Raw genomic sequence first — 61,539 nt, forward strand, 5'->3', positions numbered from 1 at the left:
CACTACCACACCCTCTGAAGAAGATGAAAGCTGGAGAAAGAAATGTACAGTTGGCCCCGTTGGCTGGCAAAAAGGATTAGAGTGCGAGGAAATGGGAAATGGGAGATGGGAACTGGTACTGGTACCGGTAGCGGGGCCAATCTTTCATGACGAAACAAATATCCTCATAATTCAACAGGAAAATTGCCCCGCAGTTGGCAGACCCTGAAGGATGCACTCTAAAAAATAGTTGTAATTACTACAAATTTTTCAAAAATGCTCACTTTACCTGGTATCTTAAATTCCTAACTATTAATTTTGTGTCTTTTTAGTGAGCAATAAATATAAATTCTTATAAACAACTTTTATTCATTGAAGAAAGTTAAGTGAGCAATAAATTTAAATATTTTTCCTATAAATCATTCAATTTCGATTGTAAGATATTTCTTAAGAATTCTTCTTTAAAATAATCCTTTTGCATAACGATTTCAAAATAGCTCTGTTTATATTTATATGAAAAGTTTTCGAGGATTTCTTAATTAATACTTAATTACGTTTTATTTATTTTATTTAGTTTATTTTATTATTATTTTGATGCAACAAGTATAATACTTTGCACCAGACACAGCAAATTTTAGTAAGCTTATTAAAAAATGTTCCTATGTATTTAGCAAAGAGTCAAATAATATTGTATTTTCTATGATATACCTCTATAATATTTAACAATAGAAATGACACAAATAAAGAGCATAAATTAAAGCATATTATGATTTTTATTTCGAATTTTTATAATATGATATTATATTAAAACAGAAGTTGGTTTGTCATTTTCTCCCAGTGCCGGACAGGGGTCCTCGGAGTTTTAGGGGCCTGAAACTGAGCCCCGGCCTACGAGGTTTTTCTGCGGCATCGTTTGTTACGCCTCGTGTTTTGTGAGCCAAGGATGGGGTTCCGGCGGTCAGGGATTGGGGATTGTGGGGCTATAAAGGAGGTTGGCCAGAGACCCTTTGTTGGTTTCTGGTGATTTGCTTTGTCAGTGACAAAAATAATAACAGCCAGCCGCAGGCGAAGCCAAAGCCAAAGCTCCTTTTTCCCAGGCCACGTCACCGGTTGTGCTCTGGTGCTGTTTTTCTGCTCCTGATTTGGATTCGGATGAGGATTCGGATTTCTGTTTCGGTTTCTGCATCTTTTTCTGGCTCTGTGGCTCCCATATGTCAAGTGCTACGGCCAGCATGTGTGTGACCATTTTTAATTACCACAATTTGAATTTCTTGAATAACTATTTGGATAAGAATCAAATGCAGGACAAACCGAGCAGGGGCCTAATGGATGGGGCATATCTCGGCACATCACACCACATCAAACCACATCACACAGGTCCTGTTGCGTTTCTACCGCCTTGGAGTAAAACAAACGCTTTGAAAGTTGCCTTCTGTCTGGACAAAGTCGCGTCCCATAAATAATCAAGCAATTATTTTGCTGTCAATTTCAACACGGCCGCCGAAAACGCAATGCCAACGCCTAAACGGCCTAAGGACGAAGGACGAAGGACGAAGGACTTTCGAGGAAGAGCTCTGTTCGCAGGACCAAAAAGGAGTGAGCCGGGAACATGCAACCCGCTGAGTCCTTCGGACACGCTACACGGCCTCAAGGAGCAATAAATTCTTTCTGGCTGCGCCGGCCAAGAAACCTAAGCACTGCCGGAAAAATACCTTAAAAAAATAATGATTAATAATTTATAACAAGAAAAGAACAACTAAAAATTGGAATTTTGATGGCTAAAGTTTTAAATGTTTTGTTTATTTTTCTAGAAAAAATATTGCAATGAAACCTTTCATGACTTTGATTTAAAAAAATGTTAAAAGTCTGATTTTAAAATATTATGATTACGCTATGTCTTGTTGAAATATAAACTATAATATATTTGTATGATATTAAAATATTTTAATTATATTATGTCTTGTTTTAAAATAAACAATTTAGATATTTTACCTCAACTTTTTTTTTCTGTATTTTAAAATGATATGTTCGATATCCTTATTTTATTATCTAATTTTAAACATTAAATTCCAGCGACTTACAAAGAAATTTATGTGTTTCCAAACTTTTCATGCCAAAAAAATGTAGGTAAAAACATTAATCAAATAAATCTGTAGCCAAATTTTTGCAACAAAAATAAAATAATTAAAGACAGTGGTAGACTTAGTAAATAATAATTGTAAGACATTAAAAGGTGTTATATTCAATGTTACTTCGTGATTCCTGAATATAATTTAGAATTTAAGATTTCTGAAGCCGGTGAATATTTTTGCCAGTGCATTGAATGCACAAAGGCGACGCCAACTGAGAAGCCTTCGAGTCTGGCTGGCCGTGGCCATAGTCTGTTGATTTTGTCGAGCAGCCCAAGGATCGCGGATCCTGGAGCTTAAAGCCTTTTGTGCAGTGGTGGTGGTCCCCCATCCGGTTGCGAATCGATTTCACGGCCGTATATCATTGCGATTTCAGTAACAGTCCCGTCCGAGCCCGCTGCTCCGCATAATATATATATAATATATACGTATATATCTATATTTTTCCGCCCGTTTCTTTGCTTTTCCACGCACCGGTCGGAAGTCCTTTAGCAGATTATCTGGGCAGGCGAGTCCTGCGAATATCCCGTGAATATACCGTGATTTGTAATTGAAGGGCGTGTTCGCTGTTCCCCGAAAAGGAAAAGCACTCGACTGCGGACTGCGGACTGCGGCTATGGCAATGGCAACGGCAATGGCAATGCTAGTGGAAATGGAAATGAAAATGGAACTGGATCCATATCCATGCGCTTGTCTAGCTGATTGCATTCCTCGAAAGGAACGAAAGGAAGTCGGAAGGGGCCATTAAGTGATGCCAATGATTAACAACGGAAGTATAGATTTGGCCAGACTCGTAACTGGTTTTTGGGAAGGGGATTTGACGATGGCCATGACGATAAAGGCGGAGATGAAGGCCCGACGAATCGATGGCCTTGGCAGAGCTCTTAATGGCATTTGGCCATAAATCAAACTGCTGCCTAATTGTCCAGAGTTAAAGCTAAGGTACCTTAAAGCCGGGTAGAAAAAATATAAGCTTAATCTAATTTAAGACTTGACTTTTACGATTGCAATGCAAAAAAAAAAAAAACAATATAAAATATGTTTTTATTCCGTGAATGAAATTATTTTTTTATAATAGCATTAACACTCTCTTCAATAGTTTTGTATAGCAATTTTGATTTCAACAACCTGTATTCTATAAACTAAACGAAATATCTCGGCTTATACATATTAATTTTGTTCACCGAAGGTAGATAATACTTGAAAAATGGTTGTAATAATGTTTAACTTAGGAAATTCAAATCAAAATAATATCCTTGTCTTCTAATTAATTTAGAAATTCGCTGTTCATTCATTAAAACTGTTTTAAATCAACTATATTATTAATTTAAGAGACATTTTTTGGGTTATCTTTTACACCCTTTACGACATTTAAGTCCGGAATAAAACAATAAACGTAAATAACTTTCAATTGAATAGTTTTGTGGCGGCAAATTTACGTTTGTCGTGGAATGGTGGCGAATTTCTGGGGCCGTTAAAACCGAAGAGAGAGGACACATCCGCTCGACAATGGTCCGCCATTAGCAGCATTATTCTTCCAGGACCCCCTGTCCCATTTTGAGACCCCTCTACAAACCTCTGCTCCGAAACCTCTCCCCAAAAACCCCTTTCCAACGACATTTTTGCAAATGTCCCTCTCGTATGGGTTACGCTTTTCCATCCCCCCCCTATTCCATTTCCATGTTTGATTGTAATTTTGTAATTTTCCCAGTTTATTATCTGTCAACATTATCGCACACACACCCGAACGAAACGGGCATTAAATTCTTGGCCGTCGCCATCGCTCTTATCTTGTGTCGCATAAAACGCCGAGCGACTTTTCCAGCACGCACACCAAATAAACTCATCGAATTTCTCTTGTTAATTGAAATAAAACTATTTCAACTTTAGCTCTGTGACCCCTTAAAATCTGCCTGGGTTCTGGGGCAGAAACTTTTCATTTATTTGGGGTTGGAAAAGTTTCCGGGGGCTCCCAAAAACATTCTAAATGTGAAACTCTTAAACATTTTCCTAGTGATTGGTAATATATTGGTGCTGAATTTTGTACTTATAATTAAACGAAAATGGACTTGGTTTCATACTAAATTTTGAAAACATATGGCAATGAATATTTAAAGAACATGAATTCGAATGGAAATTAAAAAAGAAACATTTGCTACACATCAAAAAAATTTTATTTATTTTTATTTATTACTTATTTTGTTATCTTAGATTAAATTAAAATCACTGACACAAAATTAATATATTTTATAGGGTAAGCGATCATTACATCCGAATTGAGAGTCAAACTTGGGATAATCTGCAATTCTCGTTTGAAACCCCTGCGTCTTAATACTCCGTTTCGCCAAAGTTAGTGCCAAGTTTTGGCCTTACTAAGTAAAAGCCACTTAAAGTAAAAAGTGCAGCAGTAAGTGAGTCCCAACGAATAGGAAAGAGACAGGATTGGGGGAGTGAGAAAGAGACGGACACACAACACACAACACACCACACATCACACATCACACACACGAAACTCATAAAAATGCTTTGTGGTTGGGAATTTCTTTTCGCTTTTATTTTTTGCTGTTATTTTTATTGTTTGATGGCAAGGTTTTTGTCCTTTCCCCAAACTTCCATTCGGAATTCTTCAACTTTGGCTCCCGCCTTTGAGCTCTTTATTTTTTTCGTTTTATTTTTCAGCAAACTTTACAAAACATTAACACCTCATAGATGGCAGACACAAAAGCGGAGGCTAAGAGCGAAAAAAATCAAGTTAAAAGCCACAAAACTCCAAACTCAAATATCGTATGTCACGTCACACATTGGCAGGACCAAAAAACAAGAAAAAAGGACCACGGTGCAAGAATTGCACGTATAGTAGATGGTAAAAATTTGATTAAGTTTATTAGGGCCACGACACTCACTTGACACTTTCCCCAGATTTTCCTTTCTCAACTTTTTAGGGTTTATTGAACACTTTGTTATTCCGAGAAACAAAGGCAATGGAGTTTGTAATCTTTTAATTTTATCTGCTATTAAGCAGGACAATTAAGTTTAGCTTATTAAATTTTGTGTAGATTTATTTTGCAAGTTCAGTAATTTAAATATACATTCATTTTAAGCTTAACTTTAATATTAAGCAAAAAAATACATTTTAGTAAAATTCAGTAACATATCTATTAAAAACCAAATTTAAATGTATTTGCTTAAAGTTTATCTTAAGATTGGGACAATTAAAGGATTATTTGTTTATATAATCATTAAATATAATACATTTATTTTAAACGAACCTTAATATGAGGCCATTTAAGCCATTTTTTATCCATATCCCAGAAAAAATAAAAAGTTTTTTAATACACTCAAACAATTTAGTACAATTTTTTTGATACATTGCATTGTTTTTGACAGAAAGTTAAAAACGAGGATTTGGGAAAAAAATTCGGTATGGATGACAGATGAAAAGAAATGGGGCAGTTCCTAATGATGAAGATGAGAATTTTCCGAATTTTTTCCAGGCCAAATCCGCCGGACAGCGGATACTAACAAATGGAGGGGAAATGCCTGGGACATTTGTAAGTAAATTCTGCCAGGCAGCGGCCTTTTCTACACTGGACACTATTACTTATCACATCCTCTTGAATCTTCGGTTCCTTTTATTGCCGATTCTCCGGGTGGCAACTAGACAACGGTGGCCAAAAGGACCGTGATGTCATCCGGTTTGCCACCCGACGCCGCGATGTTGAGTTTCCGGGCATTTTGGCTGAACGGCGAATCGTGGGCCGGATTGAAGCTCAAAATGCGAGCCATCAAGGCCACGGCATTGGCGGCCATCTGCAGGCGTACCGCATCCGAAACGCCGGACATTTCGCTGAGAACTTCAATGAGAATGCTCTCGGGTACATTGTCGTACACGCCATCGGTGGCCAGGAGGATGACATCGCCGGGCTCTACGGTAAATTGCATTGTGTCCGCCGATTCTGGGCCATCGGACACGGCAGTGACATGATGACGCGGCGGCGAAGCGGACAATTGATAGGGGGTATTGAAGTGGTGCTGCTGTTCCAGCGATCGACAGGCAACGGCACCAGATCGCACCACCAGAAAACCACTATCACCGAGGTTGGCCGTATACAGGGTGCTATTCGCCCGATTTAGGATCAAAATACAGGCCGTACAGCTGCCCACAACGGGGCACTTTTGCCCTAGCAATTCACAATAGGCTCGGGCCAGCAGTAAGTCCGGTCTTTGGGGCACCATGTCCTTGCCGAGCGACAATCGTTCGCAGGATCGCATGAGGAACATGCTAAACTCACCGGGATCCACGCCAAAACTCCTCCAGCCACCCACGCCATCGGCCACGCCCATTGTGTACGCCTGCGCATTGGAGGTGGAAAACCAGGCATCCTCACCGAATTTCCCACGACTGTAGTGCGGATATATTACCTGATCCTTGGCAAATCCGCAGGCCACGCTCACAAGTCGCGGAAGTCGCTGAAAGTCTCCTTCGCCGCCAGAATTGCGAATTAATTTCTTTTCGTTAGTCGTCCTATGGCAATGATAATGCCCTTTGTCCCCATCATCATCTTTATCGTGGCCATTCGGAGGCAACTCTTGGCTAGTTCCACCCCACAAACGGCACATAAACTTACCACTTTCATGGGTCAAAATCATGGCAATCTCGACCAGCTGAGCACAGCAATTGATCAAGTATTGCTGGATCGTCCGACGAAAGCCAGTGCCTCTAATATCCATACGGAAATCCACGTCCAACGTATTCATCGTCTGCAATTTTTTTCCACAAAATGATATGTATTTGTAAGCCAAAATCGAATGAATAAATTGGGGAAACTATTCAAACGAATGCCGAACGAAAACTGAAACTTTAACGGCCACATGTCAACTTAACTTTTTTGGGTTAAGACAAAGCCTAGTTTGGTCTGCACAAGAATGTGTCGCAATATTTGTATTATTCGACTTAAAACTTTTAAAAATATAATCTTTCTAAACAAAAAATTTTAAAATGTAACATTACTATATATAAGAAATGTGAACACACTCGTAATATCAAAAGCCAAAATGTTGTTAGTTATATAGAAATGTTTCATTAAATTGTTTTTTCTCATATTCATACATATATTGTTACAAGTGCTTTTATTTTATAAATCGTTACGATGTTTTATTAAAATAAATTGAATAAAAGTTTAAACTAACAATAATTTTTATTACCGTCGAATATCAATAACTATGTTTTTAATATTCCATATTATTTGGTATGATATATACGTTTTTTTAAAGTTAATGCCCCTTGCCCAATCATCTCAATTGATATTTAAATTCTGCTAAATTGTCTGTAATAATTTGGGAAACCGATACTGAGTACTTCAGTGGGCTGTCCTTATCCTTTCCCATTTGCCCAATTTGGCAAACAAAAAACCTCTGGAAATGGAGGTCTGGCCTCAACTCAATTATGCACAATTACGGACACAAACAGATAGCAAGTGGTGCCACATGGGAATGGCCTGCCAACCGAAATTTCGGGGCTTCCCCCGTGGACTACTGTGCACTTTTTTGGTTGTCTGGGAATCGGAGGGAGTCCGCGGGGAATCGGGGAAAATGGGAAGGCAGTAGCTGCAATTGCAGTTGCATTTCCAGCTGCAGTTGCAGATGCGCCACTTGAATTGCATGCATAGCTCATTGCTTGCCACTCGACTGGGATGAAGTGGTGCAGCTGCCGAATGGGTGGTGCAGGTGGTGCTGCACTCGAAAAAATATATAATAAATATTTGCATTTGATTCCATTTATTTTCAAAGTTCTTCCCAACAAGTATAAAACTTAAAATTCAATAAATTCTACCTATGGAATAGTTAAAGCTAGGTTTTATTGCCATATTAATCATTATATTATGTGATCATTGTACACACTTTTATTTTGCGATTTAAAGCAACACACAATTGAATACCTAATCATTTCTTAGATATCCAAATTTGATTCTAGGATTTTTAGTTACCATTAGTTACCATTACCATAAATCCCAAAAATATTAATACATCAGTACATTAGTACATTTTGATATACAATTAACATTGTATCGAAACATTTTACTTAAGTTTATAATACAGAATGTATTCACCATCGATATTATTAAGTTGATTTAAATTTTTAAGTGATTTATATATATCATAGTTTATATATTATTGTTTTGAATATTTATCATAATGTACATTTCAGCACAAATCACGTGCTTTCCAATAATGTATGTAGTTCCTTTGTAACTTGATAAATTTTATCATTATTATTTCGTCTGAAATTTTGAAAAGAATTTAAAATTATTTATTTTATTTATATATATGTGCTTTCTTTTATTGTCTTTGTTTTTTAACATTGATTTACGATACATTTTTTTTCTGGGTGTTGTGTTCGAAATGCCATTGAATTGCTTAAATACTTTCATCGTCGTCATCGCTTAATGGCTTGACTTTTTTGGTTGCCATGTCTACTTGGCGTTGCATTTGGTTTTCGGGCTTTGGGATTGGGTTTCGGGTTTTGGGTTTTGGGGCTCCTCGCCCCCCAAAAAATAACGATGCAACATATGCGAGTGGCATGAATAAACGGCCTGCTTGAGCGAGTGAATGAATGAATGAATGAATGAACGAACGAACGAACGAATCACTGACTGGATGGCTGATATGAAGTGCAATCAATGCAAAAACGTTTTCAAGTGCCCAGCAATCCAGGCAGCCAGTTAGTCAGCTATCCAACCATCCCTACATCCATCCATCCATCCATCCATCCAACCATTTACCCAACCATCCAGACTAGACAATCCCAGGCACCAGATGCAATTTTCCCCCCAAAAGGCAAGGGCTTTGAGATGGGGAATATTAGATGCATGTGCGTCGGTGTGAAAGGATTATTCACACACTATTGATTTCAAATTGAGTTGACTTCAAATCCGTCTGAATTGACAGCAGCCAGCACATGGCAACACATCCCATTGCCAATCCCATTCCCGGCATTTACGATTCCCAGCCGGAAGTTGACTAATGAATTTAATTTGCAGTGGGTGTTGAAGCAAATAGAGCAGCTCACAGGAATCGCTGGAATCACAGGACTCGCAGGCTCACAGATCAGCGAACCAGGAACTGACTGATTGACTGCTCCACCCAATGTCCTGATATCCTGATGTCCTGATGTCTGGTGTCCCGATGTCCTGGTGTCTGTAAGTAGGCAACTGTTTCTGTTTACCCACTTGAGGGCCCCACATCCTCGATGAATTGCCGCAATTGATTGACATTGACTGGATGCCGCAAATATTTAGTACCCAAGGTTTCGGGTGCATTTCTGGTGCAACAGGAATTGCCAAAACACACGATGCTGTCCGAGTTCACAGCAAGAAATAAATGCATTCGGTAGGTATTTAACTGTTGATTGTCATTGGAGTTCAGTCAATTTGCTTTAAAAATAAATTAATATAATTATAATTAATTTTAAATTAAATTAATATAATTATGTTATTAATATTGTATAAAAAATAAAGAAATTTATATCATGTTAAACAAGATTAAAATATATTGGTTTGAAAGAAAAAGGATCAATATTAAAAATTTAAATTATAAACATAGATACATTTTAGGTATTACAATTTAGCGTCAGGTGATTTTTGCCTTACGTTAAACATTTTTTTTTTTATTTAAATGTATATAATTTATTACTGGGGAGAGAAACAAACAGATATGAAATATTTAAATTGCAAAAAGCATTTATTTTAAGACATCAATTGTTCCATAAAATTTAACAATATTTATTTTGCTTGTGTAGGAAAACTGAAACAATTTTAAGATCAATTGTTTAAAGTTGTTACAAAGTTGAACAATGTTTTTTAAGCAGTATTCGCACTATTAGTTTGAATATTGTCTTATAATATAATGATCAACATGTTATATATCATTTAAAAAGGCACTTCATATCCAAAGCATTATAAGGGTTTGAAAAATAACCATAAGCAAACAAAATGTAAGTACAAATTGCTTGTCTAACCAGACTTTGTGAACGACAAGCCAAGAATCCTGTATTTTTGGTCAGTGCTTTGGAAATGCCAGACAAAACGGTTGATTTTCAGAAGGACAAAGGACCTGGCCACAATTGTTGACTGGCCAATGATCAATTTAATAGGAAAACAATATTGATAGCCGAGGAGGACCGCTTGGCAGGAATTTCCTGTCCATGGACAGGATGCTCGAGGAGCGGAAGTGTTGCGGTTTTTGGGTAAATTCCGGGGGCTCGAGCATACTCCATACTCCATACTCCATACTCCAGAGTTTTGTTTGTTTGCCCGGAAAACTTGGCAAACTTTCGGTGTTGTGTTGTAACTAAATTTTCGAGAGGACAAAGGGCAACACTTTCACTTCGTCTCGGGGAACTGAACTGAGCCCGCTTTCTCTGTTTGGTTTCTTGTGGTTTATTATTCACGCCTGAATTGATTGTAAATTAAAGTTTGTGTCGTTGTGCATTTTGAGGTCAGCCTATGGCAAAGTTTTCTTTTGTGTGTGCACTCGGGGGTTGGGTCCTCGGTGGTCCGGCCTTTGTCCTTACTATTCCAATGTGTGTGTGTGTGTGTGTGTTTGGCGAAGTCCTGTGTGAAGTCCTGTAGTCCTGGGTCCTTGATGCCCGGCCATATTAGAAGCCAAAAGGCATTCGAGTGCACATAAGACGATTACACATCATTTAACCGACGCACATTGCAAAACTATGGGGCAAAACACCCAAATTTCCCCCTCCCCGCATCCTCTTCTAAACTCCAGAGGTCCTGTGTAATTGTTGCTCCTTCTTTATTGACTGCTGCATATTGATTATAGCGCCCGTCGCCTTGGAGTTTCCTTCCCAAGTTCATTTTCCTTCTTGACTTGACTTGATTGCCGGCATTTGTCGTTCTTGTTTAAAATTCAATCGCTGCACTCAACTGTGCACGAAATGTATTCATGTGTGTAACTTTAGTTTGGGGGCTTTCGGATTATACATATATACATACTATTTATATAATACTTAAAGTTGAATGTGTGTTCATTTCGAGTCAAAATTAATTTGGTGTTAATAAAGTGAAAGTGTGGACCTGCTTCCAGCCTTTGTCTGTGTTATGAAAACTTTAAGAAGGCTCAATTTGATTGCCCCTTAAAAACTTTAAAGAGCCCATTTTGATTGGACTTTTTGGGAGGACCCAAAAATTATGAAATTAAAGATTTGATTCTATATTTTAACACTTTTAAATAGTTTTTTGTTTTAGTAATACACACTGGAAGATTACTTAACCAAAGGGTTTTTTTTGTTATCCAGTCCACTTTCAAATTCTCCACACTCAAGATTATTTCGTAACTTTATTATGATTTGGGCGACCATTAAACAGATTCAAAATGTTGACCAGTAAATTACGCAACACGTTAGTAACTCGATTCCTTTTGTTGGCCTGGGTGTAGCTTTCAGGTAAGACGCAAATTCTTCAGCACTATTCTTATTACACTTATTTAAATTAAATATAATAGAACCGCAAGTTCTTGAATCTAAATCAATAATCGTTTAATATCTTTTTAAACGTGTTAAGCGTAACCTATTTAAATTGTGGTACACCTTTAAATCCGTGTAGTACGTATAAGTGTTTGTAGTCTTCAGCTACAAGAAACTATTCGTTTTTAGTTTGTTATATAAATTAAATCTTCAGCATAATTTATTTTTAGCGTAAAATGGATCAATGGATCACCGTATCTGGCTGCTAAAATCTACGAGGCCAAGCATGTGCTGCTGGATCTGAAGATTCGAAGGTGGCCGAAGAGTCTCAACTCACAGTCGATCTTCTCGAACTTAGATGGACTTTTCACTGTCTAAATTTATCATGCTTTTCAAATTAAATATGTAAAACATATAAAGCTACGAGTTTTATTGCACTTTCCAAATGCGTAAACATTTTTAAGTATGTGGTATGATGTTAAGCATAGGAGCATTTATTTTGTTTTTGTGAAACACTGCTGCTAATGTCCTGTCCACAGAGAGGTCCGTCCAACCCTCTTCTGCGATCCTTTTTCCTGTCCCACGCACGCCACAAAGTACCTGTTCGTTGTGTACTTGGGTCAACTGAACTGCTTTCTGCTGCTCCTTAAGCTGCCAAACTTTTGCCACTTGGCCACAGTGCTCGTTGAAAATGCGGGAATGGGCTTTACAGGGCTAAGTTAACCCTCTACATATATTTCCCAAATTTTTGTCAGCTGCTTTTAAGGAAATAATTTTCAAAATTGTATATCTCTTTGATTTGAATTTTGAAAATGTATAAATACTTAACAAAATAAACGTTATATAAAGAATTTTAACTTGAGTACACTCGATGTTTGTCCTTCATACTTTAAAGGTTAAATCAAAATAATAAGTAAACAAGATATAAGGACCTTTAAAAGAATTTATTACTTACCTCGAAAATTTGAACAAAATAATTCGAAAAAATCAGTGTTAAAGTGTTTCTAGAAAAATTAATTTGAAACTCTTAGTAGAAAACATATCTACGATTTTCCAAAGCCAACCATTGTATCCTGAATGCAAGTACTATATTAATGCAACGATTATTCATTAATTCATTTATTTGCTAAATGAACTATACATTTTTTTTGGGAAAGTAGACTCAAAAATTATTTTGATGACCATTGCCCAATAGATTTATCATAAACTGCAAAACACTGATGGAATTTCGACTGCCGGTAATTAATGGGTTAAGCGGCAAGGAGCAACTGGCCGATGTCCAGGCATGCACTTGACGGTTGCTCGCCCAGCTCCGAAAAATGCATCTCCTTTTCCAGTCTTCTTGGACATCAAAGTTGGCAACTTTCGAGTTGAGGAATTTTCGACAAGGCGACTTGGAGAAACTTTTGTTACTTTGGGGCGGAGGATATCGGGGGAAAGATACCTGAGAAAAGGACGAAAGACTCGCCACCGAAAAAGGAGGTGGAATTAGAGGCGGCAAGTTTAATTGTTGTGTGTTGTCCTGCCTTCTGAGGACGAGGACGAGTACGAGTACGAGTATAAATTCAACCGGCGCTCAGGTGTCCTTAGTGGTGTTCTAATTACTAACAAACTTAATTTGCTACAAGTTATTTTCTTGCGGACACCGCTTACTTGTCCTTCCACCCATCTTTTTATGACCATGGCCACTTGACTAGCCACTCCTTTTCGGCCAGGACACTTAAGCCCACGCGAATCCTGGCCTCTTCTCCTCGAAAGCTCGCTGCGCCAAAAAGGACGAAGAATCCCCGAAAAAAAATAAACTCAAGAACTAAGTCGACAGGTAGGCCTCCGTAAGTAATTCACTGGCATGCAAATTAGTGCGAGTCCAGGCTCAACATTTCGGGATAGTTTTTGAAATATATTTTAAATAGTATTTTATGTAAGTCATTGGCCACACAAAAGTTGCCAATAAAGATACAACTGCAGGCTGTCAACTTTTCAATGACGCTCAACTCATTTGAAATATAATAAGGACCATTAGTATAAGTATATAAACAATAGATAATAACTGTGTATTAATGAATTAATTTTAGTATTTGATGCATGACCAAGCTTGTTAAGTAATTAAATAAATAATAAATATTATTCTTTATTACAAAAGAACAATGAATGAACAAAGTTTTTAAATTATATAAGAAGTTCCAAGGAAAGTATACAAAAGTAATAGTTAAGAAAATATTCAAGAAAACTTTCCAAAGATGTACATAGTGTTCAGTTTAAAATGCCTCTAAATGTACACCTAATTATATAAATCAAAAACTTTAATGGATTTGCGGGGACTTTAGATTGAAAACAAAGCAAAAATTCTCCCATTGATAAGCTAAGCAAATAATTATATTATTTTCGGCTATTATTCACAGATGTTTGGCCAACCTAAGCACCATTTTTTTCTGAGGGTAACCACAATCGGTGTTAGCCGCCTTCTCTGGGCCAAGACTTCGAACGATTCTCCGTTGGGGACCCAAGATGAACTGGCCGCAACCGGCACTTCATTGGCCAAGATGGCAAACGGGGCAGTGGATATGGTTTTGGGTCGGGCTCCAAGTTTGAGGTCCTGGGCCAGTGTCTCAGGACCTCGAAGACGGGGCCTTCTCCCCGTTGTAAATTATGCGCTTTGGCTTACAAATTGCATGTGCCTGGCAGCATGAAGCATGTGGCCAGTCAACTGGCTGACTCCGGCTCCTGCCGAGGATGCTTCTTTACTGTCCCTGACTTGGCATCGTCACCTACGTCCAGCTCCTTTGGCCTTCTATTTTGTCTATTTTTTAACGCCTTTCCAGGGGGTATTATGATTTTGGGGAGACGTTATTTCTAAACAGTTTAAAAACCATACAAAATTCATTGTTTATTAAAATTTAAGAAGGCTTGGTTATCTTAAAGATATTAAGGCCTAAAGTCTGGTGATTATGTAGATATTAAATATATTTTTAAAGTTGATGTATTCAGTTTAAATTTAATGTTCATATCTTCTTAAACTCTTGCCAACCGTGACTTTTTCGATACCATATGCTGACCTTACTATCATAACTAAGTTGTTTCTGAAAGAAGTGAGTTTGAACTTTTCGAGGTGATCTTCAACAAGATTAAAAGCTATCCTATTGCAGTTTCCTAGGATTGAACGCAAATTTCGTAAAACTATTAATTAAAACATTTGGAATTACTTTTTTTAATGTAGGTAATAAATAAATATTCCATTTTATATTCTAGTGTATTAAGAAGTGCGGTAAGAGGGTAAACTTTGTCTACCACTTGCATCCACAGCCTCCAACAAATGCGTGGTCAAAGTTGTTTGCATGTCCGAGTTCGTAGCCGGGTATTCAAATGAGCGGCTTGCAACTTGTTTTTGCGGCAACTGGGCAACTTCTTGGACATACTTTTGCCCCCGACTCAAAGGCAAATATTTTATGCTTTACGTGGTTAGGTTACTTGAGAAATTACGTGGCTTCCTGCACACTTTCCATCCCCATTTGCCCGTTTTCATTGTCTTTTGATGGTGCTGCTGGACGGAGCCCTTTGGCTGCATTAGTATTTAACATGAGCTGCCTAAAAGTATGCAAAGTTATTTCTTGTGTGCGTCTTGTCTTGTGGGTTAACTAAATGCTACATCCTAACATTCACACAACCTAACTCTAAACGCATTCAACTTGACTTTTTATCCCTAAACACACCCTATCACCCCCTTTTGCAGAATGCTTTTGTGTACTTAGCGCAACCGCAAAAAAAGTTGTAAAAATCGTGTAAAAAATTCTCGCACACAAAACGTGCAAAATGCGTTTTAGTTGTGGCCACACTGGACTCTAATAATTTATTTTAATGATAATGCATGCTGGTCATTCGGAGTGGTCAGCCGAAAGTTGCTTTCTGGGGTTAAGTAACCGCGATGGTTGACTGACTGAGTGTCGCATTCCGGCCCCAGAAAACCAAAAAAAAAAAAAAACAAAAAGTTTTTAGCGCAAAGGCAAAGGCACCCCAAAATGCCCACTTCCCGAATCAGTTTTCGGGGATATTGTTCGCCTAATGATATGCCAGAAATATTAAGTGCTCGACACGCCCACTTGGACAGTTCGAGGGGGCGTGTCGCATATAGCGCATCATTGTAAAACCCTTTCGGCAAGACAAGTGCAAAGTTTTCCCCACAAAAACTTTTATGCTACCATAAAACTTGTGCATTTTTCTACAAAACAAAGAAGAAACAACCAGCAAAAAAACAAAAAAAACAGAAAAAGTAGGATAAAAAAACCCGAAACAGAAACAGAGTTGGTCTCACTTTTTTTTGTGTCCCTTCCATTGCTTAAAACAAAATGCAAATAAAAAAGTTTTTCCCTAGGAGGGCCGCTTTTTCCACGCATTTTTTTTTTTTATTACTTTTCTAAGAACTACTTGGGCTGAAGGTTACTTTGGTTTTTAGGGAGGGGAAACCACACAGTTGGGTGGGTGATTGGTGGGTGGTTTAGCCCCTGGGCCAAAAGCAAAAAGGTTTGACCCAAAAAACCTGGAGGGGGAATTGTTCATTTACCACATTTATGGTTTCTTGTTAAATTTGTTCAACAGTCAAAGGAACATTTCCATGCTGCAGAAATAGTAAAGCTTTTCTTTAATCATTAAACGGTGTTGTAGCTTTTAATACATATTTCCTGTATTTTAAATATTTACTTGTATAAATGTTGTCAATTAAAAGCCTAAAAGTGGGCTTCAAAAATATTATTTACTATCTTTTATTTCACTTTTTTTAAGACAAGGTATTTTTTTTATGAGCTGATAGCTAAAGGATACAAATAAATTTTAAAAATACTTTTTTAAAAAATAGCAATGCTCAAATAAAAATAATATTAATTTGAAGTATGCAACTTCTATATATGTAACATTTTAATTGAGATAATTGGTGATTTATTCATGACTTTGAGGGTTTGAACGTTGCTTTGAGTATGTTTCCCTATCTCCGCTTGATCACATCGATTTTTTGGAGAGGAACACGTTCCCAAAGTTGTCGAAATCCAGCATCTACTTTTCGAGGATTAAAATGAGCGACAGTGTCCCTGGTGTAACCAGTTAAAATTCCAGGCACCTCAGCGGAGGATTCCTCGTCAAAATGATGAGCCCCATCGTTGCCCAAAGTGCCTTCATCCATAAACTCCAGGGCAAGAGTCTGCATACAAAAAAATTGGATTAAAATCTGTCTATTAAATGGTAATTATTATAACTTTATATTCTTTTCACAATTGTTTTAATTATTCGTTTTTATTAAAAATAAAATTAGAAATACAAACAAAATGAATTTAAAAGCTTTGTGCAGTTTAGTATGTGACATACTTTTCACCAAAATAATTACAATAAAAAATATGTTGAGTTTGTTCTATAGTTGAACAAACTATCTTTCACAAAGAACACACTTTACATCTGAATTAAATATTGATTGGTATCAACACAATTGCTGGAATCATATTTTATTTAATAAAACAGTTTAATAAAACAAGGTCAACAAACAAAGTTAACCCAATGGATTTATGCTAAACAGTAATATAATAACAAAATATTCAAAATTTTTGTACAGTTATAGTTTGTTGTTTATTAATTATTTTCACAATTAATTCACTTTTCCCCATTGATTTTCCACTCACCACTTGAATGGAAATGGCGGCCACTGCCAGAAGAGTTAATAAGTTAAAGAGAAAAGCCATGACCAGAATCGTCGAAATGTAAAGAGTAGGTTATGGCGCGAACTTAATTCGGGGTTAATAAATGCCTCACAACATTTTACGCTGAGCGGCGAATGCGAACTGAAGCCGCAAAATCGCCAGCGGATTGAGCACTGCAAAATCGGCTGAAAGGCATTATAATCGGCGCCCCACGTGTGCCGCATAACGAAAAAGCTCCGTTGACCCTGCCTATACAATATGGTATATGTTATATAGTATAAGTGTATAGGGTTTATTTTTAGCCCACGGCGTCATACCCTCCGCCCACTTCTCACCTTTCCGATTCACCTGTCGGCTCTGTTGACTCATTCAATTGCCCGCTTTAACGATGGAAATTGCTTTTTTCATGCCGCTGCCGTCGTTTGATTTGTGTTTTAATTTCCATCAATGGCTGTGCGAATTATTGACCAGAACGTGGTTGAAAAAAGCACTGAGCAATTTGTGTGTGATGTATGAGCAAAAAGTGTCAGTTGTCATGTTTGGCTGTGAATTATTGGCCACATTAAATATTAATTCAATATTGTTCATGGCTTAAAACTCATGTATAAAGTAATTTTCCAGAAAAAAAATTAATTAATAAGCTTTAATACATAGTTTAAAATACCTTTTACTGCATGGTATTTAATTTTATATTATTTACTAAATAAAATCTTATATCGAAAATGCTATTGACATTTTTTTACAAGAGATAAACAATTCTGATTTATTTGTAATGAACTAGAGATCATTTCAGTAAAATGTTTGCAAAGCAGAAAAGGAGACATTTCCGACCCTATGAAGTATATATTTATTTTAATCAGCTAGAATAGTCGATCTATTAATGTCCGTCAGTCCGTCCGTCCGTTTCTAGTCTATCAGTTTTTTTTAAATTCTTTCGGCCACGAGTAAATGTGAGAAAATATATAAATGTTTATTATTAAGATAACACCCTAGGATTCACGATTTATATTAGGGTCACGACTTAAAACCTCTAAGCTTATCTTTATAACATTGTGGAGACCAGGAATGTTTTATTTTTCGTATAAATACCACTCCTTGGAGTTAAACAAAATCAGTTTTCAATAACACCCAAGACAAGATGAAGGTTACCATTGCAATTATTGGACTTTTTGTGACTGTCTTCTGCAGCCAGCAATTGCCGATAATGGCAGTAAGTTCAATAACATATATACATTACATAATCTTTAATAATATATTTCCTGGCTAGTGTGGTATCACAGAGGTGTATAATAAGTTCAACGAATATTGTATATCAATCACCACCCATGCTAATCCGTCTCTTTGCATCAGTTTCAATGAGGTAAGATGACACCTTCACATTTGTTTTTAAATATTAATACTAATCACATGCAATTTCAGATCAACGAAATTGGCAATTTCAATTCTTGGTTCCACTCTGATTCCGTAAGATTTTGTGTATTTCCATTTTTAAATGAATTTTGCAATAAATGCAACATTTTGCCTGCTTGGGTTCCCCCACCCACTAATATTTTATGAGGCTTACAAAATCTACAACAGCAAGTCAACCGAACCAGAATATTGAATTTATTCTATTGCACTTAATCCTTTTGTTCTTGCACTTTGGCATGCCAGCCCTTAAATATATTCCCCAAGCATTACAAAATCGTTTTTAGTACTTATATAATTGAAAAGGAGGAGAAAAGGGGGTCGAATTACATGCACGTATTAATTAAGCAATAAAAGATTTTTAATCAATAAATAAAAATAAAACATTATGAGACTTTTTCTTTAATTCTCGGCTATCAAAATAAGATTTATTAGTTAAAAGCCCATTGAAAAATAAAAAGATTTTAATCGAACTTCTCGTTCTAAATGTTAAGACACAGCTGCCTGGTACATTTGAATAGAATGATTATTCTGGTTCGCGATGTATTGTGTAAATAAAATATCACAGTTTTGGTCACTAAGAAAATACTTCTTAATTTGTCAGTGAAAAATGTCTTAATCAAAGAATATTGAAACTAGACAGGTTTTCTTACGATATTTGATAGAATATACAAATTCTTTGGCTTGCACAACCAGTATTAATATATATAAATTTTGGTGAAATAATCTTGCTTTAAAAGTTAGCATTAAGAATTTTTGTCTTTATTTGAAAAAAATGTACTATCTTATACATTATTAGCCTGGGTTTATTTATTACCCGTTTAACTACATATATATTGAATTTACAAATTTAAAATACTTTCTTGCCGTAAGCTTTACTTCGTTTTTGCTAAAATCCATTTAAATTTTATACCCTTGCAAAGAGTATTATAATTTTAGTCTGAAGTTTGCAACGCAGTGAAGGAGACATTTCCGACCCTATAAAGTCTATATATTCTTGATCAGTCTCACTGTCCGTCCATTTCTACGCAAGCTAGTCACTCAGATTTAAAGCTATCTGTATGAAACTTTCCCAAAAGTTGTCTTTCTCTTGCAGGTAGTATATAAGTCGGAACAAGCCGGATCAGACCACTGCAGCATATAGCTCCCATAGGAACGATCGGAAAAATAAATGAAAAAAATTAAACCTTTGCTGTTTTTACATTTTTTTTTTCTTCGGCATATAGAAATGGTTAAATATTTTAGAATTAAGGTTTAAATTTGATCAAAATCGGACGACTATAACATAAAGCTTCCATGAGAGCAATAAAAATATTTAAAAACAAAATTTTTTAAAATTTTCTCTTTTATTTTGTATTTTTTTTTTTAATTGTTCTTGACTTATTAATTAATTGTCAGTTCAGAGTTAAGCTTTTAATTTTATTAAAATCGGAACACGATATCATATAGCTGCCATATAAAATATTAAATAATTGAGCTGCAAATCATCATACCTTCAATGTTTTTAAACATATACGCAAGTAAATCATAATTTTAATGTTTTCAGGAATAATTAATTTTTGCAATACCTGCAAGGGTATATGAACTTCGGCTGGCCGAAGTTTGCTTCCTTTCTTGTTACAAATTGTATTTCGTTTAAGGTTTACCTATTAAATAGATAAGTTTGTGTTGTAAGAGTTTGCTTGAATTTCACGATTCGTATTAAAAACACGACTTCATTAACTTTCTTATCGGCAGAGAATGGAGTATAGGATTTTTTCATATAAATATCGTAGTTCATAGCTTTTTAAAGTCAGTTCGAATACTTTCAAGCCAAAATGAAGATTTCCCTAGCCGTTCTGGGACTTTTTGTGTCCATCTTCTTCAGTTTCCAAACACCTTCAATGACAGTAAGTTCATTAATAGATATATTTAATAAATTTGTGCTCATTTTTGACATATTTCAGTTGCTCTCCGCACAATCGCCACCCACTTTCTGCAAATTGTTTCCCAATTTGCCGATTTGCAAAAATCCTCCATCCCAGGATAATGGATCAAATAGATCAACAGCATCCACCGAATCAAGTGAAGGCAGTGGACCTACAACTGCGGCTACTTTAAAACCGAGTAATGAAACAGTCCCTTATTGATTTCCAACCATGGATTTTTAAAACGTGGCTTTTTCTGAAATTGTGCAATTTATCCATTTGTTTTTAAATTCTGGTATGTCAATTTTTTAAATAAATAACCCACGAGCATTGCAAAAAATTTGATTTATAGTTATGGAAATTCAATTGAATAGTATCTGTGTGTTTGTTTTAATAACTTTTAAAATTAGATTATTTAGCTCAAAATGTGCCAAAAATTCTTTACCTTTCCCCACCCGCTCTTCCCAAAATTTGTATTCTTATTAGCTTATTGCTTCTAAAAATTCTTTAACCCACCTAATTAATTTACTGATTTACTAAGCAAATGAAAAGGAAAAGCTCTACCAAATTACCTATTTCTCCCATCATTACGAAAATTTCCATATAGTTAATCACTCGGCTGGATTCCACACACCTTCAAAGCGACTCCCGGTAAAAATTCTATTAATAGCGAGCTCTATCGGCGAATGCAATCGCTTATGAACTCATAAGTACATCAGCGTCCCCCATTTCCAACCTTTATAATACACACAGAGCCCCGTATTTAGTGGACATAGCTAAAGATCGTTATCCAATTAGTCAAAAGCTCGTGTAATAAATTGCCCGAATTAAGGTGCGGAATTTTAATTACATAATTTACGCGTGCGTTGCGTGGCCATCGAAGATCCGAGGGATGGTTACATTAGCCCACCCAATCGGGATTCCTACCTGACTAAAAAACCTTAAACAAAAACCAAATAAAACAAAACTAAACCAAACGAAACGAAACGAAACGGAATAAAACAAACAAGTCAAGCGCAGTCAGAAAGTGCGTTTGATAGCTCATCTTAATAGAAAAGTACACGCAATTTGGGTGCGCAGGCGGGTCATTAGAAAAATGACAGTAATAACAATAATTATGAATTTTATCCGATTAACGGGAAGAGCCAACTATAACGGGTGTACATATTCAAATATTTAGTGCAATGCGTGCCATTGAACAATTAATTCTTATCTAGTTGGGCTGATGCAACAGTCCCTCCGACTTTTTGACCCCTGACTCCTAACCCCTGAGTCCTGACTCCTGACTTCTGAGTGCTGACTGCCGACCTCAGTGGCATTTCTCACATGTCATCGTGTCCAAAACTGCGAGAAAACATCATTTGAAATTATAGGAACCATTTCTATGTTATGTTAAATATAAATTTTTAACTTGCTAAAAATAATTTACAGTTTTCTATATTGATAAAAATTGCCAAAATTAAAAATCTGAAATCTAAAAATCCCCAAGAACTTGAACGTAAATAAAAAGTTCACAGAAATATCAAAAACACTTTTTAACATAAGCAAAAGTCTTATTTTATTATTTCTCAAAATTCATTCTTATTAAGTAAAACCTTATAATATTTAAAATGGTGGTGCTTGTTTTTAAAAAATTTTAATTTGTTTCAAAAAGAAATATTAAATAATCTTAAAAAACAATCATTATTAATTTTTATATATAAAAAAAAAATTTGAATCGATATTAGGAATAGCGAAGCTTCAATTTAAAAACCAAAGAAATCTATAATGACAATTTTGGTGGACTGCCTTATATTTTTCTCTCAGTGCACCGTCCAACTGTGGGGCAATTGCGTGTCAAATGCGCTCAATTTTGTTATGACAATGCGATGTAATTAGGGGCCACGCATAGGCCCGATGACGATGCCAAAGCCCATAATATATGAGTCCTGCTTCCACTTCCACTTCCACTTCCACTTTCCACTTTCAGTTCCACAGTTCTACCGGCTAATCGCCATCCCAGTTTTTGGGTGTGTTTCGCGCACTTGATAAATATTGTAAACGGGAGGACCCATTACATGCCTTTCCCACTGATGATGACCGAAGTGTGAATGACAGTGGCTCGCTAAAAAGGGGGGTGGGATTGTGTGAGTGTGAGGCGGGGGCTGGGGGTTCTTTGGGGGGACGGGGTGCGAGTGGACATTTGCATACGTAGAGTGTCACTGCGGCAGGGAGTGTTTCCAGATATAATTGCTGCAGCCTTAGGTAGTATCAGCGGAAATGTACTGGGTTGGTTCACTGCTATAAAATTGGTCTATGTACATAAGAATTCGATTCCAGAAGAGACATTTTTTTCCATGTCCACATTTTTAAATGATTTCAATCTTAATTTATTAAGTAAATATATTATTTTTTCTAGCTAAACATTTTTTTGATTAAAATTATTATACAGAAATAAGGATGATCAGCACATACAGATAAATAATTAAAAATCATCATATATTATTAATAAAGGACAGAAATAGGCGCAAAGCTAAATATATATATATTTTTTACGCTTCTTATTTTACATTTAATTTATTATTTATTAATTTATAATGTCCTCTGCCTAAAAGTGTGCAATTAACCATTACAAAAATGAAATAAAGCTCTATTTATTATTTGTTTCTATTTAGTGTATGGCAGCAGGTTGAATAATCGCAAGCACATCCAAAAGAGGCTTAGGAAAAAATGGAGTGTGGGAAAGTCGGGGCAACTAATTAAAACCACTTAACAAATGCTTTCTCAACTGTAAAGTTAGCTATAAACAACGAACCACACACACACACACACACCTGCGGAGACACATATGCAACTTATAACAAAATTAAAAAGCAAATAATTTTCATGGCATTTCCCGAGCATCAGGTACGAAATAAAAGAGGAAAAACACTCGCACACGGGGCAAAGAAAACAAGAAATTCCAACATAATTCCAAATAATATTACAACACCTGCGAAACGGTTTTGAGTGGCCCATCAAAAGTGGGGGACGGATATATGTATATATATATATATTAGCACACACATATGTGAGCGGAAAAAGGGCTTTTTCTTGAAAAATTGCTCCACTGGAATTAATTAATTTGCCGTTGACGCTGCAGCGCGAAAAATTATATATGTGTACATATATATGTATATATATAAATGGGAGAAAAATCAGTCAGCGAAATCAAAAAAAAGATATGCTCACAAGCACCCACGCATAGAATTCGCAAAGCAATAGACGATCTTAAATTGCGCTTTACAAAACTTAGTGTTAGTGCTAAGATAATAAATAATAATAAATCAATCCATTAAAATAATAAATTCATGTTTTGCCTACTTAGGTATACAACGTCCTATAAAATATATTTTCCTATTTATTGCAATGACACAATTCTAATAATATGAATAATATGAATAAAAATAATATGAATTAAAAATTCCATCTTTTAAATTTTACAGCTAAATACCCATTGTATGATATTTAAATTAACGTTAAGCTCACTCACTTTTGTTAAGCCGACCTGCTAATATTTAACTTCTTAGGAGTTTCTAGGTAACCAATTTATAAATTTTTTTTGTAAACATATTTTAATATGATTTAAATAATACCCACGTAAGAAAAGTAGCGCATTCCTAGTATTTGCAGTATTCATTTGGCGAGTGGCGTTAATAAAAAATTCACTGGGTACCCACTGCAACGCATTTTCAAGGTGCAAAACGCACACAATTTTTGATTCTGATCTGTATGTGTGTGCTGGAGTGTGTGTGTGTGGGTGCCAGAGCATTTCTGTGTGTGAGTGTCTACAGATGTGTAGTGGCACTTGCTGCTCATTTTATGCTTCGATTGCCGCTGAAGTGCAGACGCTTTTTGCCACAGCTGAAGCTGAAACCTGAAGCTCCCAGGCATCTGCATTTTGCATCAAAATTTTTAGCTGGAGAAATGAAGCCAAAAATATATAAAATCTCCCTCCTTTTAATAAAAGGAAAACCCCGATTCAGTTGTGGAAAACCTTTAAAATTGGCCACTTTCAATGATTAAATTATTTTTGGACATTTTTCGTCCATTCCTGGCTCCAAATCTCCATAAAAATAGTTAAAAGCCAGACTTTCTGCTGAGCGTCTTATTTTGGATAAGTTTAAACAAAAAACAACCCAAATACATGAATTTGTTTAAAATTCTTGAATGGCATGGACTAAAATGTTTTAGATTTGCCAATTCTGGAAAAAGTACTGATTTAACCCTTATAAAAATTGCGATAATTGGTCATAAAAATTAGTATTCAAAATCGAACGTCGATGGATAGTGTGGGTCCTCAGCTGCACAAAACAGTCAGTCATATTGCTGTGCCTCTCGGCCAAGTTACAGCAAAAATACTTAAAAAATGTGTTTATTCCTGACAAACCTCCAAAAATTATAAAAAAAAAACATTTAAAACAATTTAATTTATATTTGGCTAAGTCATATGTGATTTGGTGACCCCATAGAATATTTGCAAGCTTTGTAGAATCAGACAACAATGTGGTTCTACGAATTAAACCGAGATTAAAATCGGTTCCATATCTTCAAGTTTTGGGTCATTTCACAAGCATTGAAGCAGATCAAAGCAAAGCACTAAAATCCAGTAATCGACCATGAATGAATCTTGATAAGAGCGGGTCTATAAAACAGGTAGGCCAACCAAAAACCGTAGCACAGTTGGTTGACAATCTACGCAATGGAATACACAGTTTTTGTTTTTCTGGCTCTCACTTTGGTCCTATTTATGGGTCAGAATTGTTGGGCTGCTCCCTCGCCGGATGATTTGGCAAAATTTGGGGAAATGGAGCGAGTTATCAAGGAGCTAACCAGTTCCGTCTTGGCCCTGAGTGGATCTAGTCCTGGTAGGTTTTTACATAACTTAATTTGTATTCGTCTTATGTCTTTTTTATTTTCAGACTTTAGATCCGGCGGTGGAAATGCCAACAGTGTTTGGCCGGAAGATCTTCAGGCTTAAGTTTCGGACGTTTCTAGTTAGCTCGGTCTACTAAATCGCGTTTAGCAGCTCTGCAGTTTATTATTTTGTAAACATCATTTTTTTTTTTTTTGGAAATAAAATATCAAGTACATGTTTAAAAGTCAATTGCTTTCAATATATTTTTAGGTACAAAATAAAGAAGAAGGAGGTGAGTGGATCTCAGTTCATAGTTTTTTTAAGCACAACAATTTGCGCTCTATAATAGAGGCTAGTTAAATTCGTTTTTTTATGATCAGTGCCCAAGAATGACCTCTTGAGATTCACCTTCTTCTTTTAAATCTTATCGTCTTTGCTTCGTTTGACACCCGCAGCCTACACAAAAGCAAATCCGAGTCCGCAATTCAAGTGCTGATCGTTTTTAGGGAAAACTGGAGTGCAGCGCAAGAGGGACGGTCACAAATTGCCGGCTAAATCTAATCAAGTTAATTTACACAGTCGCACCCCATTCCTCCTACACAGAAAAACATTTGGATAGTTTTTTCATGACTGTAGTAAAGGAAAGCCAAAAATAACCAAAGGTAACAATAAAAAAATAACAAGAAAATTATAAGCAAATAAAATTAACTAACAAATAATTTAAGGAAAGAAATATTCGCTGTTTTTAGAATCTAGTTAAAACGACAATCTTTAAAAAACGTAAAGCACACTTAGGAAACAGCGCATGCAGGTCTTAAACAAACATAGAACAACAATAATGAAATGGTCCAGCTATTACAAAAAGGCAAATATAATAAAAATGTAATTCGAATTTTTGACAAGTTCGAAGCAGCAACCAAAAATTAAGCTGCAAAACAGCATAGCCTCAATGTTTTTAAACATATACTCAAGTAAATCATAATTTTAATGTTTTCAAGAATATTTCGTTTTTGCAATAGCTGCAAGGGTATATAAACATCGGCTTGCCGAAGTTTGCTTCCTTTCTTGTTTAAATTAATTTAAACATTGTGTATATATTTTTTTTGGTGTACCCAATTTGCTCTCGAAATCGCTCGATCTGTGGATTCTCCAATGCAAAGACAACGCGTTGGCTTAAGTGCCCTGCTGGCGACTCAATTTGCTACACAGCCACCCACTCAATTAGCCGATTGGGTGGTGCTTTTTAGGGGTTTCGACAGCCTTTAAGGGTGGTGCAGCGGTGCAGTGGTGCAGGGGTTTCAAATCAGCTGGTCCGCCGGCCAGTCAGCTGTTGCTCCACATCCAGGCAAAAGTTAGTCGCCGCCGCAATCGCCAAGCGAAAAGTGTGTGTGTGTTTGAGTGTGGTGTGTCATAATATCATTAATAAAAATATAAAACAATAATAGTCGGTGGTGTTTGGCGGTGTGTGTGGCAACAGCACAATTGCACTTCCATCTCACCGAGATCTGGAATCTGAAAGCTGAAATCCGAGCCAAAACCCACCAGTCACCTCTGATGCGTGCCTCCGAGCGGTGCGATCGGTGCGCTTTTCTTTGCTTTCCTTTTTTTTTTTTTTGTCTGTGTGTAGGCCAGCCGAGTGCCGGAAAAGTGCCGGGAAAATGCACGTGGAGGAGCTGAGGGCCAGTCTGCAGAGCTTCGGCTGGCAGGACTATCTGGTCTTCTGCCTGATGTTGGCCATATGCGCCGTGATCGGGATATATTTCTGCCTGCAGTTGCGAAGGGAGTCCAGGAAACAAAAAAAGGAAGGCTCCGAGGAGGCGGCCAGTAGTGCTGCCTCCTATTTGGTGGGCGGCAGGCAGATGAAGATCTTCCCCATCACCATGTCACTGATATCCAGGTGAGTTTGAGCCAAAAATAGAACCCAAAGAATTTTTAGAAGTTTGACAATCGAAGTTTTGCCTAAAATAGAGATCTACCCAAAATCCATTTTTATATGTTGCAAACCATATTTGCAATGTTATAGTAAACTTTTAAGCAAAACGATTTTGAAACCACTTATATTTTTTCCAATTTTTTTAAAGCCCCTATAGATTCAATTGCAATAAGTTCGAATATTTTATTTACCCTTTGTAGAGCCCCATTTCATTAAAAGCCCGTTTGTCCGTTTATAAAACATAAGTAATTATAATATGTAAATAAAATTAAAAATGTGAATAAAAGTCTTTGTAAAAATAATCATAGGGCCTGAACACCTATGATTTTGTTGTGCTCAGTATGCGTTATTTGATTTTTATGATATTTGTTATCAATACTTATATTATACATTTTTAAAATTATAAGCCTTAAAAAAAAATTCATAACAAACTTAATGGGGATATCAGCCAACTTAATAAGAAAGAATATCCATTTAAATTAAAGCACTTGTTTAATATATTATATAATCCAAATGGGAAACCCCTTGCTTCTCTTTCTTAAGTACTTTATGGGCCAGAGATAAGAATTAAGAAAGAATTAAATCAAGTTCCCCGGAATGAAAAAATATGTTTTTCCTCGAACTGGAGAGCTCATCTGTAGATCTCAACCAGCCATTAAAACGCCGACAGAGTGTAGGTCGCAGTTTGCTCCAGTTTCGACTCGTTATTGTCGGTCGCGTATTTTTAGCATAGTTTGTACAATTTACAGCTTGCTCCTATCAACGCACCAAATCAAATTGTTTCATAATTAATAATTGGCTTCCACGTTCGCGGGCGATTCGAGCTACCCGCATATGCAGGGCATTCAAATTGGCGACGCTCAATTGGCGACTACAATTCCACTTTCCACTGTCCACTTTCCGCATTCCCGATCCCAAATCCCCTACGACTAAGAATATGTGGCGAAACTTGACTTGCCCGCCAGGGAATTGCGACGACATTGGTGCTAATTGAATTGTATAAAACGCACTTTGATCTCCCACAGATGCTAGATGTTTGAGGCTTTTTGCGAAGGTCAAGGTAGTTGTACACAGAAAGAAATTGCATTCAATGCGGCACAACTTGGTGTGTAACATGCAAGCATTTGGTTTGAAAGCAATCTTTATTTTTATAAATTTTGTAAGGGCAAATTTTATATATCGAAGCAGGATTCTCCTTTATTTTCGTACTTTAATTTGTGTCATATATTTCACCAAATGATACATTTTTTCTTCCAGCTTCATATCTGGAATCACGCTTTTGGGCACTCCCACGGAGGTTTATCTATATGGTGCTCAGTACATGTACATTATGGGATCGCTGGTTCTGATGGGATTTTGCATGTACTACTTCTTCTTGCCGGTGTTTCACGAACTCAATTTGATATCCACCTATAAGGTGGGCTTTTCATTAAGCTGTTTAACTTGTCTTGATTATAACAATTTTACATTTTATTTACAGTACTTGGAACAGCGTTATAATCGAAGTTTAAGGCTCTTTGGCTCGGTTATGTTCATTGTGGCATCGGTGAGTTTACCTCTATGTCAATAATGGAGACTATACCTAAGATAATCCCAAGGCTGTTGTATTCAAGTTTTGAAATATTTATACGTTTAAAGACATATTATAAATATTTTAGAAGTTATCGTCTAACAACATAGTGATAGGATAAACAGCCCCATAAATTGTTTGTATAAATGAGTTGTTAAGAAACATCTGATTGTATGCCAATGGGAAAATTTGTTGTTCATTTATTTTGAACACAAATGTTTGAGGGGTTCATTTCATTGAATAGTAAATATAAATATCTGACTATTGAATTCAAAATTGTATATGTTAGAATTAAATTAAATTTTAAATCATAGTATTATATACAATGCATATTTAATTGTATGATTTAATATTTAAATATTTCAACTAATTTGAAATAGTTGGTATTTGACTTAAATATTTTTTATTACATTAAAATTTAATTTAAATTTAAATTTTAACTTTAGAAAATTTGATAAAGAGATTTCAGAGCCTTAGGGACTTTATTAAACTTTCTGTAAGCACTTTCTAAGTTATTTAATTTTCTTTTAGAAACTGAGTTATAATGCAACGCATCCATATATATTTTTGTTCCTTCCCAGCTCCTTTGGCTGCCGATAGTGATCTATGTGCCGGCTATAGCCTTCAATCAGGCCACCGGAGTGAATATCCACATAGTGACGCCCATCGTTTGTGTGGTTTGCATATTCTACACCTGCATTGGAGGTCTGAAGGCGGTGGTTTGGACGGATGTCATCCAGACCATCATCATGTTCGGAGCGATGGCGCTGGTTCTGATCAAGGGAACCGTGGACATCGGAGGACCCGCAGTTGTGTGGCAGAGGGCCCAGGAAACGGCGCGATTGGAGAGGCCCAACTTCAGTGCGGACCTGACTGAGAGATATACGTTCTACTCCCTGGTTTTGGGCGGTGTGGCCCATTGGCTCAAGTCGAATGCGATCAGTCAGAACATGATCCAGAGATATTTATCGTTGCCAACGCTGCGAGATGCCCGGATTGCCATCTGGACCTTCATAGCCGGCGTTTTGGCCTTCCTCATGATATGTGGCTATACGGGGCTTCTGATTTATGCCACCTATGCGCAGTGTGATCCCCTGGAAACCAAATTGGCCCAGAGAAACGATCAGCTTTTGCCGCTGTTAGTGATGGATACATTGGGCGCATATCCGGGATTACCTGGAGTTTTTGTGGCCGGCGTCTTCAGTGCCGCCCTGTCATCGCTATCGACGGGATTGAACTCACTTTCGGCTGTGGTTCTGGAGGATTTTGTGAAGACCTTTCGCAAGGCTCCACTGAGCGAGGCCCAAACCGCTTTTGTGATGCGCAGTGTGGTCGTGGTATTTGGCATTATTTTCGTAGCCCTCGTCTTTGCCGTCGAGAAACTGGGGGCAGTGCTGCAACTGACCATCACCCTTTCGTCGGTGGCCAATGGACCGCTTCTGGGAATTTTCACCGCCGGCGTTATGCTGCCATGGGTTAATTCCAAGGGAGCACTGCTCGGCGGATTCACTTCACTGGTGGTTATGGCCTGGATGTGCGTGAGTGCCCAGCGGGATCTGGTCACCGGGGATCTGGTCTACAGGAGGAAGCCATACTCCACAATGGGCTGCAATTACACGTTCGCCGGTGAGCCGCGGGAGTTCGCCAGTCTGGCGTTCGATGATGACATCAGGTGAGAAAAAGCTTGTTTTTACTAAATATGCAAACAAAAAATCTACAAAATTAATCAGTTAAATCCGAATTTTATGTATTTTATCTAACTTTGTGTATCGAATCGGACCTTTAAAATTTTTTTTTTTATTTTGAGCTAGAAAGTAGAACTACAGAATTCGCGTAGTTTTTTGATATTATTTATATTAATTATCCCTTAAAGCTTTATATTTCCTTATCTCAATATCTTTCTTATTACACTATCTATACACTTAGGTAACACAGAAAAATGCTGACGAATTCGCGAACTTTTCTTAATATCACTCTTTTTCAACCAACATTTTGAAACCAAATCAATTCTAAAGTCTATAAGTTTTTGATCAGTTCCAGCCCAAATGCTCCGTTCCAGCTGTACCGCATCTCGTATCTCTATTTCACGCTCTTCGGAGCGCTGACCACCATTATCGTGGCCCTGGTCACGAGTCTCCTGCTCCGGGAATCGGATCTGGACGGAGTGGACACCCGCCTGCTCACTCCATTTGTGAGGCGTTGGCTGGAGCGACGTCGCCACCGACGATCAGAGATTCCAGATCCTGGCCAAAAGGCCGGGAACAAACAGGAGACGAAAACGTGAAACGGGGATGATTATCCTGGTCCGGTGGCTAAGGGGATGGAGATGGAGAATGCTGACCGGCATCATCCTGGCAATGTTCCTTTTTGGTAGCTTAGCAAATATTTAAAATAAAACACAATTCATAATTATTTGGGCTCTCCTCGTGTGTCCTGTACCAAAATGGGTTCAAAGCAGTTTCCTGCGCAGCTTTCTCTGTAATTAGAAAAATGCCCGCAGTTATGGCCCAGGATTTGAAAAGGGGTAACTAGGATGGGTGGGTGTTTGATGAGAACATGACCCGACCCGACCCGACAAATCAAAGTGCTGGCTGCCCAAATAGAAGGAAAATCACAACAAAAAACAACAACCGATGCAAAATATGCATTATAAATCCGACGTTTTCTATGCTCTTTTTGATTAAGCGAAAGTGGAAATTATATATGGAAATCAATGAGGTAAATATTATAATCTAAAGTTTTTAATTTGAAATAAGCACGGAAATATTATGAAATATTTTTAAAGCATTTGAATCACTTGCAACCATTCCGTATAAATTACAATTTAAGGAACTAAAATCTTCAATTATAGTTAACTGCTAAAACTTAGCTTAAGAGCCTCAAAGTAGCATTATATTGAGTTTAAATATTTTATAAGACTTTCCCTTTGATTACCAAGCCCCCAGAAAAGGTATAAAAATAAGTAGGGGGATCAGAACTAGAGTGGCCCCATTTCTGGAGTGGGGGTTCCGCTTTCAAGTGCCAGGCACAAGGGGTTGGGCAGTGAACTCTGTGTCTGGCCAAGGTCAAGTGGGCGGGGGGCGTTGGGCGTGGCTGGGGCGAGCCCAAAGGGTTCAGTTTTCACATTAGTTTTGCCCTGTGCCGTTAATTGAATATTTACTGCTTTTCATGTGTGGTCAGTCTGCATCCGAGTGCCCAACTATTTTGTTTGGGGTCACCAAAAACCCCCATTTTATTTGTATGTTTAGGTCGTTTATGCAGCAAATTGAATTGTTAATGAGCTGACAAATGTTTGCGAAATTACTTTTTAGCCTCAGTCTGTGCAACTCCTTCATATATGTGTATAATCCAGTTGAGCAGCAAACTTTTATCGATGATAAAGACGACATATGCTTTGGTATTCAGGTAAAAACTTGTTACCCACTCATCCCATGGATTTGAGTGTCTCTTAATTAGCCGACTGCAAAAATAATTTTACACAAAAGAGAGACAGCGGCGAAAATGTCATCAGAATGCATAATGACAGTTTCCGGACTCTGTGGGTTTTCAGTTTTTCTCCGTGTTCGTTTTTTTTTTTATTCCGTTTTTGAAAATCTGTACAAAAGCGGAGATGGAACAGGTGCGCCACCTCGCGGCATATTCAAAAACTATGACTATGCTGTATGCATGGCCAGTGACAGGGGTTAAGCAATAGGGGTTAAGGGTCAGGGGTCGGGGGGTCGAGAGTCGGGGGCTAAGGCGGGGGCACAGCGACAGTTGTCATATGGGTGGATTGTTTTTTGGCCACGGCAGGAAACGGAAGCTGGCAGCGCTAACGTGCCAAACTGCCAACTACAAAAGCCAACAACTCCTCGCTCTGTTAACTTGTTTATGTCGCCGTGTTGCTTTTGTGTTACTTTTTATCCTCAAATATAATTTGCTCACTCTCCATCCCCTTCTGCCACTTATTGCCCTATTTTTAAGATTTATTCTATTAGGATATATGGAATATTTGGCTATTAATTGAAATGAATCAAATGCAGAAACAAATTATTTGAAGATGTTTTGGTAAAAAGTCAAGAGTAAATTTTCATTGATAAAAAACATATTTTTAAATTCTTTTGTTTTTTTAATTAATTGGTTAATTTTCATTTTTAATGTTATTGCTATACTTTTATTGTTAAACGCTTACTTACTACTAAACTTTATTAAACTTAAGTTGGCAAATATAATTATTTCTTTCAAATCTTAATTATATTAAAAATTTATTTGGAAAATAATTAAATTTTTTAGAATTCCCCAACAAATATATTGTAAAATGTTTCTAATGCTGAATTTTATCATTGATTTTAAACACTTTTATTATGGAACTAGAAACTATTATTCAGCAGCTTTAAGAAGATTACATTTGTGAGAGTGTATTCAAATGAGTGTTTTACTTTTAATATTTTCACAAAACAAAGCCTTCGCGTTTGTAGTTCCTTTTCCCCATTTTCACTATTTTCAAATGCCTGGCGGCCAAATAAATGCCAGTGACAATTTGCAACGGGCCAAACTCGAGCCCTTAGCCCCCCAACTTACCTCCTTTTTGTTTTGGAGAGGCAGGCACAAAAGTCATTTTTGATTGTTTTCATGAAAATGAGCATAGAAAAATTATAATTAAAATTCATATGGAAATTGTCGAAAAAAGCAGCCACTACAACATGGAAGGCGAAAACAATGGCCCACTGATGTTGTTGTTGACCAAAAGATTTCATCTAAAAGAGACCCAAGAAATGCAGTGGTCGAAAGAGGGAGCAGCTGAGCTGCGGGTTTATTGTTTGCGGGGAACATGTGTTCCACCAAATCCCCCCACAACACCCATCTTTCTTCTGCCAAAACAATGTCAGCTTACAGAATTAGAAGAGCACCAAAAGGGGTTAAGTGAAGGGGTTACCTGTGCACCACTCAAATATATATAAGCAAGAGCACTGAAAAGAATTTAGGGAATTTTCTACTCTAATATAACATTTAAGGCCCAATAAAAACATACAAATATTAATATCTATATTTTTGGGCACCTTTTCAGACTTGAAGCTCATGCATTCATAAAAGCATAAAAGCATTTTTAATGCCAGATTCCTTATTTATAGTATGTTCTTAGAAATTTTTTTCATATAGTTAAATTCAAAAACCCTTTTCTTTTTCCGTGCATACAAAGCACAATGGTCAGAAGAGCCAGAAGGAAAAACGCATGCCGGCTGCTCATTTTCTTGTTGTCGTTTCATTTTTGGCACTTTTATGCGATAAAATATTTAATTATATTCGGCAGCTTCGTTTGTGCATTGTGTGGTGGCCTTTTCACTGCCTTTTTAGCCCATTTTACATCACCTTGGGGAGTGGGCGTGGCTGAAATTGCATTTAGAGTGTCTACCTCAAAGTATGCAATGATTTCGTACGCCCTCTTCTTTTGGAAAACAGGGGAAAATGGTTTACTGTGATTGCAAAAGGTAAAAGAAAATTACTATACGCTATAGGTGGAATTTAAAAAAAAAATGGTATTTTATTCAAAGGAAATGCATTTGAAGCTATTTATTATAAGAACTGCATTTCAAGCCGGTGGTTAAGTATTTGCACGGATTTTAAATTTACCATTTAATGGAACTGAAGCTTTTATTTCTTATGTTTCCTGTTCATAATTTTGTAAATATCAAAAAATAAAGGCAGTCAACTTGGGAATTTCTCTTGATTACCGCTAGCCACAGAATTTAACCGGGGGTTATCGTCATCACTAGTTTTTAAACATCTAAGAAATCTGAGTCACCGCTGGCCACAGCAGTTAATCACTGAATAAGTATTATTTTTTCTGCCATCTGCTTCTTTTTTAGCCCGTGGCCATTGTCGTGGGTCTGGTTGTTGTGGTCGTAGTGGTTGTGGTTGTTGTGGTTGTTGTCGTTCTTGTGGTGGTGCTCAAAGGTCGCTTGATGATCGTTATCCGTACGCAACCGGCATGATCCGGATGCTCACCGATGGGCGCCGTGCCGCCAAGGGTTAAGCACTCCATGGCGATCAGCACTGCGAGTATGCACATCGTTGACTGCCTCATATTGATCCTCGACTACAGAACTCCCCCGAACAACTGATCGAATTTCATGGGGGGGCCATTCATTTTTATAGTTCGCTCTTCTTGCAGCCCCATTCAATTGGCAACAATGACGACAAATTGCAGCTTCACCTCTGTCCATGAATTATGTGATCTGGTCGATACGATATATGTGCATATTCTATTCTATGTATTCCCCAACATCAGATAGGCTTAATTTCATTTATTCTCGCTGAATATTTGTCGAATTAATACCGATTTACATCGCTGCGGGAAGTCCGGTTAAACTGGCTTAGAACTCCGAAATTCATTCATAAAAACCACATTTAAGGAATAATGAATCATTTAAATGGTGGAAAGATGGAATATTAAAATATTGAGTTAATAAATATTTAATTGAGCTATTTTCGGTGTAATTATAGTCATTTTCACCTGTCACGTTTTTAGGTAAAGATATTGTTGGTAAGAAATAATTATAGCTTATCAAAAAATCAATTAATAAATATAACATAAGTCATAAAAACAAGTAGATACATTTTTGAAAATGAAAACCTCAAGGAAAAACTTCAAATAAATGTTTGCAAGTTAAAAGTTACTTTTTGTGTATTTCATTTTAGTAAAATGATTTTACTCTCCCTTTTAAAACTTCAATAAAATGTATCAAATCAATTGCAACGGACATTTATTATTATTTTTAATTTTTTGTCCCTTTTAATTTGGTTATTAAATCATTAAAAACATGTGTAAACGTTTTTTAAACTATTTTGTATACAAACTTAATAAAAAGTGCATACTAATTTAATTTAATAATTTACTCTAAGGTATACTTAAATTCATTCATGTGTAATAATTTGTAGTTCTGTTCCACATTATTTTCAGTGAATTAAAATTGTTTATTGCTGGATAGCTTGTTTTTATTTGAAGCTGGAGGACTACATAGAACTAAAGTTTACATAAGGGTTCATTAAGAAGGTTCGTCAAAGGGTTTTAGCCAGGATTTGGGTACAGTTTCCGATCCTTTTATCCAGAAGATCTGTCTGTGGTGCTGGGAGGTGGTGGAGGAGCACCACGTGGTGGTAATGACCCTGTCATGTTGCGAAAGTAACCCACAGACTCAAATCCACGCGCCAAATTCAATCCAGCCGCAGAGAATTGCTAAATAAAAGGAATAGAAATAGATTTTAAATAATATAAAATATTTGAAACTCATTTAAAGTTGCCTAGCATTAACTCACCAGCAGACAGCAGCTCAGGGCCAAAAAGAACAGCAGACAGAAACGCATCTTGATGTCGAATGGTTGACATTGACCCCGAAAACCTTGCTTTTATGGCCCTCGCTAAACAAATGATTCTAAACAAATGTATTATAGAGTCTACGCCGTAATTGCTCTCGTAATTGGTATGCCACATTAAATATCTAATTGAGGTGTTGATTTTGTAATAATATTATTTCAACTGGTCCGCAATTATCATGTGCACTGGAGCTCTCTCTTTTCCGATTAGAGAACTGGGTTTTGTTTGCACTTTGTATTTGCAGTTTGTCTTTTATAACTTTAACTAATGGGGCAAAAATTGAAGGCAAACAAATAGCTTCTTTCTCTGTTTTATCGATAATACAATATCCCTATATGAGGACTTGAGCTACAACAATTACAAATACACTATACCCATTCCTTGATTGATTTAATTTTGAAAGAAAGCCACTCAACCACACAGTAAACACGTCCCAATGAATACATACAATGTGATGCCCGACTAATGAAATGTATCTCAACGAATTGATGTCCCCTTAAGAGCGGATATCAGATATTCCAAGATATTCCAACCACCCCCGACCAATAACTAATGCCATAAGCCACTCCAGATTGCAGCACTCGTGACTTGTCGCCAGGCATTTGATGAACTGCCACAGGATGTGGATTTGTATTTGGATTGGCATTGGCACTGTCACTGGCACTGGCATTGAGATTCCAGATCTCACAATCCTGATAGGCATAAACGTGTCGGGAAAGTTTTATGACCAGTTCCTTTTTACCACACGCAAAATCCCCCATCGAATCGTGCGACTGAACTTTGACATATTTGCAACACAGAGAAAAAAATTATTAACTTCATTATAGGATTAGAAACTTCATGTATTAACTATTCATTTTCTGTTATCTAGATACTTAATCTGCCCACTAATACATAATTTATTTGGGATCTTAAATATTCTTTTAGTTATTTCTTTGTGTAAGTTAATTTTAGATTTAATTGACTATTAAAATTTATATAAATCAAAACAGCTAATATACCTACTTATATAGATTAAAATGCAACTAATCTTGTATTTTGTATTTTTTTTCTCTGTACCACAACGAAACGCAGTCATAAACTACCTAATGCCAGCAAAAACAGGGGAAAAAATCATAAAAGTCACCAAACCGAATTCTGTGGCCCACTTTTATTGGATTTTTACGATAAGCCTCGCTGCGTGTATTTTTTTAGACTTGTTCTTTTTGCCAATGATGATTCGAAAAGCACTTTCGGCGCAAATTGCAGCTGTTATCGCTGATCAAATGGCATAAAAGGACTCCCCAAATATATATTAAATGAGGATGTACAGCAGAAAGCTGGCGAGTGTCTCCGGTCAGAATGCAAATCAAACAGGCAAACAATAAATTGAATCAGGACATTGTTGAATGTAACAGATAGCCCCAAAAACAATGGGCTAGGCAGGCCAAACTGAACGCATGCATATCCTGGAGACATTAAGGATATCCTTGAGTAGATGCAATTTTCTAACCAATATAATTCATAAATTTATTTTCAATCCTTTCCGCACATAAATTTTCATATTATGCACACTCACTCACAGACAGAGCCTATTTTTCTCCCAGGCCTATGCCTATGCCTATGCCTATGCCTATTGTCCTGCGGCATGTCCTGTGTGCGTTTGGTTATTATTTGTCGTCGTGCTTGTCATTATTTATATGGGCAGGCGAGAGATAAGTTGCTGCCCCCAAAAGCCCCCCAAAATCCCCCCAAAAACAGGATGCAGTCGAGGTCCTGGCAATTACACAAGCACAGATACAAAGATACTCGGATGCAAAATGTCCTTCGGTGTGCATGTGTATGTGTTTATGTACGTGTGATTGTGCCTGTGCGCGTGTGTTTGCAGGTTGTTGGCCCAAAATTTTGATTTATAAATGCCAACACCGAGCAGGTTATCCCCCCAAAGCCCCCTTTGAAATTTCCCCCAGGAAGCTGCAGTTACTTTTGGCTGACAAACGTCCCCAGGATCTGAGAAGGTCCTGGCGTCGAGCCGAGTGCAACTCAAGTGGCCATTAATATATCAGTTCAATTCATATTTGAAATTTTGCATTTCCTAACAGGACGAGAGGCGAGAAACGAGGACGAGCCACAGATCCAGATCCCTGTCCAGCTGGCACCTACATACAGCCACTCATTCGCCTCCTTCGCCTCCTTTGACTCCTTTGCCCGGAATTCCCCCGCTCCCACCACGCATACGATTATGATTTGTGTCTTACTTAATGCACAGAGACCTACAACTTTGATACACTCACCGAAATAATTCATATTAATAATAAAATATGTAATTACAATGTTTGGCCCAAGTTATTTTATGGTAAAATAAGAAGATCTACAAGAAGAAAATCAATTAACCATATTTTCATTTAAGGTACACTTAATCATTTTGTATTCCGTATTTAAACATAATGGTAAAGTTAAGTTAATAATTAATACACAAAACATTTTATACTTTTAACAATAAAGTCTATTTAAGCTTAAGATAGAATACAATTCGCTAAGTGGGTCCCAATGAAATTAGAATAATTGCCAACACGATAATGGTATTTATATTATTTTGTAGCCTGCTTAACAGTATTTTCATAATTCTTCAATTTAATTTTTTTTATTGCATATTTTTTTTAGTTCTAGGTGTCAACTTTATATTTTCTTCAATAATTTAAGGTACCTATATTTTAACCTTTTAAAGGATTTTTTTTTAATCTAGAAAGATCCTTTAAAGTTTTGATCTAAACAAAGCAATGTGATTATAACAAGTTATCATAACATTCTGATTTTTTTTCCCACTTAATTTTGAATACCATATCGAAATATTGGGAATCTCAAACTATTTCCCATTCAATTCTCTCAGTGCATAAATGGTGCCCAACGGCACAGAACTGAACTGGTTAGCTGTTAGCTGAGTGGAGCCGGCGTCGTCTCAATCTGATTGATTTAGAATTCCAATTGAGACTGCATGAAATATGTTTGCTTCGTGTCTGGCTTCTGGCTGCTGTCGTTGTTTTTGGGGGTCCTGCGAGTCCTTCCTTGGCCCCTTAACCCCTCAATGCCCCCTTAACCACCCCAATGCCCCGTGCGGCACAGCATTTATGCATGGGCATATCCTTTTGCGAAATTTGCATTTTCGAACAATTGCAAACGGTAGCAGCAGCAGCAGTAGCAGCAGAAGGAGCAAACTGCAGGAAGAGCAGCAGGACAACGACAACGACAACGACGACGACTTATTGGTATTTCATTGATTTATGACACTTGTGAAACAATTTGGAAAATCACAGATTAGCAGCCGAGCACTAATTACACCCTACGGTTTCATTGGCAAAGCACCTGCGACTCTCTCTCCCACTTTTGTACACGAAAGTGTTGCCGAAATTCTTTGCACTTTGTCATGCAAATCGGTACTAATTGAAGGCAAAGGACTAACTAGAGGGCTCTGCGATTTTTTAGTTGTGTTGAAATTAAACTAAATAAATTTCAGAACAGCTCCAGTTGTCACACATTGTTTTATTTTATTTCATTGGCCAGTTGAGTGAGAAAAAAGAGTTCCTTTTGAGTTGGCTTCAAATATGTAAATTCGCAAAGGGACACCCTACAACTTGAGCTGTTTAAATTTTTTTTCCAAATTTGCATCAAGTAAATTAAAATGGTTGTTAATTTAAAATGTAAATATTATTAAACGAACATTGAAATAAATTAATTAATATGTATAATAAATATGGTATATGCTTTTTAATGTGCACTCTCAACTTCAAATTGTTAAGAGGAACAGTAATAGGTCGTTTTAAAGGTTCAATTATCCCTTGTTTAACAAAACTTTGTTTTATTGCTTAAGGATAGTTATAATTGCAGAATATGCAAGTTTTTTGCAAATAATAATTTATATATGGATTCTACTTTCACTATGCTTTTATAGCAACATATATAATCATTTCTTCTCCCCCATAGATAACTAACAATAATTATAAGAGTTACGCTTTAAAGTGTAGGGTGTTTTTGATATTCGGGCTAGCCGAATCGAATGAAACCAAGCGAAGCTCCTTCATCATCAGTGCATCGTCTCCATCTTCCTGGGTTGCAAAGCTCGAGGCCCCGAAGTTTCCTATCAGCAGAAGACCTGCAGACTCGAACAATTGAACTTTGGCCTCCGGCTGCCCCCTTAACCCCTTTGGTGCCCCCTCTGCCACCCCTCTATATATATTACCCCCCACCCCTGTGACATAGCCCACCAGTGGCACATGTCCTTCCGCACTTTCTCTGCCATTTCTGGCCATCGTCTTTGCCAACTGCGACTCCAACTGAGATTTATATGTCGGGCGAAGGGTGGGGGGCTTAACCCCTGGTTGCCCCCCTTCAAATGGACGTGCAGTGATTAGGCTACCAGGCTACAAACGATTTGTTGCATGTTGTTGCAATTGATTGTTGCAATTTCAATTTTGAATTATGAGGCCTGCCTTGCCTTTTGGATCCTGGCATCCGTTTCCGTTTCCACACCCCCTTCATGTTGCTGCTGTGCATTTGGTGTTGCTGCTGTTGCTGTTGCTGTTGCTGTTGCTGCTGCTGCTGCTGCTGCTGCTGCTGCTGCTGTTGCCTGTGTGCAATGTGTTGCAAGTTGCATTGGCAGCGTCATTCAAGTGTTTAGTGATTTATTGAATGCCGTTAGAGTTGTCGTTGTTTCTCCTCTGCTGCAATTGCAGCTGCAATTGCAATCGCATTGTTGCAATTGCAATTGCAATTGCCTTTGCCTTTGGGCCACATGCTCTCTCTGTCTGCCCCAAAACCCAAAACTCTGAGATTAGCACAATGGCTTTGAGCACTTTTGACAGCTAAGATTTGTTTATGCCCAAACGGCAGCCTCCCCCCTCACACTCTTAACCCATTAGCCTGCGTCTGAGAGATGTGTCCTTATCTTGCCGGAAGTGTGGGGCGGTCGTGATTCATGTCTTTGCATATTGGTAACAAATTTGTGGTAATTGATTTGAAATTGATTAATTAAGTTCTCGCCCCCTTGGCAGCAATTTAAAGGATGCCTTGTGATGTTGATTGGGAAGGACCGCTTTTTGCACTGTTGCATTTCAAATGACTCTTGCAGTTTTTGAAGGCCCAAAATATGAAGAAATTGGTTAAGCATGCCAAATAATGATTGGGGGACACTTAAAGCCACATTCAGCAAGTCTTGTCTTGTTATGAAGTAAACAAATTAGAATAAATGTAAGAAAATTGCATTGCATCCTTAAGCCATTTAAGTTTTTGAGAAGAAAAACCTACAACTGGAGACTTTAAACTTTGACTTTATTAGGTCAAAGCCTTCACGAAAACAGAAAACTTTTGTGACTTCTAGTCCTCTAAATCAAAACTCTATTAAGTTAAATTGTTTATTAAATTAATGCTGTTAATTGCACATGGCCTGTATAAATATTTGGGCAAATGAAATTGAAGCCTGCTAATTTTCGCACACCCTGTGCTCGGAGTGTCCTTGCCTAGGACCAAATGTCCCGGATCCTGGCTTCCTTTTTGGCAGGCGTCAACCGCATTTTGCAGCCACAAATGGCGGCATCGTCAGCCTGCCACACATTCTGCCTTTTAACCCTGTTCCCTGTACTCTGCAGCCCCCTTTAACCCTTTAACCCACCGAACTTTGGCTTGTTTGAACGTTATCGACACGATTTTGACATATTGAATAGCAGTGAAATGTGGCCTCCTGCGGCAGCCAGACAACATGACAGACGTCTGGCAGGATTCGCAGAGGAGTCCTTCCAACGGCCCCCAACTCCCTTTCCATTTTGCGGCTCCACTGGCGCGCATGTTTGTGGCTGGCATTTTGGCATTCAGCTGCCAAATGGTGCACATGCAAAAATATGCCAAAATTCATTCAACCAGCCATCCATCCAGCCATCCATCCATCCATCTATCCATCCATGTTGACACATGGCCTCTGCCCCCCGAATCCTGCTCCTTGTTATCCTGCTCCCGGGTGTTAACATACATCAAATATTGACAGTTTGCTTAGCTCCCACTCGCCATCGATCCCATTCCTCGATTTCACACACCACGAGTGTGTGGTTTCCAGTTTTCAGTATTCAGTATTCGGTCGGTTATTTCGGAAAATTTACGAAACTGTTTTGCGATCGAGTGATAGGGAAATATTGTCCTGTTCTGGCATATATGTATACCATATGTATACGTGTCAGGGATTATTCAAAGCACTTGTCCAGTGGCCACAATGCATTACCACTTGTCGAGCACTTTGCATAATGCTCTCTTCTCTTAAGACCCTTGCATGGGATATTGCGTCACAGACACTGAAGAAAATCAAATGTTCAAGAAAATTTACGATTTTAATATAGTCATAGTGTTTATTAAAAATAAATAATTGTTCTACCATTCGTTTTGTGGGTTATTTTATCTGAAGAAAAATGTATAATTAGCATAATCCTTCATTTAACAAGAAGTTTTTTAATTAAATTAAACGGACACTATTTGGAAAATCAAATCAAAAACATATACCTAAAGAGTTTTAACTTTAACATATGTTATTTTAGTTTTGACATATTTATATTTTGTTTAATAATTTAATTAATCAAGACAATAAAGATCAAACTTTTATTTACTTTCTATACACCCGATTAAAATTGCTTAAAGTTTTGAGGACAAGGACATCTTATTCCACCTTTTTGGAACCATTTCAAGGGAAAACTGTTGAGCATTTCCCCGGGTTTCCTTTTCGCTGGAAATAAATCTGCGCCTCAGCGTTTTGTGGTTATGATTTATCAATGCTTTTAACTGCAGCCCAATGGGGTGGTCGACATGGACATAATTTGCATAAGACGTTTCCTCAGCCGGCAAATGGAAAATGTCAATTGAGGCGCTGCAGTTTTACAGGAGGATGTCATGATTAATGGCTGTGATTTTTTCACATTATCTGCGGCAGTTTTGGAATTGTAATTTAATTTAGAGGCAGCAACTGTCCACCCACAAGGGTCCTATGCAAATGAGCGGCTTTGTGTTTTAAGCCGGAGACTAAGTACAAGAAAAGCTGGGAAATGGGAAATGCGAATGCGGACGCGGATGCGGATGGGAAGGGGAAAAACTGAGGGAAAGGTCGATGACGAGGGCAGAGACAATTGTCAATTGCATATCCTTTTCGCATTAATATTTCATTAACAACATTTGTGCGGAAGTTTGATCTTCTGCATCAATGGTTTGTAAAATTGACTTGGCCCAACAAAAAAAAAAAAAAATACTGAAACAGAAACAGAAAGTCAAGGCAACGAAATTGCCCCCCGCATACAATGTTGCCTTATTAGATTAATTTCATTTGAGTTTTATTTTTTGCCAGTTCGTTCATCCTGTTGATTCAAAACAACTCGACGGCATTGGCAATCCCAATCCCAACCCCCCGTACTTTGGGTTATGCAAATTTTTCTGCACCCCATCCTCCGCCTTTTTGTGTGCCGCATTTTTGGCAACCCTCTGAGCTCTACTTTCAATTTGGCTGCTCGTTGGCTCGTCTCTGGCGTAATTTTCATTATTTATATTTTTTCCATTTTACTGATTATGATTTAAAGCCGCGGTGCCACTCCCGCGCGCACTGATTGCCGCGTATCAATTTCGCCAGCGGTTTGCCAATTTCTCAAAAAACAGCGCCGCAATTTTAAATAAGCCATTAACCGCAGTCGGGCCAAGGGGGCGAAAGTCGCCCTAGCCCTCGCACTCGCCCGTCGCCTGTCCTTTTGGGTCCTTGTTTCTCGGTCGCCGATGTTCAATATATCACAAGAAGTTTCCAAAGGCCACCAAGCGGCAGCGAGGGGTTGCCCAAAAATTGCTGAAATTATATTGTAGACTGGGTAAATATTTCAAATTATTATTGAACAATTTTATGAGTTCTGTAATAGGAAATATATTTTCACTACATCTCCTGACACTTAATTGGCTGGCTTGTTACATTAAAAAATATTATTTAATAATTATTTCATATATTTATTTCATATATTCAATTATTTATTTTGTAATTTTTCCTTACCACTGTCAAATATTTTTAAAAAAAGGAACAATAATCTACATAAAATATTTATTTTTTTCAATACGGTAGTGTCTCTAGATTTAAATATTTCATGTGCAGAAAAAAATAAAAGATATAAATACGAACTTATTTTATTTTTCCAAAAAAATATAATCATGGTTAAAAATTATAAATTTTCATTCTAAAAACCTGTTTATGCACAAATATTTGCTTTATATTATAAGTAAATAGAAGCAATTTAAATGTTTTTAACTTTGTTGATATTGTAAAATTCGATTATTCAAGCGATAAATTTATTCAAATAGTTTTAATATTTTTGCAATCTCTAGCTATATTTATCTTCTTATTAGTTTATTCAAGTATGGTTTTTCCCACTTACAACAACAACTTTTGTGGCAGCCCTCGGCAGTTGTTGGCAACATGACTGATATTTGCATGATGCCCGCTAACTACGCCTGTCAAGTGGGATTTTGTGCGATTTTTCTTGTAAGCGAGCGCGACCCCCGGATCGAACGGTGCCCAATCCGCAATACACCCCCAGCGACCTTGTCTTGGGCGGGGGGTGGTGGTGGATGGGTGGATTGTTGCTTGGGTGGTGCTGCGGCGGCATGCATGCCGAAAATTGCGTTGTTTTGCGTGTAACCGCGCGTGGTAATCAAACACGCAGAGCGGCCCGCGATCCGCATTTTGTTGGCCAAAAAGTGGGCGGCGGCGGGGTGGAAGTGGGGTTGGTAAGTGGGGTGGTGGGTGGCTAGAGTGCTGGATGGTGCTGCTTTAGCCTTGGCTTTGGCGTGCCGTCGTCAATGTCGCGGATTTCGTTCGCCTTATTTTCGTTTTTTGCTGGCCCGCAAAAACATACCCTGTAAGGAGTTTAAGGGTGTGCCTAAATTTGAAATCTAAATTGAAAATTAAATTTAAATTATTCGAAACAGATTAACTTTTGTATACAACGTTATTTTTTAATAACGAAAAATTATTTTTAATATAAACATTTCATATTAAATTTAAACACATCTTAGAGCTCCTTTTATTGTATCCTTTTGTGTACAGAATTTCTTTCTAACGCTTAAACTTCAAATAAATCTTAATACTACTTCTTTATAAATATATAGAAAATCAGGCAATGTACTTCTTACATTTTGACTAAACAAAAATATCATTGCACAAATAATTAATATTCTTAATAATTAATTACTATTTTGGTTTAGACAATACGTAAGCGAAAATAGGAACAACGATTTAATGGAATATTTGTATTTAATGGAATTTAGTAGCCACTTTTTCTGATGTACAGGGTGCCAGTTATTCGTTTTCCTTTTTTGAGAGCCATATGCTGAGCTCTCTTTATTTTTTTCGCATATGCCGCGGGCTTTTGAGCAAAAAAAAAAAAGAAAAAGGGGGGCTTACTGATGATGAGGGGGGATGCTTCGCGCTTTCGACTCGCGGCTGTTCGCAAATATGTTGCCAATTCGGCGACGCATTGACGTTTGCCTTTTGTTTGACGTCGAACCGCCCCGCCCCCTTTGGCCCCCGATTTCCAGCATATCCCAAGGTATATAGCTTCAGATTTTAGCTCCATATCGGCGTCGTCAACAGCTCGACTTAAGTTGCTAACGAGCTGTGCGCGGCTTTTGCCATCGGCGGCTGGCACAACATTAATAAAATAAAAGGAAGCTGGAATACGAAATTTTGCCATTTTTTTTTTTTTGCCTTTTGCTTTGCACTTCATGGCACTGGCATTTTTCTACCCCATCCCTAATTTCGCATTTCCCATTTTTTGTTGTGTAATTTTTCAAATATTGTTCAATTTGCAAACGCGCGTTTAACGATGTGTGCGTAATTTAAGTGCCGCTGCAGGGTATCAAAAGGGGCGTATTGGTGGGGGGTGGGCGTGGTTTTGGAGGTGGGAGGCGCCTTTTGAGGTTTCACTTTGAAGCTGCTCAAATGGGCATTCGACATTCGGCATATTGTGCAATCGCTTGTGCGCCATCAATTCAAAATATGATTTAATTAATTTGTTTAACCAAACATTTTTAATGGGCTTATTGGGAGAAATCAAAGGAACAAATTTAAACAATGGGTTAAAGTGTTATATATTAACAAAGTTGCACATGATTAAAATGAAATCAAACTAAACTATCATTTTCCATATCAATTTTCATATTTGGCTTTCTTGCTTATTATTATTATTATTTATTATTTTTTCCCATTGGGCATTTGACATTATTTGGGACTTTTTACTTCCTTCGAATTCCGTTTGCCAACCACTTAAATAGTTTTTATCTGGTAATTACCGCCATCGTCATCAAGCAGACGCATCCTGCTCTTGGTTTTCCCCCTTTTTCCTTCTCCTCTCATTTTCCTGGGACTTTTTCCCTCCACCTCTGAGATTTTTCCCAGTAGTTTTTCGCTGTTTTCCAGCTTCCTGCTTGGATTTTCTCCAACTGCGAATGTGGTCCTGATTTGTTCAGCGAACCATTCCGTTCACATGACAGGCGGCTGGCGGGTTTTTTTTCGGGATGAGTGGGAGTGGCAATGGGTCCGAGGAGGGGCGGTGCGGCAGTGGGCGTGGCCAGACCAAAGTGTCCACCAACTGCTGGGCATTGCGTGTGTATTACAATAATTTTTAATTACCGGCGTAAACGTAATTATGAATTTTTATTTCGCATTTGCTTTCCATCTCTTTTCTTGCCACATCCCCCGCAACACCAGCCCTGCAAAATTTCCTACTTTTTTTCAGCCTTTTCTTCTTTTTTCCCACATTTTTTTTTTTTTTGGTTTTCCTTTTTTATTTTGTTTTTACTTTGTTTTACTTATATTTTTTTTGTTCTCTGTGTGACGTTGGCTTTTTCTACTGCCTGATCCGGTTGCCTGATATGCACAAAGAGGCTTCAGATGTGTGGTATTAAAGGGGGGCGGCAATAGAGGGGGGGCGTGGCCAGATTTTTTGAATTTCTTAGAAACCAGAAGGGGGGGGGGAAGGGGGGTGGCTGGAAAAATAAAGGGGAAGGAGCAGGCGATGTCACAATCACAAGGCGCGACCGGTTGCACGCAATTATCACAAGTGACGTGGAGCGGATATGCTGGGCCAGCAGTCTTTAGAAGACCCTAAGCCCCCTTCACCCCTTAACCCCATACCGCCCCCTCATTCCCTTTGCCATTGCGAATAAAACAATAAGTGCTGCATGCTTTCAGGCGCCACTGCGCCAAATGCTTCACGGCAGCCAAATGGCCACCAAAAGTGGGGATTTCACAACAACAAAAAATTGGGGGTTGAGTGCTTTTGGGGTCCTGAGATTTTTATGGTTGCCCGCAGCGTTGGGCGCCTCATTACTGGCTACTGGAGAAACTTGGGGGGTGAGGCAGGGGGGGTGCAGCAAGTCAGGCTCATCAGCCTTAACCCTTTTCCGCCAGCCGGCTAAAACAGCCACCCTGGAAATGCACAGAACAAAATTAGACCTTGTGTCAAATATAGAGAGAGGTAAATATACGGTTAGCTGCAAAAACAAATTTGGGGGTTGCTATCAGAACAACAACATATATTATCAACAAATTACATAAAAATCTAACATTTTTTAATACCCTTATGGATCTTTGGGGGTCGGTTCAGCCCCACCATTTCCTGTCAGTTTTAGATTAAATTACCGGTGAAAATATTCTCTTACTTGACATAAAACAATTCCTAACCGTCGATGGAGCTGCAGAAATATCTGGAATTCTAAATTTATATTTACTTAAAATATACATAAAATCGGATAATCCGACGACTTAATTTTAAACATAACACGACCTTTTGAGAGCCTGAAATACTATAAATTGAATTTTATATAATATTTTATAATGGTTTTTCTGTTTTACTCACATTAAGTATTCATGTCTATTTATAATGTTATCATAAAAACTATTATTTTTATGATTTCAAGTTACATGTCACCTTAGATTAACACTTTTTTTTTTCCATTTCTGTCAGTGTACTGCATCCCTTAGCCACTTCCACCGCCCCTTTTTTCCTTTCTCATATATTTTTTGTAGTTTAAGCTGACGCTGCCGCGTTGCATTTTTAGCTTCTTCATTGCGCTTAAGGACTTTTGACTTTTGTTTTATTAGTTGTGACCTGCTCGGCCGCTCCACCACCCCCTCTCCCCCTCCCCCTGCCCTCTCCTCTTTTCCCTCACCCCTCCCAACTTTCCCCATAGCCACCACCACCCCTCTTTTGGCGGACTTCTTACTTAACCAACTCATTTTTTTCAAGCCCAACTCAGGGTGTGTCGCCCTCCCCCTTTCCCTATTTCTCTCCCCCTCTCTTTCACTCACCCCCACCTTCTTGCTGTCCCTGTCTGTCGTGGTATTTCTCATATTTTTAATTTCTGCACTTTGTCCCTATTTATCCTGGCGTTGGCAGTTTTTAATTTCTCTGCTTTTCCGGTGCAAAGTTAATGAATAATTGTGCGCACTTTTGCGGCAAACGGAGACGGCAAACGGCGACAACTCTGCTGCTCTATGTGTGAAAGAGATGGGCTATGTTAGTTGCGGGTCAGGGGGTGGGGTCAGAAAGAGAGGGGTGTATGGCGGGTGGAAAGAGAGGGGGCAATAGTGGAGATAGAGTGGCGCGCTGAATGGCGCAAAGTGTGATTGCATCCGGCGCCTTAATGAGTTCTTGATTTAATTCTTTTTCAGCTGCTTTTCGTTTGGTCTCTTCTCCACGCTTTCTCTTTCTCCCCACCCTGCAATTCTTCTGCACACTCTCTACCAGATTCTCCCCACCCAACTATTATTCACCACCCACTGACGTTGATTTCTTGCCATTTGCAGAGGCCACTGCCGATGTCGCTTTTCAGTGTCATTGTGAGTGGAAATTGGTTGACATGACCAAAATGGAGGAGGGGTACATTTCTCCGAGAAAGCGGTGCTGGGATAATAAAGAAAATAGGGGGTGGTTGTGGGTGTTAAGTCAAAGCGGAAGCGGAAGCGGAAATAAACCAAAAGGAGATAGAGGAATATTCTTATAAATTCTTGAGCGGTAAGCGACAAGATGCTCGAAAGATGTTCAAACATTAAATACGTCTTTCAATATAATATTGAGAATGAAGAAGAACCTAATAATTTAAGGAAAATACAAGACCAAAATACTTATAGAACGTTAATCGAATTTCCTGAAAGAAGTCAAGATGCTTAAAACTAGCCTAAGATATTGTTATTGTTCCCAATTTTTAAATAAAATTAAAAGAATTTTGATAGAGAAATTAAACCATATCATAGTTCATAGCAATTGTCATTTAAACAAAAGAAAATAATAATTATTATTATAGTATTGGTAGTATCATTGATCTATATTAAATTTACTATAAGATATAGTTTTTAAATAATTGTTATCACAAGACTTCCATCATTAATTCCCCATTTCTGATTAAAATAATAAGATATTGGAAACCTCTTTTAACATAAACTACGCCAAATAATTTAACTTATTAAATTTAACCCATTAAATATAAATGCAACACCCCTACCAGCTCTCGATTTTCAACTCATGAGACTCTATCCAAACCAGGCTCCATCTTCATAGACACTAATTTGTCTTCAATGAAGTACAAAATGAGCCGCTCAAGTGGCCTCTTTCCCTGGCATTTGCCAACTCCCCTGTTGGCCATTTTCCCGCCTCCACTTGACTTCGGAAAAGTGCGTGACCAAAAACAGGACAACAAAGGGCAGGACAATGGCCAGGCGACACAAAAAGGCAAACCGAAATCCAAATCTAAACTGAAGCTCGAACTCAAACTCAAACCCAAAAAAAAAGAGCCAAAGAAATTCGGAACGCAACGAAATCAAACTGAAGTGGCAAAACGACAACGGAATAGGAACGGAATTCCAGGGAACGGAATGGAAAAGGCAGCGGAAAAAGCGGAAAATCCGAAGGAAAGAGTCTCCGGGAAAGTCTGAGCCGGGACAAAGCCAATGCGTAATCAAAGTGCTCGAATGCCAGGGAGCAGGAGTCACCATCTCACAACACAATGTCCATCTATATTACACTGGAATAAATTCTAAATTCTAATAATTCTAATTTAAGATAAGTAAATACATAAATACATATATATATATATATATATATATATGTATAACCTAATAGTTATCTATATGTAATATTTTATTTAACAAAGTTGGGCTGTTATTATATACAACTTCTTATTGTTTAAAAGTTAAGTTGGTTAAATGAAAATAGATCTTAAAATTGAATATATGAACAAACATTAATTCATATTTCTAAAAGAAGTTAAATTAAAGCCACGAATAAAAATGGTTTTTGTAAAGGAATTTCTTTAACAAATGTTTTATACCGAAAAAAAACCCTTTAGTTAAGACATAGATTTATATAAAACTTTACATAAAAAGTTTGTAATTACAATAACAGTTAATCCAAAAATTTATCTTATCATGAATATTATTATTTATATAATTATTTTGGGTACCATGTCTATATTAAAGTTATTTTTTTCCGAGTGGAAGCAGGAGCCGCAAAGCAGACGACGCCACATCGTCGTTGTCGTCTTCTTAGGTGGATCAGCATCAGCATCAGCTATATAGCAATAGCAATAGCTATAGCCATAGTATCTGAATCGGGAGACTGGGGGGATTGAGGAGTTGGGAGCGAGGGGAGCGGGTAGCTCCTGCATGGGTCCGTTCGTCTGCCTGTCAGACACAATGAGCATCATTGTGTTTTAAGTGCGTTTGTTGTCCTGCCTTGGAGTCCTTTTGGATGTCCCCGCCTCCCGGACCGCCCCCTTGTTTTTGGCCCTGAACCCGGTCCAAACGCCTGGCTCGGTTGTTTATTTATTCTTTTTCTTGCCCATCCACATTTTTGGCATCGGCTTGCCATGTATTTCCGTCCTTTTGGCAGAAGAAAGTGGCCAGCCACCAGGCAGACACTTTACTTTTGCCATTGTCTCTGCATTTCTCTCTCCGATTTACCCCCCATCCCCTGCGATAGCCAAATGAAAAGCGTTTTCAAATTAATTGATTAAAGTCCATTACAAGTTGCTACGAAATGACAGTGGCAATTGTATGAGAAATGACTGCCCGGGACTCTTGGACATCGGAGATGGCACAAATGGGATTGCCGGAGGGGAAAAGTGAGGCGGGCGAAGGGAAAAGGTAAAGGACATTGGTGATCCATTGAAAGTGGCGCCCAAGGATGGGGCAAGGATTTCACAAGGATTACACATATGGCAAGGCCCATTGACTCGGTCAGCTTCAAGGATATCGAAAATGAGCTCAATGGGCAGGGATTGCGCTGAACGTTATGTGTGCATACAATTGTGTATAGTTTGTTATTATTTCAGATTATGAAAAAGCGGAGACTAAACATGTCAATCATTTGACTATACATTTCATTACAATTTTAAAATATTATATTATTTTATCAATTAAACCATTAGTTTACATAAGTAAACATTATGTGTGGAAACTAATTGCACCCTCAAATTTAAGTAAAAATACATTATTGATCATAAGGATAAACAAACTTCAGCGAAAGATTCATAAGATAAATTTATATAATTTCAACTTCACTTGTATACAAATCAAAGCTTACGCACGATGATATTTAAATAACAATTTTGTATGTATACATTTTTAAGATATAGCAAAATTTTATTTTACGAAATTCCACTTTGTTTTGTATGTTTTTATTTGTGGGAAGTCTGTGAATACTTCCCACAAATAAAAGCCAACTAAAACCCAAACTAGCTTCATGCTAAATCACTCAATCACAGGCGGAGTCCATTCGGAATTTCCTCATTTGGCCGGCAAAGTCGAACAGCGGAATTTTCCGGACACCTAAGCCGGATTGTCCGGAAAACATTTTCCTGCATCTCCAGTACGGTCGATTTTATTTATGTACGGCTGGCCAGAAGAATGCCCGGGCAATTTCTCAGGGCCCGAAATGAAAGACCAGAAATGAAAGCGGTGAGCGAATGTCAAGGAGAAGTCCTGCGGAAAAAGGAAGTGGCTGTTCGTGCACGCCGAACAAATCAAACTTGTAAATTAGCAATACTCATTGACAAATATTTCATTCAGACAGTCGACCTGCCATCTGCCAGTTCCACAATTGTGTGGTGGTGAGTACGAAGGTCCTTCTTCTGGTTATCATCGGTTGAGTCCTTTTGTTTTTCGGTCGCTCTGCAGCGACTATGCAATATTTCAAACACGAACTTTGCGCGCCAAAGATTAATTAACTTATGTCAAAGTAATTTTCAACGTTCGTTAAGGCGACACGAGCCAAAGTCCTGAGTCCTTAGTCCTACGTCCTTCGTCCTTCCGCAAAGGAGGCTGCAGCCAAGCGAAATTGATTGTCAGTCATTCAAAGACATTTTTTCTTATTTGGCCAAGGCTGTCGGGGCCCAAAGATATTGGCTTTTAATGGGGGTTGGCCGGCAGTTCGCCTTGTGGCTTACCGAAGGTCAGAGGTGGGGGCCCACTTCCCTGGAATATTGTTAGTTATGCGGGGGAGTCCAGAAACGGAGCCGCAGACACAGTCAATAAGTAAATAAATGAATGTAATTACAAGCTAAATAAACACCAATGCGATTAATGGGGATTTCCCCGCCACATGAAGGAAAAAACCAGCGAGGAATAGGGATCACACAAGTTTGTCACGTGGCTTTAACTTCTGTTGGATTTTTAATGAAATACGAATTTCTCTTAGTTTGAAATTAACTATTCATAAAAGTTAGTGATTAAATTTCGCTTAAATAAATTAGTTCATATAAACCTTTACATAAAAACATTAGAGACATTTTTGCTTTTTAAAAATTTTAGTTGTATGTAAAATATATATGTATAATTTGTCATGAAATTATTTTTACCGTTTGTTTTATTTTGTTAAATTTAACCTTCTTTGGGTGCATTTTACTTCCATAACTTATTCTGTATGTTAAAGAAATATATAAATATTTAAATAACAAAGCTTTTAAAATGTATATTTTGGTTTTACTTTTAATTTAATTTTAAGTTTTAAAACCTGCAATATACATAAACATATTCATTTCAACAGAAATATTTAAAAAAAAAATGATAATATTGTGTTTAATGTTTTTTTTTTCATAAATTAAAAGAAATCTATGAAAAATAGTAATTGGCAAGCGTCTTTAAAAGTTGTTTAACATAAACTTCTTCAAAGGCATTTTCCTGGCAGTTTTCTTACACAACTTCAGCTTTTATTTTTGGTATGGACAAATATGCTAAGAAGTCGCGACCGCAGCTTCAGCATAAAGTAGAAATTTACACATTCTTAGCGAAATAAATACGCAGCACAAAGCCAAAATAAAAAAGGCAAAGAGAAACATGCAGATCTTCTGGCGAATGTGGAAAAAAATGCTCCACACAAATGTTGGAGATAAAGTAACCAACTTGAGTGAAAATTCTTATAATTTTTAAAACGCCCACACACATTCACACAAAGTAACTCAGGTCAGGCGACGGTTTCTTCTTTCTTTTTTTGGGTAAAGGCTTAACAAAAAATGCTTTTTAACATTTAAGATGGAGGTGGAGAAGCAGGTTGAAGAAATGCTTTGGTTGGGCAAAAAAAAGACCCACACATACTCACAACATAAAGAAGATTTCAGCTCGTCATTTATGCGTTTATCTGCGGCCGCCAACAAACGCGCAATGTGGCAAGTTCCCTTTGCCACTTCGCCGCTCGTTTTTCCCTGGGAAATGGGAAATGGAGAGGAGGAAAATAAAGGGTGTGGGAAACGGGCGGAGAATGTATGCATAGGGTGCAAGTGGTGTCCTTACGACTGGGAAAGAAATTTCCCAGATTTCTTTGCTTAGTTTCCTATTTCCAAATATTAAAGTAAATGATATATGTTCTTAAAAATTAACAACTAATACAACTTTTTCATTGTAATTGTTAAGTTTAGATATAGCTAAGTAGTCAGCTAAGGAATATTTGCTCACGTATAAATAAATAGATTAGTATATAAATTCAATATGTTAAAGCCTCACTTATAAAGAGTTGTTTGTTTGCCAATATTTCTCAACATTATAAAACGAAAACTTTGAAGTAAGAGTGGAACATAGTATATTTAAAATATTAAATAAATTATTTAACAAATTTAATAACTCATATTTCAAACAAAATTAATTTTATATTCATATATAATTACAATAGCTTCTTAAATTTTATTTGCTATATTTTCCAAATTGTTCACAATAATATTTAACCATCTTATTTTACAAATATTTTCCTCCTCATTTATTTTTTTTTATGGTACCCTCATTGCAGGTCGTTATGGCCGAAACTATAAGTCTACGAAACGCGGAGGCTAAGTGACAAGTTCCGACAGATGCAGTGCGCCCAAAAAATTATGCAACTGCAGGCTGCCAACCGAGGAGCGAAAAGGACGAAAAGGACTCGCATTCACATGTGCGACCGCTTCGCAAATCTTTTCTTTTAGCCCGGCCCAAAAGGACTCGACAAAAAATAAACGGCGAGGGGGTTAAACAAACGGCACGTGGGCATGGGAAAAATACGCGAAAATTATATTTAAGATGACATTTATATATTTTTTTTTTGTTGGGAGAGGGAAGGGCAGGAAGTGGCGATTCAGCTGCGGTTCCCGCTGCGTGTGAGCCTTGTTAACCTGTTTCTTTGTTTGCCGGCCGTCTGGCAAAAAGAACAGCGGCCAATTAGCCCAAGACTTGCCCAGTTTTCAAGCCATCTCTTAATTAGGAGTGTTTATGTTTATTTGCCAAAGGATTTGGCCAGGCAAACAAACAGAAAAAAAAAATAAAAATAGGCGAAAAGAAATGTTTAAATAAAGGGATGCACAACTTGCACTAAGCCTCGTGTCTTGGCCAAAATCTTCTAAGCCCTTCGTTCTTGGGCACCCCCCCCAAACACACACACACACGCACACATTTCAGTAGTCCTTTTTTTTTGTATGTTCTGCTGGTGCTTTTTAATTAACATTTAACACGTTTGTGCCCCCAGACTGAGGGGCGAAAAAATGACATACATCAAAAGCGAGGAGAGGCAGACAGATTAGGACAGTGGGCGGCCCGAAAAAGTGCGGGGGCGTGGCTGCCATTACACGCGTTAATTTCATTAAAATTAAACACATGCATGGCCAAAAACAAAGGGCCGACTCACTTTGGTTGGGTTAAGTAGCCAGCCCGGGTAATATAAAAATAACATTAGCCCCATGTCCTTGTGCAGGACACCTTTTCGTTCGCCACTCGCAGGTATTTCTATTTCTATTTCACTTTATTTTATTTTATTTTATTTTGTTTAACATTACGTTTTTTTGTTTTCCGGTCAGGAACGAGTACGAGAACGAGGAAAAAGCTGGCCGACAATGAGCTGCGTTCTACGTGTGCATCCTTGTGGTGCCACATTTGCCATTTTGCCATTTTACCATTTTACCATTTTAACATTTTGCCCCTTTGCTGCGCTTTTTTGTCAAACGTTCCGGCACTGAATTTTGTATCTCTGCGAGGAACGTCTGTCTGTCAAACGTGGACTGCATACTTTTAGGCTCACGGTGCGCCTGCACCTGCAACCTCATGCCATTTTCCGGGATTTTCCCCCCAGTTTTTCCAACCACAAATGTAATGCAGAATGGGATTACACGGCCTTAGAGCAGCTGCTGAAAATGGTGACTGTCTATAAGTGAGTGGCACTCGACAAACGCCCAAGTGCATTCCGCTGGGTGCGTGATATTTTCCGGCTACAGTAAATACCACTTAAACGGAAAAAGGCATTTCACTCATTGTCAAAGATATAAAAAGTTACGGATACAAATCTGGCTGTAATTCAAGGAGAAATCAATATTTTCTTACTTATTTCGGGCTCACATTTTTAACACCCCCCAAAAAAAAGTCATATATAAGAAATTTATTGTTATGGATTTGCATTTCATAGTTGCAAATTAAATGTAAGTCTTAAATATATTAAAATTTGATAGTTTTTAGTTAGTAATAATATTAATAGTAACAATATATTTATTATTTTAGTAATATAAAGCACAATTTTAAATTAATTTAGAAAAATGAAACATAGTTTTAGAAAATAAAATAGGCATAAGATTCATATATATGTTTTAAGACTTAAACAAATTGTTAACTTTTTAATTGTCATCCTCCATTTATTTTCGAACAACTCTTTACTAGTGTCTTTTGTTCACTTTTTCACTAATTTCACTGTAAGGCGCCTTCGTTCCTCAAAATTTGAGTTTCCCACCGCATTTCAGGCCGAAAATCGAAATGAAAATCCCAAAAACTTTAAAGCAATCAATCCCTTACTCGGGAAAACCCCTGCCCCTCCATTCAATCCAATCCGTTTGGCAATTCGCAGGGAAACCCATTGAAATCCACAAAACAAATAACCGGAGACGAAGACGCGTATTCTGCTGGCAAAAATTAAAAGCAGCTGTCAAATGCATTTGATAGTTTTTAACCCTATCCGGGCAGTGTTGTGCCCCACACACAAGCACACACACCCTTAACCCTTTTTGTGGGGCTCTGCCCGCAAAACAACAAATAGAAAATTATGCTTCAATAAATAAATTTGCCTACGAAATCAACTGTGTGCGAGTGTTGCGGCTGAATTCGGGGGATTTTTCGAGTAGTTTTGGCTCAGTTTTGATTTGATGGGGACTTTTCCAGCGTCTGTGTGCGGAAAAGGTGCGATTAATTGAAGAGTTCCCTGATGAGGAGGGGCAAATTCGGGACGAACCACTGGTGCCACACTTAATTTTGATGGACCAACCATTTATAAAAATTCTTTTCGAGTCTAAAATAAAATACAAGATTTTTGATATTAATAAATTAAATTTTTAATTTGGTGAATAAAATATACTTTATTGTAGCTTTATTCAAAATTGTTTAAAAAAAAATCTTTTAATAGAAATTTGTTCAATAAAAATATATTTACATATTATTGCGAAATTTGCTTAACTTATAATTTATTATTTATTATTTTAAGTTTTTAAGTCTTAAGTATAAAATAATATAAGTAGTTAGCAATTAACATATAGTAAGCTATCACGGAATTCGCCGTCAACGACGGCTAGTTTTTTGTTTATTTTAGTATCCCACACATGTGGCTCTGTCTCTCTTTCATTTGTTCTATGTGCGTTTGTGTTTTCATTGATAATAAAAGGATAATTATAAAGTGCGCGTCGCGGCAAATATTTGGCTGTCCCAAGGATCCGCATTCGCATTCGCATCCGCATTCGCATCCGCCTCCACTTCAAAATCAGACAGGCGACCCTTTCATCTGAGTGCGCCCTAAAGTATGCTGGGATTTTGAGTCTGCATGTGTGTTCGAATGTTTGTTTGTCTAAGTTCCTTTGCAATTTATTGTTTTCGACATATTTGCGGCTGTTGATTTGGCGCACAAGGCTCCCGGTCCCCATTCCTGCAAAAATCCCAAGCTAACACAAATTTGTAGATGTCTAGGCCTTTCGGTTCTTGGCTCTCAGCGATGGCATTGCTTAATTAACGTGAACACGATTGCATCTGGTTTCTTTTCAATTGGCGTGGGAGTGTCTGGGCCGGGATTTCGATTCGGTTTTAGCCTCGGGCCACGCAAGAAGTTGTGTTTTGTGCGCTGAGTTGCCAGGATTCGATATGCATCGGGTGTAAATTTTGGGCATAATATTGAAAACGTATAAAGCGTCTATTTAATATCTTCATCTATATATGGAACTTATAATTTTGTCTAGCTTTGAACAATTAATATAACGGCACTTTTCTTTTATTTTCCTTACATTTTCCTGCCGATATCATCCTCAAAGGCTGACTTTTCGTATATCTATGTTGATGCATCGATGCATCCACCTGTCTCCCAATTTGGTAAAACATATTTTCCAAGACTAACCTCTGAATAACCCCAGAGGGGTCTTCGATCCATATTAGGGTTATAAACTGGTGAACTGGGGGGAACATCAGGGGAAGATTGCAGGGCGACAGGAAGTAAAACGGAGCGTTGACAGTGGACAACATAAATTAACCAAAGTTGTATTTAAATCAAATGCGATTGTCATCTACAAGCGATGATTACCCATCCCCTTTTCGTTCGCCAGCCGCTTTTCCTTCGAATTTACTACTAGTTTTCCCCCAAGATGACCCATTTTTGGGCTTTTCGCCAAGCTGTACTCCACTCTCAACCTTTGTTTTCTTTTGTTTCGTTCGGCTTTTCGTTTTGCCTATCGCAAATGTGCGATGCGGCATTTTTGGTCTGGTGTCTTGGGATCTCTCATTTGCACAGAAAGAAATTTTTTAATTTAAATTTAAATCAATTTAAAATGTATTTATCTTACAATAACCCTTTATATTAAAATCGAATGCCTTCAAGCTATTTATTAATTGTATAAACTCATAAATATAAGCTAAGAGTATTTTAAGTTTTATAAATTAAAAATATCTGCTGTTTCAAAAAATGATTTAAAAAAAAAATTGTTTTTAAAGGCATAAAAAGCTTTCTATTTTTTCAGTGAATTCTCTAGCAGTCCCCACTGTACAGGCAACATCTATCAGCGACCACAAACATAATTTGCCATTTATGACAAATTGATTATCGTTTACAACTTTTGTTTGGGGCACGCACCAAGTGCTGCTCTTCCTCTTGACCCCTCCACCTGTCTCTTTCCTCCTGTTAGCTACTGTCTTTGTCTCTTGGATCTGCAGCTAATTTGCATACAATGGCGCAGACACGAGTCTTTGGTCAGGTTGTCAGGTTTCTACGCACTTTTGGCCACATCGATAAGCGCCACTTGTCGTGGGTTAAAGTTCGCTGTTGGGATAACCAAAATATTGCACAAGAAGCCATAACCGGACAATAAACCTAAAAGTAGCTAATCAATTGATTAAAATAGTTCTCTATATCATCACTACGAAAATACAGTTATTTGTTTACATATTGAAATGTTTATACAAATTATTGGTAACTAAAAATGTTTTTTTTTTAATTAAAAAACTTTTAAATTTTGAGCATTGAATTTGGATATTTGGATTTCTAAAATATTTAATTGCTTAACTGCACAACATTTTTGTTACTTTTTTAAAAAATCTTACCAGCTAAGCAATCGAAAAAATATGAAACTTAAATATCCAAATGATAAAAGTCCATATAATAATTTTAAGAAAGGTAGATTACAATAATTAGAACTCTCCTACGTTTTTAATAAATTAATAAAATAAACGAAACTTTTGTTTTGATTTTATTTAATGGCACACTCAATTTCTTGCTCACTATTTTCCCCACTCTTTCTCACTCACTCAGTTGGTTTTTTCTCTCTGGCGATTTCCCCTTTTTGAGTGGAAATCGCACTGCAGTCAGTGAGCGTTTTCGAATTTCCCCTTGTTCGAAAATGCCTTTCACTCAAAGCGAGTGGAACAGAGAAAGCGAGAGAGAGAAAACTGAGAAAGGGGAAATCCCTGAGTGGTTCTGTGTCGTCATATGTCGGTGGTTGAGTCGCAGAAATAGCAAAAATACCAAGGGAAAGCTTAAAAATTACAGAGAAAACTCTTGAACTTCAGCTGGGTTCTTTGTTATGGATTATGGATTAAATATTATTAAAATTATTTATAAAAATATCGCTTAGGAAACAATTTCTTTTGGTTTATGATTTTTGAGACCTTGCTCGAAGTCTATAAATATTAGAAAATTTAAAGTTTGAGGAGTGCTCAAAAGTAATCAAAGTAATGTTTAATTTCTTATGTTGTTTGTAAAAACATACCATTGTTGCCAGAGTCGGTAAGAAATGTCTGTATTAAATAATGATCTCTGAATATTTAAAATTAGATTTGACCAAAGAATTTTTAAGTTATTAATCAACGACAATTTATCTTATGTTTTATGAAATTCTTTGCTTCCGCAACTTCTTTTCGATAAAGAAGCCATTAGATTCACCATGACAACTACTACTCTATGTGCCCATAATTTCCAGACACCAAGTTCATTAGAATCCCGTCAGCGGGAGATTGGCACACATATGGACAAGGACATATGGAGACTGGACAAGGACCAAGTTGCACTCCTTTTGTTCTGGAATGGATGGACTACGGATTGAATTGGTGGATGTTTTCAGAGGGAAAGGGGAACAGTTGGATGGGGAAAGTGGTCGAAAAGGACGCGGCACCAAATGATGGCGACATCATTTGTCAAAACAAACTTTTTGACATGGCCGCGCATCGCAGCGAAAGTGCGTGGCCTTTCGCCCACCGCCCACCATTATCACCCACCGCCACCCACTTTCGCCCACTTTCACCCACTTGTGTGTGCGTGTGACAAACAACAACAATAGCCACTCGATTGTCCCCGAATGACCGGACCGATGTTTATCATTATTATCGCCACTCGCGTCCACTAAGCGAGCCCAAAATCCACAGGCTCATCCTCACTTGACTCCTCAATTTCCGTTGGCATTGCAATCCTCCTTGTGAAGAGGTTTTTCTTATTAATAAATCTCTTAAGTTTGAAGATTTTAAGTACAATTTGATTTTGATTTGTTAACCAATCACATCTTTGAATTTCAATTTGTTTTGTTTAATAATCACATCTTTAACGACAACAAATTTAAATATCATATCATCTTCAAGTTTGTTTTCCAAGTGTATTTTGCAAAAATTAAAATTTAAATTTAAATTTTATCAGTAAAAGTAGTATCAGTCCACTAAGCGAGCCCAAAATCCACAGGCTCATCCTCACTTGACTCCTCAATTTCCGTTGGCATTGCAATCCTCCTTGTGAAGAGGTTTTTCTTATTAATAAATCTCTTAAGTTTGAAGATTTTAAGTACAATTTCATTTTGATTTGTTAACCAATCACATCTTTGAATTTCAATTTGTTTTGTTTAATAATCACATCTTTAACGACAACAAATTTAAATATCATATCATCTTCAAGTTTGTTTTCCAAGTGTATTTTGCAAAAATTAAAATTTAAATTTAAATTTTATCAGTAGTTTTTAGTGAATGTGTTTTGTAAAAACTAAAATCGATAGGACTCCAAATATATTTCTTTGGATATTTCAACGAAAGGTAATTTTTATCATTACTAGTTAGTAAACTAACTTAGCAGAATTCATATTTCGTTGTTTAAATACAACTGCCTTTCAGTTTACACTTGCAATTCCGTTGACTGCAACCGACTGTTAAATTAATTATGTGACTTGATTCGGTGTCCATGTCGCA

The 61,539-nt window shown here is 37.4% G+C and overlaps 6 protein-coding genes and 2 long non-coding RNA genes across 9 annotated transcripts; 4 read left to right on the forward strand and 4 right to left on the reverse strand.

The window, feature by feature from the left end:
• Positions 1–5,514: 5,514 nt before the first annotated feature.
• On the reverse strand, positions 5,515–6,960 carry LOC128260769 (protein phosphatase PTC7 homolog). Of its 2 annotated transcripts, XM_052994004.1 has the most exons (2): positions 6,531–6,960; positions 5,515–6,461 (listed from the first exon to the last, which is right to left on the reverse strand). In XM_052994004.1, exons 1-2 carry the CDS (start codon positions 6,864–6,866, stop codon positions 5,766–5,768), a joined length of 1,032 nt encoding a protein of 343 aa, XP_052849964.1. In that variant the 5' UTR covers positions 6,867–6,960; the 3' UTR covers positions 5,515–5,765. The 2 variants fall into 2 exon arrangements, with proteins under 2 accessions (XP_052849964.1, XP_052849963.1); XM_052994003.1 differs by having other exon boundaries at positions 5,515–6,960.
• Positions 6,961–16,392: 9,432 nt separating this feature from the next.
• Positions 16,393–17,416, reverse strand: LOC128260773 (uncharacterized). Its single transcript, XM_052994011.1, has 2 exons — positions 17,247–17,416; positions 16,393–16,774 (listed from the first exon to the last, which is right to left on the reverse strand). Exons 1-2 carry the CDS (start codon positions 17,304–17,306, stop codon positions 16,562–16,564), a joined length of 273 nt encoding a protein of 90 aa, XP_052849971.1. The 5' UTR covers positions 17,307–17,416; the 3' UTR covers positions 16,393–16,561.
• Positions 17,417–18,361: 945 nt separating this feature from the next.
• On the forward strand, positions 18,362–18,948 carry LOC128260779 (uncharacterized). Its single transcript, XR_008268177.1, has 3 exons — positions 18,362–18,474; positions 18,532–18,624; positions 18,684–18,948. It is a non-coding gene; the product is annotated as an uncharacterized LOC128260779 (long non-coding RNA).
• Positions 18,949–20,419: 1,471 nt separating this feature from the next.
• Positions 20,420–20,918, forward strand: LOC128260780 (uncharacterized). The gene is made up of 2 exons (XR_008268178.1): positions 20,420–20,560; positions 20,618–20,918. It is a non-coding gene; the product is annotated as an uncharacterized LOC128260780 (long non-coding RNA).
• A 4,372-nt stretch (positions 20,919–25,290) lies between these two features.
• On the forward strand, positions 25,291–25,629 carry LOC128260789 (uncharacterized). The gene is made up of 2 exons (XM_052994026.1): positions 25,291–25,464; positions 25,519–25,629. The coding sequence occupies exons 1-2, from the start codon at positions 25,299–25,301 to the stop codon at positions 25,575–25,577; spliced, it is 225 nt and encodes a 74-aa protein (XP_052849986.1). The 5' UTR covers positions 25,291–25,298; the 3' UTR covers positions 25,578–25,629.
• Positions 25,630–26,815: 1,186 nt separating this feature from the next.
• Positions 26,816–31,611, forward strand: LOC128260796 (sodium-coupled monocarboxylate transporter 1). The gene is made up of 5 exons (XM_052994035.1): positions 26,816–27,351; positions 28,645–28,804; positions 28,868–28,933; positions 29,539–30,629; positions 30,992–31,611. The coding sequence occupies exons 1-5, from the start codon at positions 27,113–27,115 to the stop codon at positions 31,239–31,241; spliced, it is 1,806 nt and encodes a 601-aa protein (XP_052849995.1). The 5' UTR covers positions 26,816–27,112; the 3' UTR covers positions 31,242–31,611.
• A 2,946-nt stretch (positions 31,612–34,557) lies between these two features.
• LOC128260788 (probable serine/threonine-protein kinase DDB_G0278521) lies at positions 34,558–35,034 on the reverse strand. The gene has a single exon (XM_052994025.1). The coding sequence runs from the start codon at positions 35,019–35,021 to the stop codon at positions 34,800–34,802; it is 222 nt and encodes a 73-aa protein (XP_052849985.1). The 5' UTR covers positions 35,022–35,034; the 3' UTR covers positions 34,558–34,799.
• Positions 35,035–35,827: 793 nt separating this feature from the next.
• On the reverse strand, positions 35,828–36,387 carry LOC128260781 (uncharacterized). The gene is made up of 2 exons (XM_052994017.1): positions 36,254–36,387; positions 35,828–36,173 (listed from the first exon to the last, which is right to left on the reverse strand). Exons 1-2 carry the CDS (start codon positions 36,299–36,301, stop codon positions 36,039–36,041), a joined length of 183 nt encoding a protein of 60 aa, XP_052849977.1. The 5' UTR covers positions 36,302–36,387; the 3' UTR covers positions 35,828–36,038.
• Between the last annotated feature and the right edge of the window lie 25,152 nt (positions 36,388–61,539).

Source organism: Drosophila gunungcola (assembly GCF_025200985.1).
Source record: "Drosophila gunungcola strain Sukarami chromosome X unlocalized genomic scaffold, Dgunungcola_SK_2 000039F, whole genome shotgun sequence".
In the NCBI taxonomy this organism is placed as follows: Eukaryota; Metazoa; Arthropoda; class Insecta; order Diptera; family Drosophilidae; genus Drosophila; species Drosophila gunungcola.

What these genes read in the sequence shown, in the direction of transcription:
- LOC128260769 (XM_052994003.1), bottom strand. Translation starts at nt 6,866, where the DNA reads ATGAATACGTTGGACGTGGATTTCCGTATGGATATTAGAGGCACTGGC.
- LOC128260773 (XM_052994011.1), bottom strand. Translation starts at nt 17,306, where the DNA reads ATGGCTTTTCTCTTTAACTTATTAACTCTTCTGGCAGTGGCCGCCATT. An exon ending in CCGCCATTTCCATTCAAGTG is followed by an intron (nt 16,775 to 17,246) that starts GTGAGTGGAAAA and finishes TTTTGTATGCAG; the next exon opens with ACTCTTGCCCTGGAGTTTAT.
- LOC128260789 (XM_052994026.1), top strand. Translation starts at nt 25,299, where the DNA reads ATGGAATACACAGTTTTTGTTTTTCTGGCTCTCACTTTGGTCCTATTT. An exon ending in CCTGAGTGGATCTAGTCCTG is followed by an intron (nt 25,465 to 25,518) that starts GTAGGTTTTTAC and finishes TTTTATTTTCAG; the next exon opens with ACTTTAGATCCGGCGGTGGA.
- LOC128260796 (XM_052994035.1), top strand. Translation starts at nt 27,113, where the DNA reads ATGCACGTGGAGGAGCTGAGGGCCAGTCTGCAGAGCTTCGGCTGGCAG. An exon ending in ATTTGATATCCACCTATAAG is followed by an intron (nt 28,805 to 28,867) that starts GTGGGCTTTTCA and finishes TTTTATTTACAG; the next exon opens with TACTTGGAACAGCGTTATAA. An exon ending in GCGTTCGATGATGACATCAG is followed by an intron (nt 30,630 to 30,991) that starts GTGAGAAAAAGC and finishes GTTTTTGATCAG; the next exon opens with TTCCAGCCCAAATGCTCCGT.
- LOC128260788 (XM_052994025.1), bottom strand. Translation starts at nt 35,021, where the DNA reads ATGAGGCAGTCAACGATGTGCATACTCGCAGTGCTGATCGCCATGGAG.
- LOC128260781 (XM_052994017.1), bottom strand. Translation starts at nt 36,301, where the DNA reads ATGCGTTTCTGTCTGCTGTTCTTTTTGGCCCTGAGCTGCTGTCTGCTG. An exon ending in CCCTGAGCTGCTGTCTGCTG is followed by an intron (nt 36,174 to 36,253) that starts GTGAGTTAATGC and finishes CCTTTTATTTAG; the next exon opens with CAATTCTCTGCGGCTGGATT.